This window comes from Rhamphochromis sp. 'chilingali' (assembly GCF_963969265.1).
Source record: "Rhamphochromis sp. 'chilingali' genome assembly, chromosome: 16".
NCBI lineage: Eukaryota > Metazoa > Chordata > Actinopteri > Cichliformes > Cichlidae > Rhamphochromis > Rhamphochromis sp. 'chilingali'.
Window position 1 is genome coordinate 2,988,020 of NC_137943.1, and position 72,089 is coordinate 3,060,108.

The 72,089-nt window shown below is 41.2% G+C and overlaps 1 protein-coding gene across 3 annotated transcripts; it reads left to right on the top strand.

Annotated features, from left to right (window-relative positions):
* Positions 1-7,441: 7,441 nt before the first annotated feature.
* LOC308383864 (protein NLRC3-like) lies at positions 7,442-52,621 on the top strand. 3 transcript variants are annotated; one of them, XR_013969235.1, is made up of 11 exons: positions 7,442-7,767; positions 9,417-9,546; positions 9,631-9,732; positions 30,222-30,300; positions 38,713-38,914; positions 39,041-40,853; positions 42,973-43,146; positions 43,573-43,746; positions 46,256-46,388; positions 47,274-47,320; positions 47,482-47,572. XR_013969235.1 is itself a non-coding variant. In XM_080862030.1 (10 exons), exons 2-10 carry the CDS (start codon positions 9,458-9,460, stop codon positions 48,009-48,011), a joined length of 3,210 nt encoding a protein of 1,069 aa, XP_080718156.1. In that variant the 5' UTR covers positions 7,446-7,767; positions 9,417-9,457; the 3' UTR covers positions 48,012-52,621. The 3 variants fall into 3 exon arrangements, 2 of the variants coding, with proteins under 2 accessions (XP_080718156.1, XP_080718157.1); XM_080862030.1 differs by lacking the exon at positions 46,256-46,388 and having other exon boundaries at positions 7,446-7,767; positions 47,482-52,621; XM_080862031.1 differs by lacking the exons at positions 7,442-7,767; positions 9,417-9,546; positions 46,256-46,388 and having other exon boundaries at positions 9,675-9,732; positions 38,679-38,914; positions 47,482-52,621.
* Positions 52,622-72,089: the final 19,468 nt, after the last annotated feature.

The window sequence follows — 72,089 nt, forward strand, 5'->3', positions numbered from 1 at the left end:
TCTCCCGCCCCCTGGAAGCCACTCTCACAGGTGTGGTAGGGTGGAGAGGAGACCCCGGGACAGGGATTGGCAATGCCTGCCTTACTGGTGGTTCTTGGGAAGCAGTCGCCCCTTTAGTTGGAGTAGTCGGTGTAGCTGGAACAGTGCTCTGCTGCTGCTCCTCAGGATCAGCGGTGCCTGGGACAGGCTGAAGGTGTCGTCTGTTGCGACGAGTCACGTTCCCATTCGCCATCTCCACCAAGTACGATCTCGGCTCCTTAGACTTACTGATGACCTTGGCTGGAGTCGTCCACCCCTTTTCCCCTTCAAGCTTCACTACAACATCCTGGCCTGGGAGAAGCTCAGGAAGTGGACGAGCTGAATGTCTGCGGTTGTAGAAGAATCTGTAAGAGTCCTTGGCTGCAGCATCTCTTTGGCACACCGTGTCCCTATTGACTGGACTGGGCAGCAATGTCTTTTCGAGTACTGGGACGGTGGTGCGGATTTGACGTCCTGTCATAAGTTGAACTGGGCTTGCATCGGTTGCTGCAATTGGTGTAGAGCGGTAACTCATTAAGGCTAAGCAGAGGTCAGGCTGTTTGAGAATGTACTTGGCCGTTTGGACAGCTCTTTCAGCAGCTCCATTTGACTGGGGGTAATGAGGGCTCGACATAGTGTGGGTGAAGCCATAACTCAGTTTGAAGTCTTGGAACTCTGATGATGTGAACTGCGTCCCATTATCACTGACCAGTTCTAACGGGATGCCCCATCTAACGAACATGTGTTTAAGCTTGTTAATGACCTGTCTGCTGGTTGTTGTAGTGAGGGAAGCAATTTCAATGTCTCTTGAAATATAGTCAACAACGACAAGAAAGTTCTTACCCTCAAGCTCGCAAAGATCAGCTGCAATCTTTTGCCAGGGGCCATTGGGCAGAGGAGTAGTCACGAGAGGTTCCCGTCGCTGTGTAGGCTTGTGCTCTCTGCAAAAGTTGCATGACCTCACCTTATGTGTTATTTGAAGTCCAATGTTGGGCCACCACACTGTTGATCTTGCGCGCTCTCTACATTTAGTTAGTCCTTGGTGGCCTTCGTGTAATTGGTCAAGGACACTGGGTCTGAGTGCTGTGGGAATTACGATGCGATCGTGGTAGAGCACTAGACCATCTGATTCTGAAAGGTGGCTTCTGGCTGCATAAAAGCCTTGCAGTGGTGAGCTCTTTGCCATTCTCCGAGGCCACCCTTGTCTGATGAAGATGATTGCTTTTTGAAGCTCTGGGTCCCTCTGTGTAGCTCTACGAATTTCCTCCAACTTATGTGACTTGATAGGTTTGCTTGTCACTACGTTGCTCACATATGCCTTGACCTGGCTGTCTGTCTCGGACGGGTAGCATCCGTGCAGTGGATGTCTGGAGAGTGCGTCCGCCACCACTAACTGTTTACCGGGAACATGCTCAGCAGTGACATTGAATCGCATCAGTCGCATCCGCAATCTCTGACATCTCAGTGGCGTTTTATCAAGGTCGTATGAGTTGATCAAAGGCACCAAGGGCTTATGGTCAGTTTGTAGACGTACATGACCCATGCCTTGGATGTAGCGGGTAAAACGTTCGCAGGCCCAGACAGATGCTAAACACTCTTTTTCGATCTGTGAATATCTTTTCTCTGCGTCTGTGAGCGTGCGAGAACAAAAGGCAACAGGCCGTAACTCCCCGTCATTGTCCTGTAACAGTGCAGCACCCAGGCCATAGCTGCTGGCGTCCACACTGACAACTGTTGGTCGGCCTGCATCATAATAACAAAGTGCTGGTGCAGCCACGAGCATTGCTTTTGCTTTGTTGAATGCTTGCTCCTGAGGCTCGCCCCACACCCATACAGTCTCTTTTTTGAGTAGATCGGAGAGGGGGTGCAGCACCGTGGACAGGCCTGGCAGGAATTTTCCAACATAGTTTATTAATCCGAGTACCTGCCTGAGTTGTTCTACATTGGTGGGGCTGGGCATCCTGGCAATAGCCTCCACCTTGCCATCATCAGGTTTCACACCATCCGCACTGATGATGTGACCGAAGAACTGTAGTTCATTCTTTCCAAAGTGGCACTTGGACCTGTTGAGCTTAAGTCCTGATGCTTTGATTGTCTGTAATACTGCACCTAAGCGTTGGTCATGCTCCACTTTGTTAGCCCCGAAAACCAATATGTCGTCCATCACAACGACAGTCCCCTCTAGGCCCTTGAGCAAGGTGCTCATGAGCCACTGGAAGATCTCGGGTGCTGAAGTTATGCCAAATGGCAGGCGTCTGAAGCAAAACCTGCCCATGGGAGTTATGAACGTGGTTAGTTTTTGGCAGCTGGGATCCAGTGGTATTTGCCAGAACCCACTGGAGGCATCCAAAGTGGACAAAACTTTAGCCCCTGCTAACTTAGGAGTTATGTCATCCAATGTGGGCAAGATGTACCGTTCACGCTTTACTCCCTTATTCAGACGTTTTAAGTCCACACACACCCTGACCTCATCCTTGTTGCACTTTGGAGCAGGCACCATTGGTGCACACCAGTCTGTTGGCTCGGTGACTTCCTCAATGATGCCAAGTTTGAGCATGCGCTTTATTTCCTTTTCCACTTTTGGGAGGAGAGGAAAAGGCACCCGGCGTGGGGTGGTTACACTGTACGGCACTGCATCTTCGGTCAGCTCGATTTTTACAGGTTCACAGTTCAGCAGGCCAATTTCTCCGAACACATCCTCTGTTAAGTCACTACTGATTTTGTTAACTCTAGCAACTAGTCCCATGCGCGTTGCCACTGTCTTCCCCAGTAGGTTACTTGCATATTGCCCTTTTATAACTGTAATCCAGTACTGGTACTTTTGGCATGGAATTTACCCATGCACTTGACTTTTCCACCAGGGCTGTACACAGTTGGCTTACACTGGATAAGTTTGGGTCTCTGCTGTAGCTTATTAAGGGTCGTTTCTGTCATAACAGTGGTGTCTGCGCCTGTATCAATTTTGAAATCAACTAGACTGCCATTTACCAATAGCTCAATGTCCCAGTCGGCATCTGAGCCTGACTCCTCAATGACTGTTGTTTTTGGCTGAGTTACTGCTCCCAGGAAAAGCTCCCCTATGAAGAATGAATCCTCATCTGAGTCCTCTACAGCCTCAGCCCTGACCTCTTTTAGCATTTTGGTTTTGCATACAACTTCAAAGTGTCCCAACTTATTGCACTTTCTGCATCTTTTATTGCGGGCTGGGCAGTTTTCTCTTTTGTCATGCACCCTGTTGCATCTTTGGCATTTTGGTTTACTCTCACCATGTTGTTGCTCACGTACCTGATGAGGTTGGTAGTAACTCCTTCTCATGCTGTTATAATGCCTCTGTTTCACCTCATTCACCGTGCTTTCCACTCGGTCTGCACTTTGCTGTTTGACTTGTTCACTCTGGCGTGCTAGTTGAATGGCTCTATCCAGAGTTAAGTCCGCCTCAAGCTGGAGTTTTTGTGAAACATCTTTGTCAATTAATCCAATGACGATACGATCCCGGATCTGCTCGTCTTTACTGCCGCCGAACTCGCAGTGCTGCGCGAGCTCGTACAGGCTCCGCACGAAAGCCTCGACCGTCTCCCCCGCCCTCTGGCTCCGTTTGTGAAAACAGGCACGGTCGTGGATAACAAAGTGCTCATCAAACTTTTGTATAACCAGATCATACTCAAACTGCGGACTTGGCCTGGCCTCCGTAGCAGCAGGAAACACAAACAAGCCATATATTGGTTCGGCATCTCTCCCCATGGAGTAAAGAAGCGAGTTCACCTGCACTTCGCCGCTCTCCATCCCTAGCTTGGACGCCACTCGAAAACGGGAGAATCTCTGCCGCCATATCGGCCACTCTGCCGGCTGTGTAAAGTCGAACGGCTCCGGAGGTCCAAATTTAGCCATTTCTTCATGTAACTCGGCGTGAAGTCCTCAATTCTAACACCATGTCATGTTTGGAGGCAATAAGACGCAGGGTTCTCAAGCAAGAACCGCTTTTTATTGAATTGTAGCAGCAGTGTACGTGGCTACATCAATTTCTGGAAAACACATATACACACCGGTCTTCTAGTGACCTCTAGTGGCTGCCCTCATGGTAGCCTTACTAGGACAACATAAACAGATTTCACAACATCTCCCCTTTAACAAAAGTACTTTAAACATAAAACAGTGTTGTCAGAACGCAGGACATCACGGGGGTAGACTACCGTCAGTCCTGATAAGGGATTATTCTGCCCTTAGAACATAGAAAGGAGATAGTCCTCAGTCTCTGAATCTGAGAGGTACTTTAATCTCCCGCCCCCTGGAAGCCACTCTCACAGGTGTGGTAGGGTGGAGAGGGGACCCCGGGGAGGATACCGCCACCTGCTGACTGAGCGAATGAACCCTATTGTAAACTGAAGTAGCGTCATTACAAACTTGTGTTAAATTTGATTTAGTGATAGTCGAGTGTGTTTATGCTTGTCTGTGTGGAGAGGATTGTTGGAATAGTGATGATGATGTCCGCTATCGCTGTCAGTTGCCAGTAAACACTTCATCTGGCTGCTGAATCTTCATGTGACATATTACAAAGTCTGTATTATTAACTCTGTTATTAGGCACCATTCTTCTTATTTTACGGCGCTGTTGTTCAATCGGGGGACGCTCTCTGTTGAGGAGAAAAGCAAAAATTTGTTGCAGATACGGATTATCCATTGTTTAAATGTCCCGGTAGTCCGGGGATGGGCGTCCAGGTACACACCGGCTCACTCCTTGGCGGCCGCTTATCGGGGCCTGGAGCCTGGGGCTCACTCGGGTCACTTCGGAGGTGGGGTGCCCCCGGCCTCTCGGCCTGGGGCTCGGTCACTAAGGCACGGCTGGCTGCCGGCGGAGCTCACGGGCGCGTCACTGCAACTCCCCCTGGCTTCTGCTCCGCGGCTGCTGAGTGAGCCCTCATCTGGGACTCTCCTCAGCTCTTTCTGGGACAGTGGCGCGGCTGCCCCTCTGTTGGTCTTCCTTGGTCTCTTGTGTTCTGGGGGCCTCTGGATGTCTGGAGTTTTGATCTCCTCCATACCTGCTTCATGCCCTGGAGGACGGGGCTGTGGCCCCCCCACACCCTCTAGCAGATCATTACATGAAGGAACCTTTAAAAAAAAAAAAAAAAAACAAGCGCGTCCATGCTCATAGGTGTACACACGGGTGATCACACCCACAAACTACACCCTTTTTGGCTCCTACCTCAAAGCACACTGTGTTCTGTTGATCTTATGTGCTGCACAATAATGTTTAATATTTAGTATTTACTGTCATATTCCCATATATCATTGTGATGTTGTTTATTCTATTACTCTTGTTCTCTTCTGCTTGTTTTCTTTTTTCTTTCTCAGCAGGTGATCCAGGTGATTGATATATGCATTTTTTTTCTCTGCCCGTTCTGTTGGTTTTTGTTTTTTGCCCTTCTCCCCCGTCCCTCTTCTCAGCTGTTTCTCTTTCCCTCTTTCTTTCTCCCCTTCTTTCCCCCAGTCAAGTCTGTCCCGTATTCAGTAAGTGAAAATAAAATAAACAATAAAAGGTGAATCAAATGGACCATTACGGCAAGGCTGGGATGGTCAATTTGGTAAAGTAAATCCGTTGGGCATCTTTCTTTGCCTTTAGACAACAATTCTGATGCAAAAGAGCCAAACGGGACAGGCAAAAAAAAAAAAAAAAAATGTCCCTGTAGTCGAAAAGGAGGCAGAGCTGTTGAGAAATGCTAGGAGCTAACTGGGCGCTAACCGTGTCATTCAAATATATTGAATGTCGCAATGTTGGCAAAGAGAGGAAGTGACGTAAGATTTGCGCATGCGGGGTACCAATCGGGTTTCCGGTACGGATCGGGTAGCGACAGGCCGCATTTCGAGCAGCCATTGAATTGGGACAGTCTTCGGCGCGTCGCTGTGACGTAATCGGCCTTAAAATGCGGCCTTTAAGGCTGCAGACCCGGAATTGGGATACAGCCATGGACTGGAAACTAGTGATGTGCGATACCACTGATTTCCTTTCCGATCCGATACCAAGTAATATTCAGGGTGGTATCGACGATACTGATCCGATACCGATACTTTGTACAAAAACTTATTTTATTTATTGTATCTCAAATTATAGCATCATAATGATTACAGAACATCAGATTACTTGTTCTTATCACTTAATAATGCAGAGTTCATCATATAGAAATAAAAAAACTGAAGTTGTGCGCATTTTGAACACGTTGCCTGCCTGCAGCACTAAAGGACTCCATGAGAGACGTCTGTCTCGCCCTAGCAGCACCTGTCCCTGTCCTCCTCTTCAGTTCGCCTCAACATACGCTCGTCATATTCTGTGATATGATTTACTCTGAGGTGTTTGACAAGGTTAGTGATGTTGCCACAACCATACATACCAACCCTCCCGATTTTTCCGGGAGAATCCCGAATTTCAGTGCCCCCCCGAAAATCCCCCGGAGCCACCATTCTCCCGAATTTCTCCTGATTTTCCACCTGGACAACAAAATTGAAAAACCATGTTGCAGAATTCATAGCGCGGCCCAGCCAGTTCCAGTTTCCAACAATGGCGACAGCGACTTAGTTTTAATATTACTCTTATTTCTCTTTCTGGGTCGCAAAAAAACTTTTAACATATTTTCAGGTGAGAATGTAGCTGTGTAAACTTCAAATATCTGAGCCGACACATCGTCTTCAAACCCCTGCGGTCTTTCACTACTCGGGTTAAACATGATATATAAGTCACTTTGATAACTTAAAAATGTTATTGTTTGGCTTTTTCAGTGTTTTATTTGTTCGTGAGTAAATCGGTTTGGCTGAGATTAAAGTTATTTGATTAGATTAAATTAAATTTAACTTTATTAATCCCTCGGGAGGGTTCCTCCGGGGTTTTCACACAGCTGAATAAACGTCAAACAGAAAACTAATTAAACAAAGTGTGAGATGGTCGAGAGTTTATGTCAGCGCCCTGTTATATTTTAGATAGCAAGGAGCAGATGGCAGAGTTTCACTCCACTCCACTCACCGCTCGTGACGTACTACCCGGCTTTCTTTAGACCGTGAAGCCCGGGTCCTCAGGTGGAAGCAGCCTCTGAATTTGGACACCCCTGCTGTTTCCGGGCTGGCCAATAATAACGGTGACATTTAACGTATTTTACCCGATAAATAAACCCTATAAAATGTATTTTTAATGTCTCCCTAATTCTGAGGTCTCAAGGTTGGCAAGTATGGCCACAACACCTCACGTTTTTGCCACATGTATTGCAAACCACGTCTCAGCTGTTTGTGGAGGTAAAATACGTCTGCACATGACTCCAATTACGCTCAGCCATTGTTGTGAGTGCTCCCCAAGGGGCTGCGAGACATTTATACAGCGTATTTCGCACATGACTATGAAAGGCGGAAGAGGAAGTAGTTCCTTTGAATGTAGACAATCAGTGTTATAGTTTCTTTCCACTGTGTTCCTGTTAATGATAAACTACAAATTTACCCTAAATTACTAAAATATCGATATTTTAATGTGAATCAATTCTAGAACATAAATGATTGGTATCGGAGGAATCGATATTTCAGGATCGATCCGCACATCACTACTGGAAACAGAGCCTGGGAGCTGGGAGTTTTCGAAGTGTCCCTGAACACAGCACACAGTTTTTCGATCCTCCTGAGTGTCCTCACACGCCTCTCTTCCTTCTCAAAGTTTAGTTTCACTTTCCTGAACTTCGTGGAGTGGAGCTTGTTGTTGGTGTTTCTGTGTGAAGAAACTGTAAGTTTGCTTTGCTTTTAACAGTTTGTCTTTAGGAACTTTACTGTTTGTTCAGCTCATGTTTGATTTCTTCACACAACAAACTGTGTTTTTATTTCCGGTCTCGCCCTTAAAGTCAGTGTGTAATGGTTTTTTTTTTTTGGGTTTTTCTTTTTTTGGGGGGGGTTTCAGCGAGCCCGAGTGTGTCCGCCATTTTCTGTTACTGTGCGATAGGAGTCCAGGAGTTAGACCAAAATACGCTGAATGTTGCCTGAGCTCAACCTGAGAGACTCTGAGCTCCAGGTGTTACATTAACAGAAAAAAAAAAACTTACGTTCCCCTAACGGGTCTAAGTGGTGAGGGGGAAGTAACAAAAAAAGTGTCCGGGTCAGAAAAAGGAGACAAGGAGGCAAAAGGGATAATTAAAGAGTTTTATTAAAGTAGCTCAACTAAAAGAGACAGATAAGCCGCTATCACTATTTAAAGAAACAAACAAAACTCAAGCATTGGTCAATAAAGTAAGAAGTAAGTCAAAAAAGAGCAGCTCACTAGCTGCAGCTACACAAACACACATCTCAGTGGCTACAAACACACTAGCTGTAAGCATTCACATGACACTCTGGCCCAGAGCTTACCTTTCCCTGGGCTTAAATCCCTTTAATTACTGATGTGAGTCAGCTGTGTAAAAGAGAATGGTGGCACCTATATACAGTGGGGCAAAAAAGTATTTAGTCAGCCACCGATTGTGCAAGTTCCCCCACTTAAAATGATGACAGAGGTCAGTAATTTGCACCAGAGGTACACTTCAACTGTGAGAGACAGAATGTGGAAAAAAAAAATCCATGAATTCACAGTTTGACCATAAGCAGTTATACTGACAATAGCTGTTGGAGGTCGGGGGTCTTTATTATTACAGTGCAGGTAGATTTACAGATGTAGTTAAGAACTGAATTAAACATGTTGACTTCAGTCTGCTTAAAAATCTTTTGTTTCAAATATTGGATAAACTGGAAGTAATTATGATAACAGCACAGATGTTGTTGGATTTAATATTCAAACTGACTTGATTAGACGAAACAAAATTATTATATTAAATTACTGAAAACATTAACAGATAATTAGATATTAATTAGATATTAGTTATCAGGTATGTCAACAGGCAAAGTGAGATTGTTTAGACAGAAGAAACGTATTACAAATAAATAAAACATTGACGAATGTAGTATTTATTTTCCAAATATGATTTAGTAACATTTAATATAAAAATAAACTAAAAAAACTGTAACTCCCAAACTACTCCTTTAAGTTTAAAATAAAATGAAATAAAATTAAAACAAACTCCTTTTGTTCTGAAAATCTGCCTTCTCCTCCTCCTTCCTGTGATTTTCTGTCTACATTACACAGAGGCAAACTGTCACTTCTTATTTTTCTTTTTAACAGTGAATGTGTGTGTGTGTCAGTGAATGCATCGTGTGTGCTTCACGGCTCCATCTAGTGGACTGATAGTAGAGCAGCTGATGGCAGCTTCCTCTGCCTCATACTGCTGTTTGACTGCATTCAGCTGACACTGAGATGAAGCAGGAAAGAAGCAGCTGATATTTGGACAGCACACATGATGAAAGGAGGATTTCAGCTGATGTGCACATGAATGATTTGTGTTTCCTCTGCAGGTGAAGGTAGAAAGTGTGTGAGCTGATGTGAATTCAGCAGCATGGATGAGTGTGAGGACAGAGAGGAGGGAGTCCCTCCCTCTAAAACCACTCTGTGTGGGGAACATGAGAGCCAGACCAAAGCTCAGAGGTGAGATGACCATCTCTAACTGTCCATGACTCTTCTCCATGTCACAGCTCAGCACTCACATCACTGCTCCATCATTATTCACAGGAACCCACCTGGACCTCCACTCAGCTCTGTGTCCTTAAAGAGTGATGGGTCTAAACGTCATGGCATTGATTTTAAAGTCCAGCCTGTGTCTGCTGCAGAGAGGTGAGCTGTTACTAACATGAACTCTTTGATTTAACTGCTTGATGTTGTTGGATATAAACTGCAGTGCAAACATATCATTCCCTCAGTCCCACTTAAACTGTCTTTTAAAATAAGCCTTTCGTTTCTAAATTACTGAAAATCCACTTCAGCAAACAGGAAGTGAAACACGAAAAAACTTTTTATTCTAACATGAACTAAAGCAGAAAGTAACCCGCTGAAAGATGTCTGATTTAATTTTGCTGCAAAGTGGTGAATACTTGATCAATGAAATGCTGCGGAGGGGCTTTATTTGGTGAGAAAACACATCTCAAGTATTAACACTGCATAAAATTCTTAAAAATATATCATATTAGAATAAAAACATAGTTTTGCTTTGCTTGGAAACATCGGTCAAAGAAAATGGCTGACTTTAAATCAGGCGTGTGTCGTCCTGCAGAGGTAATGTGTGGGTAGGGTTGCCAACCGTCCCTTGAAAAACGGAATCGTTCCGTATTTAGAAACAAAAGTATTGAGCTGAAAAGGGTATGCACTTTGTCAAATGGTTAAAAAAATAATTACACACACAAAAACAAGAGCTAAGAAATTCCCCACACTGGGAAGGGTGAAGACAATCGGGTCACCCAGCCCTGGCGAATTAGGCGTCCCTTTTTTTTTTTTTTCAGGGAGTTGGCAACCCTATGTGTGGGTAAATGTTGTTGTGACTCAGTGCTTGTGAATAAATCCTCCATCATGTTTAATGTCAGCTCAGCTCTGTTTCACACACATGTTCATATGTGAAGCAGTGTGTTGGAGTGAAGTGCTTTGCTTCAAACACAGTGTAGGGAGGAACTTCCACTCCGGTCTTTCAGGTATTAGGGGATGGGGGAGGACAAATAGTTTAGTGAGCAGCTTGGTTCCAACTGGTGTGTGGATTAATTAATTAAGTAATTAATTAATTAATCCCTCTGGGATTAATTAATAGGGTTAGGGTTAGTGGGATTAATTTATCTATTCAGATTCAGATTCAGACTACTTTATTTATCCCCAAGGGGCAATTAAGAAACTGACCTTGTCAACCGTACATACAATACACAAACATCACATTGGGGAGATAGCTCAGGCTAGGTAGCTGGCCGTTCAGCTGCACGAGCAGCAACCCGGAACCGAACAACAATGGAAAATGCACAACATGAGGAAAGACGAGGAGAAATAAGAACTCCCCCCAGACTGAGCTCCAACAGAGAGAGCAGTTTGAGAACAGAAAAAAACACCTCAGCACATGAATCATTATCGAAATCAAATCGAAATCACTTTTATTGTCACAATAAATAATAAATTGTCACATGACATCTCACAACATTAAAGACATAAGCTTCGAAGGCGTTTGGAGGGGGTGAGTGTAGGTCTGTGTCAGTGTACATGCGTATGTGTGCGTGTTCTGTGTTCAACCGAGATAAAGTGTCCCTTCACCCGGTTAAGCAAAAGTCAACAATCTTTGGTCGACGCGGGTGACCTTGAATGAGGAGGGAGAGAGTCATAACAAACAGTCTTATTATCTAAGGGAGAATTGTTATTCCCGTCAGCTTTTGCCTTGAGCATCCAGCTGGCGCCAGGGGGGCCGCATGAGATGAAGATGGTAGTTGTTGTGGTTTGTGCGAACAAACTGCTTCCAATTTTACAGTTGGTCTAATGTCCGTCACTGGTCACCAGGTCTCTCAATTCCCATTGTTCTTCTTCAAGATGTTATCCATATAGCAGAGCCATGAGCTTCTCCAAGATCGTATCCATATTGCATTCAAAAACACAGTCTGAGTACTCACAACCCTGCCCATCGTCAATCATGTCAGCCAGCCTTGTGGGATTTTGAACAGCTGTAGCTGCTTCTTGTACTTCGATAAGCCAGGTCCAAGCCAGCTCCAATCAGCCAGAACTCTGTTATCATGGTTCCGAATTGGTAGATGTCGTTCATTTTCCTCCATCGAAAGTGTCGCCAGACACACAACGCAACCAACCATCGAGTATCCAGCAGCAAACGACTCCACAGGACAGTCGGGCTCTCCCAAGCCCAGGAGGGTGTCAATTCCGTTAAGGGACCAGTTGATCAAATCCATAATTCTTCTTTATGTTTTTAGACAACAAGTCTGGGAGACTCTCTTAGGGTTAGAGAATAAGTGAGACTATACAAAGGACATGAGAAGCCAAGCAGGAAAGATAAGGGAGAAGGAGAAAGTGCGACCGCCTCCGTCAAGAGCCAAGAGAAGAAGATCTATTCATATGTGTGTCTTCCAGGGAAGGCAGGGAAGACCTACCTTATTATCTCCAATTGTATCGTAGAAATATTTCAAGGGACTTCTCATTAATTTTTTACAATGATTTAGTTACAAATACATTTCCCTCCTCTGTGGGTCAGTTAGTTGATTTGTTTCAAATGTAGCTCACTCTGACTCGCTCTCTGCAAATTTTAGTTATTGTAAAGATACGTGTCTGAGTTCCATAAATTTGCTTTTTAAATCGGTTTTACATTGCTGTGGGGGCTAAAGTAGTATGCTATTGTAAGTTATTATTGTATACTAGGGATGCAACGATACCAATTTTTTCAAACCGATACGATACCGATACTTCGATCTGAGTACTTGCCGATACAGAGTACAAAAACCGATACTTCTACCACACACACACAAATGCAATGAATTGGAAGACAGGTTTTATTTATTCTCTGCCGATAATAAATAATATCTTAATAAAAATGACCACAAAAGAATTTCAAGTGAAAAATAAGCACTTCTGTTAAATTATTGCAGAGTCTCCACATTGTAATTTAACAAAATATCACTGAACTATTGGCACTGTCTCGAGCTTTCAGAATAATAAATAAACACTTCTGTTTGGAATAAAATAAATACAAATTAGGTTTGAGAATAAAATAAACTTTTAAATTGTTGCAGAGTGTCCATATTGTAAGCAAACAAACAAAATAACGAAAGTATTTGGCATTGACAAACGAACTCCTCATCTGCGCGTGGATCATCAGTCCACTGTGCCGTTAAACCGAGGACTGACATCGCGCACACACTGCTTGTCTTTACCTCTTCAGAAAGTTTTGGCACCATTATCTCCCTGATGTGTGGGCAGCTGGGAATTTCATATCGCAGCTCGAGTATGCTGAGAAGACGATGCAATCCTATGTTTTCCACGACCGGCATTGGCTGGTCATCCAGAGCGATAAAATGAGTCAGAGCCTCCGTTATTTTAACTGCCCATGTATTTTCTCTTGACATTTTTCATCGCTTTTCCAAAACCTGAGTTAAAGTTGGCTGTTCCGGTCCACACTGCTGACTTTTTGTTTAGCCTAGCTACAGCAGCCTCAAGTTTCTCTTTTTTTATCTGGAGCTGCCAGTCTCACTCGTCTAACCCTGTGGCTGTTTAGCGCGGGATGTCCCCCTACTGGCCAATCTAAAAAACTACAACAAAAATGACAATCCACCCTCTGATTAATGAAATAAGTTAGTATCGGTTCATGGTATCGGTTAACTTTTACGAGTATGAGTACACACACACACACACATACAGTTAAAAATTGCAATTGAAACACTTTCTAATCTGATCTCTGGGTCTATCCATTAGTCTGTTTGTCTGGACTTGAGATTTTTCTTTTTCAGAGGAACCACAGTATTATGTATTGAAGATGTAACATTGTTAATTGACTTCTTTGGGAGTAGCATTCAGGTACCTGCTCTACACTGTGTTGGCAAATAGCGTTAAAGATGATAACAGTGGATGAATTATATCCTTAAACGTGGTTACAGCATTTTCAGAGAGACGGCTATGTAATGACATGTAATCCATTATTGTAAATTAAAATTTTGTAAATAAACGATCAGACAAAGACTATTAAGTGGTAGTTTGGCTCTTATACATTTTGAGAGAAGCCAACAGAACTAACAACAAATAAAAAAGGTTTTTGAGTTTTCTAGTTTGGGTGACCATAGCTAAGTGCCGTGCTTTGAACTGTTTTTAATCTCTGTCTTGGTCTTTGGTTGATTAATAAGCTGGATAAAAAAAGTTCTGCCACTTCTCCTCGGCCTGTGCTTTGAGGATTTTCACAGCTCATGCGTGTCCTGGGTGCTGATTTAGGCTAACCAATTTGATCCTGTTGAAACCCGGTCTCTGTAATTCTGAATAAAATCAATATACGTAGCACTAGAGAAGTAACAAAACACAATACAGTCATAAATACATCATAAAAATCCTGGTATAATTAAAAAACTTTTGAAATGAAAATGTCTTTAGCTGTGTTTTGAAGGTCTCCACAGAGTCCAAACTCCATAGAAATAGAGAAAGTGTATTTCACAGTCTGGATGCAACAGCTTGGAAAGATCTGTCCCCTCATGTTCTGAAGTGTGGTGGACCACTAAAAGGTTTTGATTCAATGACCTCAGGTTATGAGGAGAGGCATGTATAAGAATCAAATAAGCAATATAGGGCGGTGGAGGTGACTGTCCATGTAGTGCTCTAAAGGTTAAAAGTAGAATTTTAAAATGGAAGAGGAGCTATATGAGCTCCCTTGTTTGAGCAAGTCACTAGTCTCGCTGAGTTTTGAGCTAGCTTGAGTTTATAGATGAGCTAGCCTTTTCTTGTTTACACAGGTAAACAGACAGTAGTCGAGTCTTGTAGAGACAAAAGTATGGATTATCATCTCAAGTTCACTTGTTGACACCATTGATCTAAGTTATGAAATGACTTCAAATGAAAAAAGCAGGTTCTTAATATCTGATTCAATACAAGGACTAGATGTTACAATTCCTAAAAATGCATTGCTTCAAATAGAGAAAGTCTTGAGGGATGGTTACTATGAGGACAGGCAGCCCAGAAACTTTACCAGCAGGACACATCGTTGTGTGCCTCAACTTCACAGGGTATTTTGGTCTATTCTGCCATTTTTTAGTTTCTTTTTACATTCCTTGGTTAGGTTAAGGGATTAGAAATCTGATCTAGGTTATAATATTAAAATTTAAGGACAAATCATCAGTAGTGGACCTTGGATTCATTGGATGTTTTGGTCATTATCATTAGACACCCTCATCCAAGGAGGCCCTGCCAGGGTTGATCAGGCCCCAGAGTGTGTCACTGGTTTATGTTAAATTGTTATTTCTCTTCTACTTTCTTCTGTTTAGTTTTCTACAATTTATTTGATCAATTTATTGCAAAACGTGTCCGAGAAGTAATATTTACTTCTATAATATTTAAAGAGCCTCACTTTTTCAATTGGATAGAAAAGGTGATAGCAGGAAGTAAGACAAAAGAGACAAGATAGGAGAGAGGAGAGCCGGAAGGGGGGTGCCTGATCTGGCATCCCACACCTCCCTGCCGGATCGGGCTGTATGCTATATCTCCCCATTGCCTCCCAGAAAAGGGAAAAAGAGCTGTGGGGAGAAGAGCGGAACTTTTTTATTCTTTCGTTAGGTTTCACTACCATGAAGTTAACTGCACAACCCCCAGGGGGCCCTGAGACAGCGGTATCGATCAACCAGGGTTCTGGTTTATCACATTAAAATTTGTAGTGTTAGGTTTTCTACCCCATTGACGCCATGTACTGAGACAGGCCCACCATGGGTTGTTCCATCCTGGGCGTGTGTCTTGTGGTTAGCTAACTGCCTTAGCTGCCCAAGTGATATCAGTCCTCTTAGCCACAGCCAGCGACTGGTCATCTCAGCAGTGTTAGCTAATTCTCTTATAGCGTGCCATTGCGCCTGTCCTGTAAGCAGTTTTGCTGTTATACTGGCAACAAAGCCCCTGCACCCCACTTCCACCAGGTGCACATTGATCTTCCACCCTCTGTCCTCTGCCTCAGCTGTCAAGTTGGCATACCGCAGCTTCTTACGCTCAAATGCTTCCTCAATTGCTTCCTCCCATGGTACCATCAGCTCAATGACTTAAGCAAGTTTTCATGAGTTAGACCAAAGGACAAGGTCTGGTCGCAGAGTAGTTGTTACCATCTCTGTGGGAAAAGTGAGACTCTGATACAAGTCTACTTGCAATACCAATCCCTGTCAACCCTTAGTGAGCCCAGGTCCATGGGTTGAAGGGTTAGTCTTCGGCTTCTCCCCCTCCCAGACAAATGCTGATGGATGCTCCTCTTGGTTCGTGAAAGGTTGAGTGTTGATAGATTTCCTCTTGCACTCAACTTTCTTAATTAGACACCTGAGGACCTGGTCGTCTCTCCATGTGTATCTGCCTTGAGTAAGCCTAGTCCTACAACCAGTGTTGGGACTAACGCGTTATTAAGTAACGCGTTACAGTAACTACGTTATTATTGTGGTAACGAGCACGGTAACTAGTTATTATGCCAAAATCAGGAACGCGTTACTCATTACTGGGATTTAGATAGGGTCGTTACTCGTTACTTCGTGTGGTGGCTATCACGGCGCTTCCACAGATTCAGTAACATTAGCAAGTGGTGGAGGCCAGCAGGTGGAGGAAGGAAAGGGGACGCAGAAGGAAAAGAGACCCGAGGCGGCCGCCGGTCCAAGTGTGAACTGAACTTCAGGTAAGAAGTTATGACCTGCAGTCTATCTGGGTCAGATGTAAACCAAGTTTAGGTGGAGTTTATTTTCGTTATTCTGACTTTTTCCGTACTGCGTACTAGCTAGCATGACAGAGTTTCTATACAGCTGGTTGGGTGCTATGATGTTAACGATGTTAAACTTTATTTTTTTCATAAATTATTAGAGTTGCGAACCATCCCGTCTGGTATTCAGAGAAAATATTACGCGTTTCTTATTGAGGTGAAAAGGAACAGTTTGTCTCGTAATTCAGCTACAATGAAAAAGACACAAAGCTGGAGTTATTCTGTGTCTTTGCTGCACAGCTGCCTCTTCTTCTTTCATCCCCCCCCCCTCTCCTGTTTCTACTTCAATCATGAAAACTGATCAATGATCAGCTGATCGTTTTTTCTCTCTTGTTTGTTTATCACCCACTTTGCGCCAGAACGAGGAAACCAGCCGATGTCGCGCTAAACAACAGCAGCACGTTTAAGCTTGATCAGCTGTTGTTAGAATTTATTTAATATTAATTTCTACTATCAGCTGATGTTTGCTGGAGCCACAGCTGCAAAAAAGCTGCTGGTCATGATGTCGGTTTGGTTATCTGGTGAGAGGGAAACATGAAGATGAAACCAGGAGATGTCCTTACTGAATCATCAGAGCTGAACAGGTGATGGAGAAACAGGTTTACCTTTTAGATGACACGAATGAGTTGAAGGGAAGTTATGAACTGTTTCTGAGAGACAAATAACACCAGGATCCTTTTCTAAGTAGCTGACAGCTGGTAACTGTGCAGGGGCGGGTCTAGCAAAGTTTTGCCAGGGGGGCAGGTAGGGCATTAACAGGGAGAGGGGGGCACAAAGAAATACTTTCTTATTCTCATTTAAAATGTCTAGTTTTTAAAAGATAACTATCTGAATCTTACAACAAACGATTGATAGATTGATGCATATATACCATCAGAACAGTGTACATCACTGTCACAACAGCGTTTGTTTTCATTCAAAGGCTTTATGATTTTTCCTATAATGGTGGGCCGGTCTCTAGTCAAAATGCCCGGGCCAATTTTCTGTCCCAGTCCAGCCCTGTATGCAGCTCATCTGCAGTCTGGTGTTACCTACATCTTCCTATTCAGAAGGCAGAATTTCCAAGTTCTGAGTACAATCAAAGCACCACAACTGCAGTTTTTGTGTTGGATGTAAAAGGCGCACATGACACTGTGACGTAGGCTAGAATCATGGCAGCAGTCAATGACGGTCCAGGCGTGGGATTTCTCTCGTGGAAATGTGCACATTATCTTTTCCTTTCTATTGGTCTGCCTGAAGGGCAGTGCACTTGTGGCAAGTAAGCAAGCTAAAAGACTGGCAATCTTGCTGGGTATCCAGTTATGGAAGCAACACATTAACAAGAGAATTCTGAGTAAAACCAAAGTTACTTTCCCTAGTAACTAATTGCTCTGAAAGTAACGAGTAACTTGAAGTAACTGAGTTACTTTTGATAGAAGTAACTAGTAATGTAACTAAGTTACTATTTTAAAGTAACTTACCCAACACTGCCTACAACCAACCAAGATCTGTTTGAATGTTGCTGGGACTGTACACAGGGGGCAAGATGGGTCCTTTCCAAACCACAGCTGCAGATTTATTGGGGAAGGCAGCACGTCATATGTCGCTCGGATGACTTAGCCTATTATACTCCATTCCCCAGATTTCAATCCATGTGTTTCCTCTTTTCAACATTCTTCCAATTCATCCAGTGACCCTTCTTGGCCAGCGCTACGGCTCTGGCATGTCTGGCTGTTTCCTCCTCTAGACGCACCTCATCCACCACCAGTTTTTTGACGTTCGATTACAAATGCCTGTTGCCAGAGTATGGAAGATAACAAGAGTCACGTGCATCGAAATAAAGAATTCTGTGCTTAAATAATGAATTGTAGAATATATTCTGCATTTGTAAATTCATTTTTGAATTCCACATTAAAAAAGTGATTTTCAAAATGTTTCTTTTTTTAAGATAAGATGAGATAAGATAAGATGACCTTTATTAGTCCCACAGGTGGGAAATTTGTTTCGTTACAGCAAAAGTGTAAAGTTATGTAGCAGAAATTAGAAAACACTGGAATGCAATAAAATAAAATACTATATACAATAGAATAAAATAGAATACAAATGCTATATACAACTGAGTAAGAAAATACAAAAGTACAACTTTGTCAGAAAAAGAATTGCACATATAGCAGTCTTATTGCACATGTGTGGGTTTGATCAGCTGCAGAAGTCTTTGTTGTGGAGTCTGACAGCAGTAGGGAGGAAAGACCTGCGAAATCTCTCCATCCCACACCATGGTTGCCGCAGTCTCCCACTGAAGGAGCTGCTCAGTGCTGTCACAAACCTCATTACAAAAACCATTTTCGAATTCCAATTTAATAAATTGATTTTCAGATCTTTTTTAAAATCGCGATTCCACTCCTCATTTCAAAATCAATTTCCCTTTCCTGTTCGCTCATAGATTCCTAGATTACCGAGTTGCTGTTTAATATTGGACATTGCACTGTTTGGTGCAATAATCAAAATTTTCAGTTTTGTCAGGCCCAATTGAAAGGTACAAATGTATTGTGCATGAAACGAATTCAAACGTGGTGCAGATGTGTGTCACAAGTTGATCTGGCTGTAGGCTGTGGCACTTGGCCAGAGGCATAGCTGGACTGGCCAGCAGGTGGATAAGGGAAAGGGGAGGCAAGAGGAGGAGAGACCCAAGGCGGCCGCTGGTCATAGTGGCAGAGGAACTGAACTTCAGGTAAGAAGTTATGACCTGCTGTCTATCTGTGTCAGATATAAACCAAGTTTAGGTGGAGTTTGTTTTCGTTGTGCTGACTTTTTACAGTCGCTTAGAATAACTGGTACTGCGTACTAGCTAGCATGACGGAGTTTATATACTGCTGGGCGGGTGCTATGAAGTTATTGATAGTAAATTTTATTTTATGCTTAAGGTTAGTTTCTCAAACTCCTCAAAATCTTAACAAATTGTGCCAATCCTTACATGTTGCACCAGGCTGATTTATCATCGAAAGTGGAGAAGTCTGTGACAGAGGAGACAGAAGAGCAGCAGAGAGAGATGGAGCAAGAGAGAGAAATAAAAGAGATGGAGATGGAGAGATGACTTTATGTCATCCATGAGGGATGCATTTGACATATGTTTCACATATTATAGCCCAACAAGTTACTTATAGCAATTTAAATACGAGCAATCAGTTTTTGGCAAATACCGGAAATCAGTTTTTGGCAGACAATCACTTTTTGGCACAACAGTTAATATTGCAGTTAATAATACAACAGCTTCTTGCCATTTTTTGTGTTTCTTTTTATCACTGTGTAACTGAGTTCAATTGAAAGCGTGCATGCGCTAGTACCTCTTGCCACAAGTTCCCAGAATCCTTTGCGGTTTTACCCCTGAATGACGTCACATTTTTGGTGGGCCGGTCTCTAGTCAAAATGCCCGGGCCGATTTTTTGTCCCAGTCCAGCCCTGGCCAGAGGTGGCGCTGGTTGACTCGAGTCCATGTTATTGCACACAAAGTAAACTGCACACTTTAGTTGTGGAGCAAAAACGCTGAAACCATAGAAATAAAACGTGCGAGGGGAACGATAACGATGACAAGAGTCTCCCGATCGTTTACTCTTGCTGTCCTGTTGACAACATCAGCGTGGTGTTAATTGTTTGCTGTTTTCGCGATCGCGTTGCGCATGAGGATATCATCAGGTAAACTCGCAACATTTTTAAACATTTTGTTGTTCAACGGCATCAAGACTGACGGAGTGTGTTTGAGATAACCTCACAAGTGTCACAGATGACACATTTGGCGTTTTTTTTTTTTTGCTGGTTTGTCGGTAGCAGCTCCTGAAACGCAAGACTGCCACACATCTGTTCGACCAACGCCAGTTGATCTAAACGCCAGTAGATCTGGAACACCGGCAGAGTCTCCCTCTGAGCCCAGCATGCCCCTGGTTTTAAATATCTCCTACAGGAACAAAAGGCAGTACACAGCTATTTCACACCTTTGGTCGTTTCCCCAAAGAAAGTTTCACACTCCCTTGCTACCTCTTAAAGTGGAGAAAAGGCTAAAGGCTCCACTACCTGTGGTGCCAGGCTTCCTGTGTGAATGTCCCCATTTCTTTATCAGACCCCCACCATCTGTTTAACTGCTTGAATAGGGTATGAGGCAGACATGCTAAAACAGTGACCTAAAAGCATTACTAATAAACAATGTGATCAATACATAAATAAAAGAAATTCCTCTACATCAATTATTCAATCATATACTAACAGGGAATCAAAGGATTATTAACCCTTTAAAACCGGTCAGAGCGGGCACGCTCCGTTTTGCGTAATTATTTTTAAATCCTGGTAGCACTGCAACCACGTGAGCTAGCGCAATAATTTTTTTTGCATATGAAACCGGAGGAGTTGTACTTACATCTTATGCCATCAGCTTGTCCTAGGTCACAGTTTCCTTCCACATATAGCTTTGCAAAAACTGCATAAAAAGCACTTGCAGCAACAAAAACATAATATTCCAGAAACAGGCTTTGCCAATCTGATCAGCTGTTTGTAACACTTCCTAGTCCATCAGCACGAACTATCGCATGTCCGCCATGACCTGCCCGAAACCGGAAGTGACGTCATTTTCACGGAAATGTAGTTTTTTACCATCAAGGCCTCATGAGCTTATACTGGTGTTTTTAAAAGTTATGTTTGACTTTATGACTTTCTGTGTCGTTTCTGGGATGCTTAGGACTCATATTGCACTGCTGGAAATAGTTTATTTTGATGCATATGCTGCTTTTTTGCAAATTAGCACTATAATATTTATTTTCGTTTTTCCTGCAGTGTATAGAAATTGGTGTATTTCAAAAATAAAACTATGAAGACACTCAAAATAAATTTCCTGTGGTGGGAAACTGTTTTGTGCAACTTTTTTGTATTTACAGTTTTGAGGGATAAGCCTCTTAAGTTTCTCTAACTAGAAATATATGTTAAAAAACCAAAACGATTTTCAATTTTTTTGTAGTTTATTGCACTTTTTTTGCAATTTATGTAATTACTATGCACTTAATGCATACATATTATTAAAATTTAGGCTATAATGGTTGTATTAATGTATAGCAACTTGAAATGCTCCCAAAAATGGCACTACAGCATGTAAAAATATAATATAAGCTCTGGCGGACTTGGTTCTATGGTAGGTCTTAAAGGGTTAAACATTAGAGACTTAATAATCCACATTTAACTATTTTACTCAGTTGAGGATGTATATTGTTCCGTCTTTATTACTTTTTTAAAATGCTTAATTTGTTTTTTGTTGACTTGGTTTGTTTGTTGATGGTCTGGGAGCAGGCACGCACTCTGTGAGGATGAGGTTTTGGGGAAATGACAGGAGGAGAGAAGCTGCAGAGAGGCATTTATAACTGTAAATTCTGTTTCCTGGTCTCAACTTTATATAGCCAACTTTTCTGGACCCCACTTAAACAGCAAGCAGTTTAAGGAGAACCTGTCAGAACTGGGAAATTGACCTCAGAATTGCAGTTTTACCAAATTTATTTTTATCCAGTTTAAGACTTTTGATATTTCCTGCTCTGGGACCTGGAATACATTTAACCATGGTTAATCCTAAGAATAGTAACAGTAACCAGAGTTTATTCCTCAGCAGGTGTGAAAATTGTTTCGAAATGTTCTCAGGCAGGTGGTGTACTGAGGGTTTCTGTTTTAGGCATCACATTTCTGGGGTTTTAAAATGGCCATTTTGATTTTCGTGAACAGTGTTGCCACTGACCACCCAATCGGTGCCATGCATTCTGATGATGTCACATTGTAGCACCCACTTGGATCGCTTGGAAACCTGACCCAGTAGGTACTAAAAAAGTATGTGGTACAAGGTACTATGACCTAAAGGAAAACCCTGAAAAACGCGGTGAACCGTGCCAAGTCAATCAAAGTAGGTACTAATGGAAAATGGGCTATTCTTGACTTGTTGTTTAATGAAGCACGAAATGTTCTCTATAGGTGAAAGATGGACTGCAGATAGGCATATTCAGCAACTGGACTGTTTTCCGACAAAGCCATACTGTTGTAACAACTACAGTTTTGCTTTCCCTGTTGTCTGGAGGGGATGACTTTTTGTCTATTTTGATTATTTCACTAATTATATATGCTGCTCTAAAACCTTTATATACCTCTCAGCATTAATAGTTAATTTCAAAACATGCAAGCTGCCCATATTGTATGCACTTATGCACCCTCATATCATCAAAGATGGTAGCTTTTGAACTGTACACTGATAACACGCTGGAACGTCTCCCTCCTCTTTAGCCTGGAGGACGTGGGGTCTGTGATTAAATGGTAAAATGGCCTGTATTTATATAGCGCTTTACTAGTCCCTAAGGACCCCAAAGCGCTTTACATATCCAGCATAAATATCAAATTTGAACTTGTCTGAAACTTGTGGAACTTTCTCACTTTGAAACAGTCCATTTCAAATCAGTCTTGACCCAGAGGAACAATGGTGCTTTTCGGCCATGTTTAAATAGGGCTTCCTTTTTGAATGATAGAGCTTTATTTGGCATTTTTAATGGCACGGTAGATTGTGTTAACCAACAGTGGTTTCAGGAAGTATTCCTGGGTCCATCTAGTAATGTCAGTGACAAAAATCATCCTGAGTGGTGCAGTGTCGTCTGAAGTCCTGATGCATCCAATAAAAGTCTTTGGCGTTGTCCCTTACACACACAGACATCTGTAGTTTCTCTGAATCTTTTGACAATGTTACGCACTGTAGATGAGAGTTGGAAATCATTTGCAGTTTGACATTGAGGAACACTGGTTTTGAAGTGTTCCACAATGTTTTTATGCACTCTTTCATCAATTGGATAGCCTCTGCCCATCTTTATTTCCGAGAGATTCTAAGGCGCTTATTTTATAGCTAATCATGTTAAAGTCCTATTATCAATTAACTAAGTCTTCAGTAGTCAAGTTGTGGTGTTGCACTGTTGTCTTGCTACAACTCATCCTGTCAAACCTGCAGCTTGAAGTCTTCACAGTCTAAACTGAGACTTCCTCACTACAACCAATAGTAAGCTCTGCTTAAAGCTGTTGTCCTGTGAGCCACCTATCACGCAAGCTGTTAACTAGCAGAAACTTGTTCTATGATGCAGGTTTGGCTTTGGGTTTGCCAGACCTCTTCCTGTCAGAGTTTGCCAAAGTTTCAGAGTGCCTTTTGACAGTGAAGGGAACTGTACTTAGTGACACCTTGACTTTCTTTGCAATTTCTCTGTAGGAAAGACCTACATTTTTAAGTGTTATGATGGTCTGTCTCTCTATCATTGTTAATTTCCTTCTTCTCACCATTCTTGTAGCAACACACTAGTACAATACTGTTCAACTGATGCTTACGAGGGTATGGTACCACAGTGTGTTCCAACACTGCTTTTATGCAGACAGAGGGGGTTTTAAGTAATCCAGAAAAGTTGGAACACCTGTAGGAATTAGTAGCACCAGCTTTCAAGGATTGATCAACCTCCATTGCTGCAGAACAGCTTTAAATTGTTAACCCATTTTGTGTTTCCTGAAAAAGGCCGCCTTTTTTTTTTTATATAATTCTGAAATGTACATTATTTTTCTGTTTGGGGTAACCTTATGGATTTTATTTAAGCTCTGGGGGTTCCCCACTTACCTTTGCACAATTTCAAGCTATTCATTGGACTTGAACAACCTGAATGGCAATAAATAACTGGAAGAATTTGGATGTTCTAAAACTTTTGACCAATATAGTAAATATAATTGAATTTGAATGAATACATGTGTATGAATTAGAGGGAGAAAAGTGTAACAGTAAAACTGCAAGGACCAAAGATGAATGAGTTTAAAAACCTGGGATCAACAATTCAAAGTAATGAGCAGTTTACAAGAGAGGTTAAAATGGAGAACATGGGGATAAGTGTCAGGGATGATTTGTGACAGAAAGATGGCAGCAAGAGTAAAACTAACTAACTCTAACTTTAACTAACTCCATAAGCGATTACTAGCATAAATTGTAGGAGATTGTTTTTATCATTAAACTGACTTTACTTCACAGAAAATGATCCATACATGCATATAAAAAATACAGCAAGTCTGTACATACCCACAGTGCTAACAAAGGCACAGGATGTATGTGGATGCCGCTGGATTTAACTAGCTAAGGCCACCATGCTGCTCAAGCCATTTCCTTGATTCACTGACCAACTTCCTGTTTACTTACAACAATCCTATTACAGACTACACTGATTTTATGGTGGCACCAGTGAGTTACAATTACATATTTGACATTAAAGAAATCTAAGAAAACATTCTACCCTAAACTAACTTTTGATATCGGAACAGTTATATAATGATAAAAGTTAATTTTAAGAAGTGTTCTCTAGGAGTCAAATCATCCAACGCATTGCCATTTCTTTCAAATGATAAGTAACAAAATACAATTACACAAAGACATACCAAGGAAAATCCTGTTATTTATCTGAAAAATTACCCAGTCCAGCAAACATATACGATTTCCCCTAAATCATACAAATAATTAAGTCTTACACCATGTTTAAGTTTTCATTATGCAGCTTATGCTGAATCTATTTTTCTTTTATTTGTTCAACACTCACAATTGAAGTTTCTAACTTTAATCCATAAATTATATTTCCTTACTCGTGCACAGTGTGCATCCACCTAAAGGACCCTTATAGTGTTGTGTTCCATAATGCTGGATGCAGCCGATCTTACAGTAGCTCTCTTGTACTTTCTGTGTATATATTTTTGTTTCCTTACCAGTGTGGAGCAGCTCTTGATGAAGGCAGTCGCACTTTCTCCCTCTCCCTTCCCTTAAATTTCCTGCTTGGCTTTCTCATGTCTCTGTCTAGTCTTGTCTACTTCTCTCCCTTTACCCTGGAGGAGTCTCACAGTCTGTTACTAAAACCTAAAAGAGGAATTATGGATTTGATCAACTGGTCCCTGAATGCAACTGACACCCTCTTCTCGACGTGAAGCCTGGGTTCGGGAGAGCCCGTGTGTACTGAAGGGACGTTCTGTGCCGGATACACAATGGACGGGTGGAAGGACTGGAGGGTCCTGTGCCTGGCGGGACTGTTGATCGAGGACATTGAAGACATCTACCTTTTCGGAACCATGATAACAGGGTTCTTGCTGACCGGCGCTGGCTTGGCCCTGACTTATTGAAGAATAAAGAAAGTGGAAACAGCTGTTCAAATCCCCATAAGGCTGCCCGATATGTTGATTGGAACGATGGAGCGAGCCGTGGCTTCTCAAAATGGGCTCATTAGATGCAGCACGGATAACATCTTGGAGAATCTTGCGGCTGCTGTGAATACTGAGACTCTGACAACATCTGACAACATCTTGGAGAGGTTCACGGCGGTCGTGAACACTCATGCTCTATGAGCAAACTGGATAATATCTCGGTGTATAACATCATGGAGACGCTCACGGCTCTCCAGTGGGAATGGTGAGGAACCAGTGATGGACATTAGATCGACTGTAAAATTGACATGCTTCTAAATACCTTCTAAGTTTCTAAAAATAACGGAGTTTTCATTAATCCCATGCAAACGTACACCTATCTGGAATAACCCTGACATATTACAAAACAAAAATATGATTAATTTTACAGAATGGAGTTGTAAAGGAATTAAATACTTAGAACATATATTAGAAGGAACAGAATTTATTCCATTTGACAGACTAGTTATACAATATGGGATCAACAAGAAAAGATTTTTAGAATATCAACAAATTAAATCCATAGTAAAAAAGAAATTTAACCTCAGTGAAGTTGAATTACAAACACCACCAAGTGCGGTACATTTTCTTACTCTTAAATTCCCCAAATTATTGTCTAAAATATACAGAACACTTTCTAAAATAGATCCCTTCCTATTGCAAAGTGGGAAGCAGATTTATCAATCAGCTTAGACCAAAACTTCTGGTCTCAGATATGCTTAAAAACATTTAAATTGATTAGAAATCCCAGTCTGCAATTAATACAATACAAAATACTACATAGAGTGCACTATACAGGTCATCGGATGTTCCAGATGGGCTTTACATCTTCCAACAACTGCTCACACTGTCAAGGCAATACACCAGACAGTTACATCCACCCTCTTTGGTTCTGTCCACCAGTGCAGAAGTTTTGGCGCGGGATATGTGAAGACTTATCAAAGTGTCTGAAATGTAAAATTCCAACCTCCCCTTTAGTGTGCTTGTTGGGCAAATTGGATGATGTCACTACAGAAACTAATACAATCCACATGGTTTTTACTGCCCTGTGCATAGCCAAGAAAATGGTCCTCACAAACTGGAAAAATAAAAATAATCTTGATTCTAGCCAATATAGAAACCATCTAATAGATCACATTAGCCTCGATACAGCTTCTGCCACCATATTAGATCAATCCCTCTGGGCTCCTTTGATTGGCTCCATCACCTAGCGGGGGTGGGGGGTCATGGTTTGGTCCCGCCTTCGCCATTGTGGTTGATGTGATGGTTGGGACTGGCTTAGGGCATCTGGAGAATCCCTAGGGACGTTATCCCTGGAGGGCTTAACCCGGGGGTTGTGATCATAACCTGGTTAGTGGCTCTAGTTGCTCTTAAAGGGTTTTCTCATCGTGGCTGCGTGCAGCAGGACTGGGGGAGGGTCTCTGCTGGTGGACGTAGGTTACTGGCCTGGTAGCCTGGCTGCCCCTGAGTGGATCCAGGGCAGGCGTGGGGGCTTGGGGTTTGGGGGTGCTTCGCCTCCGTGCTAGGGCTCTGGCTGGGCCTTGGGGGCTTCGGTCCTCGTTGGTGTGTCGCCGAGGTTGTGGGCGGGTGGGTGCACGGGGGCTCAGCCCTGGAGCAGGGGGCCTCTGGTGCATTGGTCTAACTGGGGGGCTCTTCAACTGGCATGGAGGTTGTTCCATCCTTGCAGGAGTCCACTCTGCAGGTGGGGGAGAAACATAGGAGAGGTGGAGAATAAACTTAACCTGGGTGTCTATTGTGTTGTGTAGTCTGGAAGATGATTGAATGTTGGGGTGGGTACAGTTTCCTCTGCGGTGGGGTCGGGTGGGCTGCCCCGGTTCCTGTGGGGCTTGGCGGTGCTGCTGCCCTAGGCCCCGATCTGGATGGGCCTGGGCTCCCTTGCTTTGGTGGGTGCCGAAGGACGAGGGTGCCTACTGGGGTCAGCGGGGGAGCTGGCCCCAGTGAGGGGCATCTTGCCCCTCGTTTCTTTTCCTCCCCATCCCCGGCTGCCTCCCTGGGTGGGTGTGTTGGAGCGGGAAGCTCCAACACACCCACCCACACAAGTAGGGCCTTGGGGTGCGGGTGTGTCACCAGGGTGCAGGGGAGGCATTCCCCCCTGTCCCCTTCTGGCCACCTGTGCCTCAATTTTAGTCCACAACTTAGACAACGACATTACTCACACTCTCATAACACATACATATAGGGCCTTGAGGGTGGGCACGTTAACGGCGTCCAGAGGATGGTCTGTGTATTCAACCCCACCTCTGGAGCCGGTGCCCACCTCTCAATTTTAAATCCATGTAGACATTGAGGGTTCCCGGTAGGGGCCGTGCTAACACCTGCTAATCTCTGGCAGTAGCACCATGCCCTTCCGTGTTTTAAATGCACTTTAGAACAACACGCAGCAACACTACACATGAGTGGGAGGAGGGAGGTTTGGGGTCTTCACACACCCCTGTTCTCTGCTAGCCATCTGGACGGGGGGGGCTGGGACTAGGTATTGGCCGGCCGATTGGGATCTGGGATGCGGGGGCTTCCTGCTGCTGGGGAGCCTGGGGTGGTCTGCTTGCCTCCACCCCGGGGGAAAGGGTAACATCTCCTGGGTCTAGGTGCTGTTTCCCTAGACCCAGGAGATGTACCCTCGATGGGGCGAGGGTACAGAGTATGGTATAGAGTATGTTTGGGGAGTGTGATTGTGTGTACATGTCCATTTATGTCTAACCTTACGTTGGGTGAGTGCTGAGTATTTGTATATGTGTGCATGAGGGTGGGAATGCCAGGCCCTCCAAAGTACGGAGGCCTATCGCCCCTCACCACACTCCCTGCCGGTGACTGATGCCCTCAGGGGTTGGTGCGTTGGTGGTTCTTTGTGTCCAGGGCTGGGCTCTCAGGTATCTACCAGCTCACTCCCGGTGGCTACTTGGCGGGGCCTGGCGCCTGTTGCTCGGTCAGGCCTCTTCCGAGGCGTAGGGGGCCCTCGGGCCTCCAGCCTCTGGGCCTGCGGCTCGGTTCACTCTGGCATAGCTGGCTGCCGGCAGAGCCGGTGTGCACACCAGTGCAGCCCCCTCTGGCTTCCGCTCCATGGCTAATGGGTGACCCCTCATCTGGGGTTCTCCTCAGCTCTTCCCAGGACGGTGGCACTCACACTCTGGGGCCTCTGGATGTCTGGAGCCTGGATCTCCTCCATGCCAGCTTCATGCCCTGGGGGACGGGGCTATGGCTCTCTACACCCTCTAGCAGACCGTTACATGGGGAGACCTTTTGAATACAAGCGCGCTGATCCACACAGGTGTTCACTGTTCATAGACATAAACTACACCTTTCTTAGCTGCTACTTCAAAGCATATTGTGCGCTGTCGGTCCTGCGTGTTACACAACAACATTCAATGTTTAGTATTTACTGCTGTTTACACTTAGCTAGATTAATGCGATGGTGTTGTGTTTAGTATGTTTTTTGCTTGTTTTCTCTTCTTTTTCTCTCAACAGGTGATCCAGGAGATTTTTTTTTTCTTCTTTCTCTTTTTGTGCCCTTTCTCACTGTCCCTCTTCCCTTCTGTTTTTCTTTTCCTTCATCTTTCTTTCTCCCTTTCCTATCCCCCAGTCATGTCTGTCCCGTCTGTAACAACTGAAAATAAAATAAAATAAAATGAAATAAATAATAACAACAAAGGTCAATCAAATGGACCAATACGGCAAGGCCGTGATGATCCATTTGGCAAAGTAAATCCATTGGGCATCCTTGTTGGTCTTCAGACAACAATTCGGACGGCTAAAGAACCAAATGGGACAGGCAAAAAAAAAAAAATGACATGCAGTGGTTCACACTAAAGCAAGAACACCACCATTATTTCATGTGGCTACCATATCGGCATCAGCTGCGGTCTCAAGGCTGGAGCTGAACATAACAAACAATTTCTCCCCTGATAACAAACTGTGTTTAGACTCTTTGTTCCAAACGCCCTCGTATGCTGTGGCTGTGTCTGCATCGGCTTACTTCTCCCCCCTTACCCACCCCGGTTGCTTGTCTCGTGCGTCATGATGTTGTGATGTGGACATTTATGTGCTCTCTGTGCAGAGGGTTTTTTTTGTTTTGTTTTCTGTTCTCATGCTGTCCTCCCATAGGAGCCCAGCATGAGTAGAGGTCTTTTTTTCCCCCCCTCCTCAACTTGCCCATTGTATTGTACATTTCAGTGTTTTTCCATAATACTTCCGGTCTCCGACCTGTCTCCCCATGTGATGTCTGTGTTGTGTATGTAAGATCGAGAGGGGGGTCCCGTTTCGCTGCAGGGCAACTTGCATGTGACAAATAAAAGCTTTCTTGACTTGACTTGACTTAAATAATTGTCAGGAGTTAATTTACATTGTCGTCTGATGCAACTTTGCAATCACAAGTAGCTTTCAGAAGGCTCACAATAGATGATTTCACTGTCAAACCAGATCATGCATACATGACCCCCCCCCCCCCCCCCCCCCCCTTGTGTAATCTAGCCTTTGAAGCAAATTAGTTCAGACTTCCACCCAGTCTGCATTTGTACTATGTAACTGTAACTATAACTGTTTTTTGTTATAATCCTTTTTAAATGTGCTATATAATGTCAATCAACATTGATTTTCCCTTAAGTTGACCAGCACCATTGACTGCATGATTCCTCCACAGAGTGGACCAGGAGAGCTCAGAGGTTCCCAGTGGTCAGCCTGCCAAGCAGAATCAAACACACCTGGACCCTATATTTATGGTCTGTATATGTATAACAGCTACTTTTACATCTATTCTTCATTATTTCCATGCTGGGTGCCTGGGTTTTGGCATAGAAGGTATAGTGAAGTGCTCTTCACTGTCTGAGCACTCAAAGCGCTTTACACAAATTGTGCATTCACCCATTTACACAAGCACTTGCATCCAATGAATGCATCGGAGAGCAACATGTGGTTAGTATCTTGCCCAAGGGAACTGGAGCAGACTGGGATCGAACCACCAACCCTATGGTAAGTAGGTGACCTGGTCTACCATCTGAGCTACAACCACCCACAAGGGATGGACACTGGGGGATCTGGCGATGGCCTTCAGGGCTAGCAGAGGGCAACCAGTGGGCAGTGTTAATAATAATAATAATGTATACTTTATTGATCCCGTGGGGAAATTACAGGCACACCAGGGAGCAGTGTGTGGGGACAGTACCAGTGTAGACCTGTCTGTGTGTCCTGAAGTCCAGGGGGCTACAGGGGGGACCTGAAGGTGATTCAGTTTGGTGTTAAGAATGTTTGGGATTATGGTGCTGAATGTTGAGCAGTACTCTACGAAGAGTATCCTCACATAACTCTCCCTGTTCTCTAGCCTGCTCAGCAATCGGGGTGATGGTGATGTCATCCTCGGTGGACCAATTTGCTCTGCAATCTGTTTAAAACACTTCATAACTATGGATCTATGGGTCTATAGTCATTTAGGGTTTTTTTTTTTTTGGGTGAAAAGGATGGTGGACTCCTTCAGACAGGTGGGAACGATAGCATCAGGGTGAGGGGGAGGGGTGGCCTCAAACCAAATAAAGGTGTTGAGCTCCTCTGTGAATTTGAGGCAGCTGTTAGGGGTTTGGAAGGTTTGGGCCTTTGTAGTTGGTGAGGGCTTGGATGCCTCTGCACACCTAGTGGGGGTTGTTATCAGTGAGGAAGCCCTATATCCTCCTTGACCTGCTTGAAGCCCCTTCTCAGATTGGTTCTAGCAGTGCTGTACAGGAAACTGTCCCTCAGCCTGAAGGCTGAGTTACTATTTTTGATCAGAGCCTGTATTTACCTAATCACCAAAGGTTTTTGTGTTAGGAACAACCCTGATGGTTTTGGTTACCATCACATTCTCTACAGAGCACTTAATGTAGAAAAAGACAGACTGAGTGAAGATCTCTAGGTCCTGCTCTTCAAAGATGGAGCAGTCTGTCATATCAAAACAGTTCTGTAGTTGGAGGAGAGCATCAGCTATCCATGTTTTAAGTATATGGGAGCTTGTAGGGTGCTGAAGGCAGGGATGAAGAGCACTGAGGAGCAGAGAGAGGTAGTCAGATTGTCCCATGTGGGGCGGGGGGTGGGGGGTCGCTCTGCAGGGATGCTTGATGTTACTGTACACATGGTCCAGTGTCCTGTCACTCTGATAGGACAGTTAACATATTGATGGAATTTGGCTTATTAAACATGCCTCATTAAAGTCCTCAACAACAATATGGATAACCCCACATGGTCTCTCTGCTGGTGGTGGTCAGAGGGCCCGGTGGCGCCAGTGTCTGGCAGCCTCGCCTCTGTCAGTGCTCCCCAGGGCAGCTGTGGCTACAATGTTGCTTGCCATCACCAGTGTGTGAATGAAAAGGACAAAATTATTGACCGCCTTACATATCACTGCCTTTATCCAGGGGATGCCAAGTGTTTTACACTTATGACTGCGTAGCAACATCAGACACAACGTCCATTGTCAAATTTTCTGACGACACCGTTGTGGTGGGCCTAAACTCTGACAGTATCGAGAAGGCCCACCTGGAGGAGATTAGGGACCTGGAAAACTGGTACCAGGAGAACAACCTCCTCCTAAACGTCACCAAGACAAAGAAGCTGATTGTGGACTTCAGTACAAAGCAGGCGAGGAATTAAGAGCCCCTGATCATCAGTTGCACACCAGAGGAGAGAGTGGACAGCTTACGGTACCTGGGTGTCCACATCACTCATGACCTGTCATGGTCATGTCACATCATCACCCTGGTCAAGAAAGCCTGTCAACCTCTCTTCTTCCTCAAAAGACTTAGAGACTTCCATCAGCCGCCGAGGTTGCTTAAGAACTTTTAGTCCTGCACCATCGAGAGCATCCTAACGGGAAACATCTGTACCTTGTATGGGAACAAGACCAAGCAGAATGGACGAGCTCTCCATGTCTCCTCTTCGGGCTGTGCCCGGCCGGGCCCCATGGATTAAGGCCCGGCCACCAGATGCTCGCCCTCGGGCACCCTCCCCGGGCCTGGCTCCAGGACGGAGCCCCGGTAACCGTATCCCGGGCAGGGTAAACTGTTCCCTCGATATTCTTTTCATGAGGGTCTTCTGAATCGCTCTTTGTCTGGTCCCTCACCCAAGACCAATTTCCCATGGGAGACCCTACCAGGGGGCAAAAGCCCCCAGACAACATAGCCCCTGGGATCCCTGGGACACACAAACCCCTCCACCATGATAAGGTAGCGATTCAAGGAGGAGCCTGGTGGGGAAGGAGCCTGAGTTAGTGCGTGAGGTTGAGAGGTACCGGCTAGATATAGTCGGGCTCACCTCTACGCATGGCTTGGGCTCTGGAACCAGTCTCCTGGAGAGGGGCTGGACTCTGTCTCAGTCTGGAGTTGCCCCTGGTGAGAGGCGGCGGGCTGGGGTGGGTATTCTAATATCCCCTCGGCTTGCTGCCGGTACGTTGGGGTTTTTCCCGGTGGACGAGAGGGTTTGTTCCCTGCGCCTTAGGGTCGGGGAACGGGTCCTGACTGTCATCTGCGCTTATGCGCCGAGTGGCAGTTCAGAGTACCCAGCCTTCTTAGAGTCCCTGGGGGGGGGGGGGGGGTGCTGGAAGAATCAGAATCAGAATACTTTATTGATCCCTGGGGGATGGTGCTCCACCTGGAGACTCTGTTGTCCTGCTGGGAGACTTCAATGCTCACGTGGGTAACAACAGCAAGACCTGGAGGGGCATGATTGGGAGGAACGGCCTCCCTGATCTGAACCCGAGCGGTGCTTTGTTATTGGACTTCTGTGCTAATCACATTTTGGCCATAACGAACACCCTGTTCGAACATAAGAGTATCCATAAGTGCACGTGGCACCAGGACGCTCTAGGTCGCAGGTCGATGATCGATTTTGTAATCGTATCACCAGACCTGCGACCATATGTTCTGGACACTCGGGTAAAGAGAGCGGCTGAGCTGTCAACTGATCACCACCTGGTGGTGAGTTAGATCAGGTGGCGGGGGAGGACGCTGGAAAGACCTGGTGCACCTAAACGCGTAGTGAGGGTGTGCTGGGAATGTCTAGCAGAGGCCCCAGTCCGCGAGATCTTCAACGCACACCTCCGGCAGAGCTTCAACAGCATTCCGAGGGAGACTGGGGACATTGAGTCTGAATGGACCATGTTCAGCGTCTCCATTGCTGAAGCTGCTGCATTGAACTGCGACCGCAAGGTGGTTGGTGCCTGCCGTGGTGGTAATTCCCGAACCAAATGGTGGACACCAGAGGTGAAGGGAGCCACCAGGCTGAAGAAGGAGTCCTATCGGGCTTGGTTAGCCTGTGGGACTCTGGAGGCAGCCGACAGGTATCGACAGGCCAAGCGGAATGCGGCTCGGGCAGTGGCTGAAGCAAAAACTCGGGTGTGGGAGGAGTTCGGAGAGGCCATGGAAAAAGACTTTCGGACTGCCTCGAAGAGATTCTGGCAAACCATCAGGCGTCTCAGGAGGGGAAAGCGGTGCTCTACCTGCACTGTGCTGGCGGAGCGCTGCTGACGTCGCCTGAGAAAATTGTCAGGCGGTGGAAGGAATACTTCGAGGACCTCCTTAATCCCACTGACACGTCTTCCGAGGAGGAAGCAGAGTCTGGGGATGAGGGGAATGACCCGCCAATTTCCCTGGTGTTGATGAGGTCCGCCCTGAGTTCCTGAAGGCTCTGGACGTTGTAGGGCTGTCCTGGTTGACACGCCTCTGCAATGTTGCGTGGAGATCAGGGGCAGTACCTGTGGACTGGCAGACCGGGGTGGTGGTCCCCATCTTTAAGAAGGGGGACCGGAGGGTCTGCTCCAACTACAGGGGGATCACACTCCTCAGCCTCCCTGGGAAAGTCTATGCCAGGGTGCTGGAAAGGAGAGGTGGTCCGCTAGTCGAACCTCGGATACAGGAGGAACAATGCGGTTTTCGTCCTGGTCGCGGAACACTGGACCAGCTCTTTATCCTCTCCAGGATACTTGAGGGTGTATGGGAGTTTGCCCAACCAGTCTACATGTGTTTTGTGGACTTGGAGAAGGCATTCGACCGTGTCCCTCGGGGTGTCCTTTGGGAGGTGTTGTGGGAGTATGGGGTGTCTGGCCCATTGCTACGGGCCATTCGATTCCTATACAACCGTTGTAAGAGCTTGGTTCGCATTGCCAGCAATAAGTCGGACCCGTTCCCGGTGGGTGATGGGCTCCGCCAGGGCTGCCCTTTGTCTCCGGTTCTGTTCATAATTTTTATGGACAGGATTTCTAGGTGCAGCCAAGTGGCGGAGGGCTTTCGCTTTGGTGGCCTCAGAATCTCATCTCTGATTTTTGCGGATGATGTGGTTCTGTTGGCTTCATCGGGTGAGGGCCTCCAGCTTGCACTGGAACAGTTCGCAGCCGAGTGTGAAGCAGCGGGAATGAGGATCAGCACCTCCAAATCTGAGGCCATGGTTCTCAGCCGGAAAAGGGTGGAGTGCCCACTCCGGGTCGGGGATGAGTTCCTGCCCCAAGTGAAGGAGTTCAAGTATCTCGGGGTGTTGTTCGCGAGTGATGGGAGAAGGGAGCCGGAGATCGATAGACGGATTGGGGCTGCAGCTGCAGTAATGCAGACGCTGCACCGGTCCGTCGTGGTGAAGAGGGAGCTGAGTGTAAAAGCGAAGCTCTCAATTTACCGGTCGATCTACGTCCCTACCCTCACCTATGGCCACGAGCTGTGGGTAGTGACCGAAAGAACGAGATCGCGGATACAAGCGGCAGAAATGAGCTTCCTCCGAAGGGTGGCTGGCCTCTCCCTTAGAGATAGGGTGAGAAGTTCGGCCATCCGGGAGGGGCTCAGAGTAGAGTAGCTGCTGCTCCACATCAAAAGGAGCCAGCTGAGGTGGTTCGGGCATCTGATAAGGATGCCCCCTGGGCGCCTCCTGGGTGAGGTGTTCCAGGCATGTCCCACCGGGAGGAGGCCCCGGGGCAGACCCAGGACACGCTGGAGAGATTATATCTCTCGGCTGGCCTGGGAACGCCTTGGTGTTCCCCCGGATAAGCTGGAGGAGGTGGCTGGGGAGAGGGAGGTCTGGGCCTCTTTGCTTAGGCTGCTGCCCCTGCGACCCGGTCTCGGATAAAGCGGATGAAGATGGATGGATGGATGCTTTGGTTTGATTTTGTATTTTGTATTGTCTTCTGATTCTTGTGCCTTGTTGATTATCATTAGAATTCTATGTTTCAGTTTACTCTGGTTAAGGGTTTAGTTCTTAGGTTTAGTTCTGGTGCCCTCGTGTTTCCTGTAGGTTTAGTTCAGTGTCCAGCAGTGTTGGGCAAGTTACTTTGAAAAAGTAATTAGTTACAGTTGCTAGGTACTTCTTCAAAAAAGTAACTGAGTCAGTAACTGAGTTACAATATTATAAAATTAATTAATTACTAGGAAAAGTAACTATTGCGTTACTTTAAAAAAATGTTTAAATATGTAAAACAACTTGGATCCAGTTGTAGGAGAGTTTAAACTCCCTTAAACTTCCTGTTAAAAGGGAGTTTTTCCTTCCCACTGTTGCCAAAGTGCTTTCTCATAGGGGGTCATATGATTGTTGGGTTTTTCTCTGTATCTATGAAGCGCCTTGAGGCGACTTTCCTTGTGATTTGGCACTATATAAATATAATTGAATTGAATTGAATTAATCAAAGTTACTAAAATAATAAAAAATAAATTACTAAGCATACTTGAACATACTAAAACATATATGCAACTCTCTGTTATAAAACTCAATATATTTCTATTTCTATTTCTATTCTCCGTATGTCCTGTACATGTGGCAGAATTGACAAATAAAGTTGACTTTGACTTTGATATAATTGAAGTAAATAGGCACCTTACAGAAGGAACTAACAGTAAACATTAATATATATGTATACAAACTATTCAAATGTTATTGTGATAATACGACAAAACACCAATCAGATAATATTTTATAATTGTAGAGAGAAGTATTTTTTAAATTTGTCATAAATAATACAATAAAACACAACAGATGTGTCGGAACCTTTGATATTTATTGCACATAAACAGGTTGCAACTGGCTATCAAATAAGTATTAAATTAAATGGTGCTTTTTAAGCAATGTAGTGCAAATTAAATGAGCCAAACTGTAACATCGTTTGAGAACTCTGGCTAAACAAGTATTTTCTCCATGCAAAAGTAAATAGTTGAGGTGATTTCAATTTAACACTGAAAAAATACACTGTATAATAAAACTAAAACATTTTTATAGGTATAAAAAGGTATAAAATGTAAACAGGTAATACAAAGTGTCAACTACATGGCCATTTACAATCTATTTGAAGTCAAACGTGCTGTTCTTGCAGTAGAGGTATATTAGAGAGTCCTGTTTTAATGTCCTCTGCTTTTTTAAAACATGAAGATTTCTTTTTTGCCACATCCACAAACCCCTTACATCCATTCATCCTAGCCATTAAACCAGTGGTTGTATCTCAAAACGAGGAGCTTCTCAAATTTCTCATCAGAAAGTCTGTTCCTCTTTGGAGAGAAGACGAGCTTTCCCAGGCTAAACAGTCTTTCTACTGGGGCACTGGATGGCGTGGCTGCATTGTATCTGAGTGATATGTTCTTTATCAGTGCATATCTATTCAGAGAGTCCATTCCATGTGATCCTGATTTGAAAAAAATCTATGACTTGACTTTCTGCAGTAGCAGAGGTGTCGTCCTCATCTTCAAAGGAAAAAAAGTCATCCTCTGTGGCTGAGTCTGTGCTAAGTTGGCATGTTGGTGTGCTGGTACCTGCTCACTGCAGCAGACTTGCCTTGGCCTTGTCCTTCCTTTCCTGTGTCCGCAGCCAACGTAGTTTGAACTTGGACAGAGTCAAAGCAGCCAAGAGAGCATCTTCACTTTCCAACACCTCTGAAAATCTTGTTTTGATTGCCTGAAAGTAAAGAATGTAAAGAATATATTATACAACCTATCTATATACATAGAAACACACACCACATTATATATCATGTGCATCTTTAAAAATATATCGCATAAAGCGATTGCGTCGCTACATCTCCATCGCTCGCTGAGCTCATGTTAGCCTCACCTGGGTTTGAGCTGCGCTTGCTAGCATCAACACCGTCGTTCTTGGCGACCAGTTTTGTTGAAGCATGTGACGTTGAGAGGTGCTTCGTAAGATTCGAATTGCTTGTAACTGATGTTGAAAAGCACTTTGTTCCAGGGCATAGGTTACATTTCACATACAGATTCTTGCCTTTTATCTCTTTGAGTGAAAAATAATGTCTGTTCCTCTACTTAAAAAATGCTACCTTCGAATTATCCGGGCTCTCCATGACTTTTGTTACTGTGCTATCTGTTTGTATGTGAACATCTGCCCAAGTCTATCTCTGACTGGTTTACTACCTTACTTTTACTCAGCCAATCAGAAACACTTGTGCAATTGTTTTGCCCCCCTACCTCACAGTAAGCTGAAGACAGCTTCAACCGTGTGTGTGTGTTGAAAAATAGTAACGAACCGCAGTTTCTTGTTAGTAACTGTAATGGCGTTGTAATGATAGGAATGGTAATTAGCTAGATTACTCGTTACTGAAAAAAGTAACGCCGTTAGTAATGCCGTTACTTGTAAAGCCGTTACTTGTAAAGCTGTTATTCCCATCACTGGTGTTCAGTCTGTGTTTTGGTGTAGTTGTTTCTTGTTTCCTGTTTTATTGTGAAGGTCTGTGTCTTATGTGAGTGTATGTGAGTGTACATAATATATGTGTATTATGTAATGTGACATAATTAGTGTCGCATAATATCCAGATTTCAGAGCAGATAGAACATCTTTATACTTGTGCATGTGTATGTCATACATATTTTGAACAGCAGAATCAGTCTTTGTGCAGAGGCGTTTGAAGTGATAACTCTTAGCTTTAAGACAGAGAGCTAAATATGTGGAAAATATTCTCAAAATATCCTGATTTTACCTTTAACCATGTCAGACAGTGTAGCTCTGGTAGAGAAATATGTCTCAATTGTTTTAGAAGCTGGGACTTTAAATTTCATTGGGGATTGTGTGTAATTATTATAGTTAAATTGATTCCCAGACATCTAGCTTTTCATAAGCTCTTCTTTACTGTCTTCTGTTTTTATTCACCCTTCAACTTGTCCAGGTCGTGCGGTCATTCATAAAGTATTCTATTCCAGCTGCTGGAGGAAAACATCATCACTTTTGTGAAGAACGAGCTGAAGAATATGCAGAAGGTTCTGAGTCCAGATTACCCAGAATGCTTAGAGAGTCAAAGGGAGGATGATGAGCTGAGGAGCAGCAGAGAGGCATTTGTGAAGCTCACAGTGGACTTCCTGAGGAGAATGAAGAGGGAGGAGCTGGCTGACCATCTACAGAGCAGTGAGATATTTCATGAAATATTTATGCAGTTGGATGAATGAAACATTTTATTTTGTTTGAAGAAATAGACAAAATCTATGCACTTTATATCCTTTATTGATGTATTTTGTATATTGGGTCCTTTAGAAACTTGCAATAGAAACGTCAAGTGGTGTCATCATGAATTGAAATCTAATCTGAAGAAGAAGTTCCAGTGTGTGTTTGAGGGGATCGCAAAAGCAGGAAACCCCACCCTTCTGAATCAGATCTACACCGAGCTCTACATCACAGAGGGATTAACAGCAGAGGTCAGTGATGAACATGAGGTCAGACAGATTGAAACAGTATCCAGTAAACCATGCAGTCTGGAAGCAATAATCAGACCAAAAGACATTTTTAAAGCCTCACCTGGAAGAGATGAACCAATCAGAACAGTGCTGACAAAGGGAGTGGCTGGCATTGGGAAAACAGTCTTAACACAGAAATACACCCTGGACTGGGCTGAAGACAAAGCCAACCAGGACATCCAGTTCATATTTCCATTCACTTTCAGAGAGCTGAATGTGCTGAAAGAGGAAAAGTTCAGCTTGGTGGAACTTGTTCATCACTTCTTTACTGAAACCAAAGAAGCAGGAATCTGCAGCTTTGAAGACTTCCAGGTTGTGTTCATTTTTGATGGTCTGGATGAGTGTCGACTTCCTCTAGACTTCCACAAAACTACAATCCTAACTGACCCTAGAAAGTCCACCTCAGTGGATGTGCTGCTGACAAACCTCATCAGGGGGAAACTGCTTCCCTCTGCTCGCCTCTGGATAACCACACGACCTGCAGCAGCCAATCAGATCCCTGCTGACTGTGTTGATATGGTGACAGACATAAGAGGGTTCACTGACTCACAGAAGGAGGAGTACTTCAGGAAGAGATTCAGAGATAAGAACCAGATCAGCAAGATCATCTCCCACATCAAGACATCACGAAGCCTCCACATCATGTGCCACATCCCAGTCTTCTGCTGGATCACTGCTACAGTTCTGGAGGTTATGCTGAAAACCAGAGAGAGTGGACTGCTGCCCAAGACTGTGACTGAGATGTACATCCACTTCCTGGTGGTTCAGGCCAAAGTGAAGAAGGTCAAGTATGATGGAGGAGCTGAGACAGATCCACACTGGAGTCCAGAGAGCAGGAAGATGATTGAGTCTCTGGGAAAACTGGCTTTTGATCAGCTGCAGAAAGGAAACCTGATCTTCTATGAATCAGACCTGACAGAGTGTGGCATCGATATCAGAGCAGCCTCAGTGTACTCAGGAGTGTTCACACAGATCTTTAAAGAGGAGAGAGGACTGTACCAGGACAAGGTGTTCTGCTTCATCCATCTGAGTGTTCAGGAGTTTCTGGCTGCTCTTCATGTGCATCTGACCTTCATTAACTCTGGACTCAATCTGCTGAAAGAACAAGAAATGACATCCCAGATGTCTGAGACAAAAGTTGGATCACTAGAGAAATACTTCTACCAGTATGCTGTGGACAAAGCCTTACAGAGTCCAAATGGACACTTGGACTTGTTCCTCCGCTTCCTTCTGGGTCTTTCACTGCAGACCAATCAGACTCTCCTACAAGGACTGCTAAGGCAGACAGGAAGTGACTCAAGGGCCAATCACAAAACAGTTCAATACATCAAAGAGAAACTCAGTGAAGAAGGCCTGTCTATAGAGAAAAGCATCAATCTGCTCCACTGTCTGAATGAACTGAATGATAGTTCTCTTGTGAAGGAGATACAACAGTCCCTGAGATCAGGAAGTCTCTCCACAGATAAACTGTCTCCTGCTCAGTGGTCAGCTCTGGTCTTCATCTTACTGTCATCAGGAGAAGATCTGGATGTCTTTGACCTTAAGAAATACTCTGCTTCAGAGGAGGCTCTTCTGAAGCTGTTACCAGTGGTCAAAGCCTCCAATAAAGCTCTGTAAGTAAACATCTACTCACACATTTTTTTTGTTCAAATATTGATGCAGTGTATGGTTTGTAACAGTAGGAAGTGTTAGTATTTCTGAAAAATATTGTTCCTGTAACCCTTACTAAAGCACCATCCAGACCCAGCCTATAGTGTACTGAGAGCTTTTCTTTAACTCCTCAAAAATGAATAAAAATAAAATAGAATAATAAAAATCCTTGATGGAGGACCTTTTACCTTTACTGTAACCTTCTCTCATCAAGGGGGTGAACTCCCTTATGTGAAGTCTTATATGCAAACATGGATATGTTCGTTATCCAGAGAAATGTCATACTCTCAACTAAAAGCTCATATAGACAATTTCTGCAATTACTAAACACATTGGAAAGAAGCGAAAGTAAAGGAACAGGTACATAATTTTCCAAAAGTTCGCTAAACACAAACAACGGAAACACAAGCATTCAACTTCATGTAGCCACAAATGCTATAGCTGGTTGGCTAGCAGACATCTCAGAGATTCCAAAACTGCAAGCTTTGTCACACTCTGACCAAAATTCACTGAATCAAGCTCCAAAAGAAGACCAAAAATACGCATAGCGGTCCATATGCACTAAGACAGAAATATGTTTACAGGACTGTTTTCCTCCATTGTTCTCCACCAATAGCCCCTGTAGCTACTGATAATGGTAGCGCTAACACAATGCATCAGATCCACTAATGTCAACAATCACCATTTTCAGCCCAGCTACAGACACGTTACTGGATTGCGCCATGTGTAGTAAATTTAGGGTCAATGGAGTTTTCCCCTAGCAAGTTCTGGCTGGTGGAACTGATGTGTAAACATGGTTCTATTGGTTCAAATGAATAAAACGAGGTGTCAATCATGCAAAATGGCCAATAGAAGCTGAAGTTATATCCCCTCAAAATTTAAAGACCCAGGATCCATTTAAACTGATCATAGTGCAGTGCAGAATTGTGCCCGTTGGATGTGAGCGTGTGGGTAATGCTTCAGAAATATACATAAAAAAAACATTTTAGGCATGTAAATGAAGTTAAAAAATTTCTGCTGTTCAATACCCCAAAAAATTCAACTCAGGTATGGTGTCCAAAGTGTGCCAAAATCGGACAGGCCTGTACAATGCCTGGACAATTATGTATAAACAGTCCTGTTAAATTTTCACTGTTGCACTTCGGAAGCATACATCTTTGCACAGATTATTTTAATATGTTGATTACTGGTTTTCCACATTTCAATGTGAACCAAAGCATGTTTTCAATGTGGTTATATCCTAATAAATAAATAAATTATGCAAGGAAAATATTAACTTGTTCACTCATGATCTTGTCTCCTTGTCCAACATTTTGGTTTGTTTTTTCTAATGCATATTAGATTTAGCATATTTTGGTCAGTAAACTGTCATTACTGAAAGAGTCAGATATTTTAATATGGAAAGTATGTATGCAGCACGGTGGAACGGTGGTTAGCACTGTTGCCGCACAGCAAGAAGGTCCTGAGTTCAATTCCACCATCAGGCCGGGATTTTTCTGTGTGGAGTTTGCATGTTCTCCCCGTGTTTGCGTGGGTTCCCTCCGGGTACTCCGGCTTCCTCCCACCGTCCAAAGACATGCAGCTTGTGGGGATAGGTTAATTGGAAAAATCCAAATTGCCACTAGGTGTGAATGTGCGAGTGAACGGTTGTCTGTCCCTGTGTGTTAGCCCTGCGACAGACTGGCGACCTGTCCAGGGTGTACCCCGCCTCTCGCCCTATGACAGCTGGGATAGGCTCCAGCGCCCCCCACGACCCTGAAAAGGATAAGCAGATGGATGGATGCTTCTGTCAGTGAATATTCATTTATTATCACTGAAGATACTAGGTTGTCAAGATTCAAGAACCTTATTGTCAATACAATAATGTAGTAGTTTAGATACAGTCACTAGTCACTAGTTTAAATACAGAGCTGTAACTCTGCTGTTACATATTCAGCAAATTCAAATTATAATTGTTAATACTATTTTTTTTTTCAAACTTGAATTTTTAGTTGCATTCTTATTTATGATGGACATATTTGCTTTTCTTGCTGTAGGTTGAAAATAAAATTTGATTTGATCACAAATATTATTGATTTTCAGACTGTCTGGCTGTAACCTCTCAGAGAGAAGCTGTGGAATACTGTGCTCAGTTCTGAACTACGAGTTCTCTAGTCTGGGAAAACTGGACCTAAGTAACAATGACCTCCAAGACTCAGGAGTAAAGCTTCTGTCTTCTGGATGGAAGAAGTCAAACTGTAACCTTGAATCTCTCAGGTTTTTTTTTCTTTAATCTATATTCATAACATGGGTAATATTACTGTACAATTAAAAACATTATAGAATTCTAAACTGACATTTAATGATACACCTAAAGGTAAATAAGACTGAATTACTATTTTGTTTATATTTATTTTCATAACAACTTAAAAAAATAACTGATGAGAGATGCACAGGTCTACTTAGAAATGTAGGAATTTTTTGTTCAAACCTTTTATTTGATGGGAATACCATCCTAAAAGAGAAGTCAAACATGGGATGAAATGAAATAGAATAGCCCTTTTATTGCCATTGTACATGTACAATTGTGGGTGCTCCACGCCACCTGTGCCAGAATAAAATATAAATAGGAACATTCAAATAAAACAATCCTTCTCTGCAGTTTTTACAGATGAATTGTTGCGGGTTTTTTTGTGTCTGCAGTCTATCAGGCTGTCTGATCACAGAGGAAGGCTGTATTTCTCTGGCCTTAGCTCTGAGCTCCAACCCCTCCCATCTGAGAGAGCTGGACCTGAGTTACAATGATCCAGGAGACTCAGCAATGAAGGTGCTGTCGGCTGGATTGAAGGATCGACGCTGGAGACTGGACACTCTCAGGTATGGAGAAAATGTCTGATAGAGGAGAATATTTCTGTTAAATCCTGTCTGTTTCATGCAGATGAGGCATCAATAGTCCCACACTTGAAGATTTTTCATTTATTTGGAACAGAAAATCTACAAAACTTTATTCTAAGGAGTTTGGAAAGAAAAGCGTCTTGACTTCTTTAAACATCCTGAAGACATTTCACCTCCCATCCCAGAAGTTTCTTCAGTTCTAAGAGCAATTGGTGATGAGTCCAAGATATTTAAGCCCTATTGGGAGTGTTCCTAAGAGGGTTTTGGACCCTTTACTGATCCTCTGCCTAATCACACAAGCCAAGGTGTGAAAAAGGGTGTTGGTCACAATCAGCCATGGTTAAGTGTGAACCTATTGTGAGATCTTGTCCCACTCCATCATGTGACTTATAGAGGTCAAATGGCCCATGTGCATGGGCAGATGTGAGTGGGAATTAAGGCATCTGAGAAGGGATGTCTTAATCCATGCTCAATCATCCAGGTAAGTAAATCTCCAAAAGTTGATTCTGTTCATCTGGACATAGCGTTTTCAGTGGGAGAAACGTTTCGTCACTCATCCAAGTGACTTCTTCAGTCTCAGCTGTCTCCAGGTTTCCTGGAGGTATCTTATAAACAGTACATTTAAATTATGACTGAAAATAGCACCACACACCCAGGACAGAAAGGGGAGTCAAGGAGGCCATTTATTTGAAAACAGAAAGACCATCTCTAAATCGAGGAGGGGCCTAAGGGTGCATCATACGCCATCTTACAATGCTGTGATTGCAGCCATTCCCCAACTCTTTGTGAATTGTAACTATGGTCACTGATCAGTGGGCTTTGATCAGTGGTTGTTGATCAATGGTCATGAGAATTTGCATAATTATGATGAAGGAACTGACCTCTCAGCCCATTGTTCCTTCAGTGGTGCTAGTTTTAGTCATTATGCAAATGTATTGTTTATAAGATTGGAGAAACCTGCAGTCAGCTGAGACTGAAGAAGTGACGAAACGTTTCTCCCACTGAAAATTGATTGGATTATAGATGGCAGACAGCTGGTGTCATAAACCACCGCCTCTGTTCAAAGATGGTCATTACAGTGGGCATAAATGCCTTCTTTCACTTCTCTTTCAAACCACTTTCTGTCTTCGCTGTCCAAAATGACAACACTGTCATCATCAAAAAAGTGTCCATTGTCTTTTAGATGTAGATGTACAACTGAGTCTTGTTCTGTTGAGGTGGCTCTTCTATGTTGTGCCATTCATTTATGAAGTGATGTTTGGGCTCTCCAATGTAGAGGTCTGAGCATTCCTCGTTACACTGTACAGCATACACTGCGTTGTTAAGTTTGTTTTTAGGAGTTTTTTCTTTGGGATGAACCAGTTTTTGTCTGAGAGTGTGGCTCAGTCTGAAGTACACTGGGATGTTATGCTTGGAGAATACTCTTGTCTTGTTTCTGAGTCCATGGACTCAGTCATTTTGGGTTTGGTGTATTTATTATTATTATTATTATTATTATTATTATTATTATTATTATTATTTGTGGACTCATGTTCTAGTTATGGGATGATTTGTGTTTTGGGATTTTCTGGTTCTGGGATTCTGGGTTGGTGCTTCCTCTGTTGGTGTTGGTGTTTCCTCTGTCTCGTCAGGTTAATCAGGTCCAGCTGTGTCTCCCACCTGTGTGTGATTTCCCAGTGTCCCTCTGTGTGTATTTATGTTGTGTGAATTGGTGTGCTCGTGACTTGTCCATCTGTGTTCGTCTCCTGGAAACTGTTTGTGAACCTCCCTGTGAATCCTCTGTGTGCTCTCCCTGTTGTCCTCTCTTCATGTTCAGGTTTGCCGTTCTATAGTTTAGTTTCTCCTTATTCTAAGAACTGTTTAGATTTATAATAAATCTCCCTCGCATCTCAAGTGCCTGCATTTGAGTCCTTTTTCCCACACACCACACGACTGCTGCCCCAGCCGTGACAACTCTCCTGAGTTTCTCTGATAAACCTACTACATAGGGGATGACAGTGTTGTTGCTTTTGTCTTTCTGATTCTCCCTAGTTGGTGTCTGAGCTTTTTTTCTGTGCATCTTTGCTGATTTGATGAAAGCCCAAATAGAATAACCACATATTTTAAGAGTTTTCTTTGTCTGTGTGTTCTTTCTTATTCCCTTCTGGCTTAGAGGGAATGTTTTCTGCCCGGTGTTGTAGGGTCCTGATCCAAGTTTGTATTCCAGAGGGTGGTGGGAGTCAAAGAGGAGGTACTGGTTGGTGTGTGTGGACTTCCGGTAAACTTCAATGTTGAGGTTTCCATTCTCCTCAATCTGCACAGCACAGTCCAGAACTGTTATCTTTTGTGTCTTCCCTTGAGAACTTTGCGTTTCTATCCACTGTATTTACGTGAGCAGTGAAGGATTCTAGTTCTTGGATTTTGATTTTGACCCAGGTGTCATCAACATATCTGTACCAGTAGCTAGGTGTTGTCGTGTTTCTGATGGTGACCTTTGTTACTTTGGTCCCAGCTCTCTGCAGGTCATTCACCAGGTCCCCCCGTGTGGTTCTGGGATCTTTGCCCACCATTCTCATGATCATTTTGACCCCACGGGATGAGATCTTGCGTGGAGCCCCAGATCGAGGGAGATTATCAGTGGTCTTGTATGTCTTCCATTTTCTGATGATTGCTTCCACAGTTGATTTTTTCACACCAAGCTGCTTGCCTATTGTAGATTCACTCTTCCCAGTCTGGTGCAGGTCTACAATACTTTTCCTGGTGTCCTTCGAAAGCTCTTTGGTCTTGGCCATGGTGGAGTTTGGAGTCTGACTGTTTGAGGCTGTGGACAGGTGTCTTTTATACAGATGATGAGTTCAAACAGGTGCCATTCATACAGGTAACGAGTGGGGGACAGAAAAGCTTCTTACAGAAGACGTTACAGGTCTGTGAGAGCCAGAGATTTTCCTTGTTTGAGGTGACCAAATACTTATTTTCCACCCTGATTTACGAATAAATTCTTTACAAATCCTACCATGTGGATTCATGGATTTTTTTTTCACATTCTGTCTCTCACAGTTGAAGTGTACCTCTGGTGCAAATTACTGACCTCTGTCATCATTTTAAGTGGGGGAACTTGCACAATCGGTGGCTGACTAAATACTTTTTTGCCCCACTGTAGACAGTCACCCTGGCCCGTGGATTCTCTCCGACTTTGCCTAGATATTTTTTCCTGCTTTCCCTAGACAGGCCACTTGAGGCACTAGATGACAGCTCTCAGCAAGTTACATGCATGTGCCCTTACAAAAACAACGGCAGGGACGTGTCCTTTCCAGCTAAACAGAAGAGGAATGTAAAGATAATGAAGGTCACAGTTTGAATCAGTCATATTTCATTCAATACAGTGGTGTACTGACAGATCCAGGATCAGTCCAAATCATCAGCAGTTTGATCCATGTATGGATTGAAGTGTATTTGTGAAAATGTTATGTAATGTCCATTTGTGCATGCTGAAAGAGACTGTGTTGGTCTGACCCCCCTCCTCCTTTTAGGGTGGAGCCTGCTGGAGTCCGATGGCTGAGACCAGGTCTGAGGAAGTGTAAGTGTGTTTTTAATGTGATTCATGAAAACAAAGCAGCACACATTCAACCATCTTCATCATTCACATCTCTGATGTCAGGAGTCATCATCAAAGTGTCAATCAATGAACAGATGATGGATCAATAACTGCAGCTGGATTGTGTTTGTTCTCTCCACCAGATTCCTGTCAACTCACAATCGACACAAACACAGTACACAGAGAACTCAAACTGTCTGACAACAACCGCAATGTGACATGTGTGAAGGAGGTTCAGTCATATCCTGATCATCCAGACAGATTCGATGTGCGTTCTCAGCTGCTGTGTAGAAATGGTCTGACTGGTCGCTGTTACTGGGAGGTCGAGTGGAGAGGAGAAGTTTATATAGCTGTGAGTTACAGTGGAATCAAAAGAAGAGGAGACAGTACTGACTGTGTGTTTGGATGGAATGATCAGTCCTGGAGTCTGAGGTGCTCTCATGATGGCCCTCGTCATATCTGGCACAATAACAAATCAACATCAATCTCCTCCTCCTCCTCTGTCTCTAACAGAGTAGCAGTGTATGTGGACTGTCTTGCTGGCACTCTGTCCTTCTACAGAGTCTCCTCTGACACTCTGATCCACCTCCACACCTTCAACACCACATTCACTGAAACTCTTCATGCTGGATTTGGGTTTCTCTGGCTTGATTCTTCAGTGTCCCTGTGCTGAGTTGAGTGTAAATAGTAGTGGTGCAATGGATCAAATGTCTCACGGTTCGGATCGGATCACGTTTTTTTCGTCACGGATCAGATCAATTTTCGGATCAGCAGAAAAAAAGAAGAAGACAAAAATTTAACTTGCCATTTACTTATTTAGCTGCACCTTTGGCAGCAAGGGTTAGAGGTCAGACATCTGGAGTCTGGAAGTTGGGGGTTGGGGCTAGCAACACGGTCCAGTAAAAGAGTCTAACATCCATATTTTGCATGGTGTTGCGGCTGATAAAGAGCCATAAACTAAATCCCATTGTTTAGAGGTGATTGCCAGTTTCTTAGGTTTTTTAGAGACACAGAGAGTGAGAGAGATCGTGTTCTACATTACTTTAAAAAAGGGATTTTCAGAGCTGTTGACATATGAAGCAGTGTTTATAGAAACATGGAACAACTCTGTTTATGGCATTGAGTGTTAAATTGTGACAGTTTCAATAAAGCCTGCAAAATACTTGCATTTATACTGGAGAGCAAAGAAAAGTTTGACACTAGTTGTACAATTGAAAATCAGTTTCATAAAAACCACGTAAACAGACATGAAGAAGAATGTGTTTGTAAAACTAATGGTAACGTTATATAAGACAGCCTGTTTCTGCTATCGAAACAGTTTGTGTTGTTAATCCTGAACGATTCTTGGTCACAACATTTGCATAATCAGAGAATGGTCATTTTACTCACACACATTTGGAAAATCACATAGTTTGACAATAAAAATCCTAGAATAATTAGTATTTGAGATTGCTGCAGCTACATCATTAAGATCACAACCTGATTTAAAACAGAATCTAACATCTACATGCTTGCCCCTGGAAATAGCTCAATTATGTACGAACAAGGATCACTGCTATGGAGTTCCCATGTTTTACATACAGACTTAGGGCTGCTTGTTTCCTCTTGGCATTTTCTTATTTAAGCGTTGGTGACTTTGAACCTCAAAGTTTATCAGCACACTTGTTTCCCTTTTACCATCAAACATTTCTTTTAGCCATCTGTGTTTATCGGTGCAATATGTCACAAATTTTATTCAATAGCCACAAAGTACACAAATACGAGATTAAATATTGTATTTATCAAAGATACATAATTACACATTCATACAATTAACAAGGTGTCTATATAAATTACACACGACATATTAAAAGCATTATAACATACAAATAAGTGTTTTATGATAGTCTGACATACTTTTAAACCATAAGAATAAGTTTTTAAAATCATGTTCATTGATGATCACATTACATGATCACATAACATGTATCACATTTTCAAAGCATGATATAGGTACGCACTATGTTAGCATATGAAATACGGGATGATATTTCTAAAATTAGACACGCAGTACAACGATACTCTTTTATGTCAGAGGATGGCTATCAGTATATTTTAAAAGACATAAGAAACACACCTTGGACCTGTAAAATGCCTATGCAGTTTCCTAAAAATCAAGCGCCTGAGGGCTTAACTTTGCTGACCAGTTGGGGCACATACATTTATGCTGAATGTTGCAGGAACATGCTCATGTGTGGTGGTCATTCAATGCTGCTCTGGCTGGTTAGACAGTCCAAGAGTGATATCCTGCACATCTGAGAGTTCGAAAACACAAAGATTTATTTTGTGTTACAGTCAAAGTTGGATGTTCATTTTTGTCCTTTAAAAATGTTTGTGTATTTGAAAGCACTATCATTTAAGGATGACTTGGATCGTCTCTCTCTAAGAGTATCTCCTTTGAAAGCGGAGACAAGTTTACCCACTGATCCACGTTACTTTACTTGGATGATGACTCCTCTCTCCCTCACTCAGAAACACTCCTAATATAACCAAGCAAATAAATAATATTGAAGATTTAGTACATCATTACAAAATCAGCAAAAACATCTCCCTTTGATTCCATTTCTTCATTACTGCTGAACATCAGGCAACAATTATCCCAGTAAATCACAGTAAAATGTAAAGCAAATACTTGTGCCTGTATAAAGAACATTCAATTCTAAAACTCACAACTATTTATATTTTAGCTGTGTATGGTTTATCTGCAGCCTCTGATAAAAGATCAGAATTGTAATTTTCTCTGCTTTGTCTAACCTCTGCAGAGCCTCTGTCAAGAAAAACATATCTGTAAGCATAGAAGATGTAAAATATACAGTTCATAACTCACACTGGACAAACCTCGGTCAGTTGATTAACTCTGTGCAGTGCAGATGAGCATCAGTCAGCAAGTCAAGGGGGTGAGACAGACTCATGCCCTTTGTGACTCTGCTTGTTCTTCTGAGGAAACACCACCGTCTCTCCACACCGTCACCATCTGTGAGCATAAACTTCCGCTCTGCCAGCATGTAGGAAATCACATATCACACGCACGGGGTGAAGAAACATCAGATTTCGAGTTTGGATACTTTTGATCTAAATAGATCAAACTAGCTCCTAGGTTCAGTAATCAGTGAACAGACAGACAATGACATCATACTGATTCTGTATGAATACAATATGATATTTTCAATTCAGGTGTCAAAGTAATTTATATATATATATTTTTTAGGGGTGCAACAATATTCGTATCTGTATTGAACCGTTCGATACAGTGCTTTCGGTTCGGTACGCATATGTATTATCGAACAATACAAAATTTTTAATTTATTTTATCAACTTTACTTCTGACGATGCTGTCTGTGTTGAGAGCTCAGTGAATCTGCGTTCGACTACTCCGCCTAGGCTGCACTGTCGAGCGCAGATCCACTGAGCGTAGTGTGCTCTTGTGTGTGGGGGTGGGGGCAAGCTAGCGAGACAGAAGCTAAGCTCGTTGCCACATGGCAATTGCCTCAACGCTACCCGAAATTGAACCTCCCCCACCCTCATTCAGATCTGGCGTTTGGAACTATGTTGGTGTTCATGTGAAGTATGACCCTGATGGTAAGCGCGTCATAGACAAAAGTAAAACAGTATGTCGGATGTGCCACGCAATGCTCAATTACATGGGTGGGAACTAGTGTGTTAGCGCAGTTAGCTCATTAATGTGTTGACACCATCCAGTCCCACGTACGGGGCGATCCGCGGTAACTCGTTAACGGAGATTTGCCGTGTTGTGGCGTTAAGGTCATTTCAACGAGATTAACGCTGACAGCACTAGTGGGAACACAACGAATATGACTGCACATTTACGCCGACATCATCCTAGTGCAAAGACAAGTGGAAGCAGACAAAAACAACAAGCAGCATGCTACAAACTTTACCCGAGTCATTTAGACAGCCGTTAGCACATGATTCTCATTATGGGGACCTGATATGTTTAATATGCTGCTGAGAATATAGCCCAGAAGAAGCGGATAGTAGAGCTTTTATTTTGGAAAGAGCCATTTCTCTGTAATAAACTCTCTTTTCCAAAGATGAGTGATTTCTTGATCAGATAGATTTATCTCTTTTTTATTATTTTGTTGCTTCAGCAACATTGAATTTAAAAACTGTACTTTTGAGTTAAAATATATATTTATAATTTTAAAAAATGACAAATGAAAAAGACATGAAAATTTTTTTGTATCGAAAAATATCGAACCGTGACACCAAAGTATCGAACCGAACCGTGAATTTTGTGTATCGTTGCACCCCTAATATATATATATATATATCTATATCTATATCTATATATATATATCCTCTTTATAAATCCTGCCCACTGCAGTCTATTTACTAATAATGTCAGAGTGTTAGAAACAAAGAAACATCAGAATTGTCTTTGTTGACATAAACCTGTCTGGGATCCTTTGTTGTTCTTTTTTATGCAGAGTTACATTATAAATATAAAGAGTTATTTTAGAGTCTCATCAGTTTTCCTACGTCTTTAATTAACACATCAGCAGGGCCGCGCTGAAGCTCCCATGTTAAACACACACTGAACTATGGACACGTTCATGTATTTCTAATAGTATCATAACCAGGCTGTTATCAGGCTGCACTAACATTATGTCACACACACTGAATGTAACAGTGACAGTTTACATCCATCACACAATCAGCTGTGATTGGATGTTTCACTGTCATCAAACTAGTCAACAAGAAGTAGAATAAATAGGAATCACTCATTTACTGACAGCATGTATGATTTAAATAAGTACAGATTATGTATGAAGTATAACTGCACACAGCAGGAGGACTCTGGATACTGACGTCAGTGTATCTGTGGAAGCTCACACAGCGTGTCTCTGTTATTCAATATTGTGCTGCATATTGTATCCATGCAAAGATGAACAGACTCTGTATTCACTGGTCTCTGTGCTGCTGACTGCTTTGCTGCAGCTCTGATGTCATCATCACTCCCTCCTCACCAAATCCACACTTTTAAGCTTAAATTTCAAAACTTACATTTTAACTACTGATTTTATCTACTGTTCTGATTTTATCTATTCTGATTTTATCTACTGTTCTAATTTTTGATTTTATATACTCTTTTGTTTGTTTGTTTGTTTTAATCAATTTTAAATCATGCTTTTTATTTGTTTTTGTTTTTAATGTCTTTGTAAAGCACTATGAATCACCTTGTTTTTGAATTGTGCTATATAAATAAACTTGCCTTGTCTCACAGACGTGCAGAGTGTGTGGATATCAAAGCTAAGTTTCCACCATGTTTGTAGTCTGTACTGGGACTCATGGAGCATCTCTCTATGAGCACTCAGTGCTTTAAACAGTGAGTCCCAGTTTAACCAGCAGCCTTCACACCACACATCACACAGACATGGAAACTTCAAACCCTCAGACTGAAGTCACTGGCAGTCTCTGGCACCAGTGAGTCCGCTAACAAACATACAGCAAACAGTGAAGGTTTGGTAGAGAAAGCCGGTTGGGTAATACCAAGTATGCGGCGGAGGAGGGGGGGTTACATTACTAGATGATTAAACATGAAACTATTTTTCTGGCAATATTCGAAATGATTAAAGAAAATCAACAAGCTATTTAAGCAAGATAATTCATAAATTTATTAACTGGAATGATGAAATTATATTGGCTGGAGCTGATTAATGGGGGGTCATGACCCCCGTAACCCCCCTGGAAATTATGCGCCTGGTCCTCAGGTCAAATCTTTGTTTCAGCGCTGAGTTTCATGTTCTCCCTCCCGTGTTTGTGTGCATCCTCTCCGGTACTCCACCTTCCTCCCACAGTCCAAACACATGCAGTTAGTGGGGTCAGGTTAACTGTCAGTGGTTGTGTGTCTCTCTGTGTTATTCCACCTTAATAAATGACTTCCTGTCAGCATTAAGTGCTTCTGTAGGACTGATGTTATTTTCATGGGTTGGATCATTTAAATGAAGCTGGACTCAGATGCAGTAAATAAGTTGATTGATCATTGATTAGTAAAGCTGGTCAAATCCATCACGTGGACACATGTGATTGTGTATTGTAGTATTGATCCCATTGTTGGTATTAGTACTGGATCAATAACACTGGATGAATGCGTTCAGCATGGAGCCCCTGAGCTGTGTTACAGACAAACATGGAAAACTGACAGGTCTGTGTCATTCACAGTCTGTAACACTTCTAAACAACAGAGGCTGACCCACGTGCCTCAGAGCCAGGCACGCTCACATCACAGCTCTCTAAATAAGCCAGTTTCAAATAAGAGCTGAAAGCTGTGTTTGGTTGTGTTAGCTTATTATTGTGGAGACTAACATTCAGTGATCATGTGTTCAGACTCATAATGATTACTATCATAAATCCTGATCTTTGTATTTACTGTGTGTTGGATCAATAACTGAGATTCATTGTATCACACAGCTGTGCTGCTGGGAACTGTGATGTCAGCTCATCTGGAACAATACGAGGTATCTACTACCTACGGTGGCCCCTAGAGACAAAGCACGTACAAACTCCAAAACACTTGCAAACTCCAAAACACAACGGAAGTGCTCCAGGACGCTAGGGGCAGTGTTGAGCTCGATTTGCAAAATAAACGGCAAGTTTGTCTGTATGGGACGGTCTAGTCTCCGTCGCGCTTCCCAGGTTGCCTAGCAACCATGATACTAACCGCTGGAAGCGTGTCATACAACTTTGTTTGACAGAAATGAGGGAGAACATATTTTGTTCATTTGTTTGTTTGTTTCTACAAGAGCTTTGTGTGATGTGATAAGTATCTGAGGCTGAGACCACAGGACAGTAAAACATGATTTTTGGGCTTCATTTCTGTGCTGAACAGTCATTTAAGATTAGTTAGTAAATAAGAATTAGCTGATGTTGTTCATGAGACTAAAGTCATATCACTTTGGTAATGTAAATATAATATGGCCAATATTATAGTTATTATATTAATCATTATTAGCTATTACAGCCGTGAACATGAACTCTGTGTCAAATACTGAGCCTCAGTACAGGTTCAAATTGCAGTTATTTACATGTCTTATCACCTTAAATCTTCACTCAAAGACAAGTATCTTTGACAGTGCATATATAGGTGTATCATATATAAGAGACAAATGTTGTTCCTTCAGTATGTTGGCATTACTAAATGTGGCTCATTGCTTACATATATTTATTAAAAGAAAATGTACGAGCTGTGATAACTGTTTCTGATAAAATGAAGAGTAGACTGATATATGAAATATTCCTTTACTGGGTGAGAAAATCAGACCATGTCATAACTGCTTTAAGTCATACAGAATAGATATCAGAGCCTTAAAGAGGCTGACTTCTGCTAAATGGGTCAAACTGAGCAGAAAGTATACAAACACATAACATCCTTATAGAATATGATGTAACACTATAGATCAACTTAGCTCAGAATATATAAAGCATATAAACAGTTACAGCAATATGATGCAACAAACACAGCAGTGCTACTGATCCAAAATCCTCAAAGCTTCATAGAACTGAAACAAACATTTATTTTTAGGTCCATTCTGCTGCTGATACATACTTTAGGTTTCTGAATATTAAACTTGTTGCTGCCTTTCATAGTGTGTAGCTTGAAGGCCCTGAGTACTTTCTCCCACACTGGAAACACTGGGATGATCACATTATTTGAACATTACCTGATAAGACTGATTCAGGACAGACAGTTATGTTAAACTTTCCTAGCAGTCCTTCACAAACAGGGAACAGTCTGTCTATTCTCTCCATCTGTCAGCTGCTGCTGGCTCTTCCTCCTCCTCTTCCTCACACACTGCTGAGTTTGTCCTGGTGGATCATCAGGGCTGCAAAGCCTCACAGATGATGTGCAGCAGTGGGTCCCTCAGTCTGTCCTCACTCTGGACATTTGCAGTTGTCACACATGGAAATCAAATGTGTGATAAGCTGCAGGATTCAAACACAAGTGTAACTTATAAACACATGTTCATACTTTTATTACACAATCAGAGAGAAAGAAACAGAGAGAGAGTGCAGGACAGACAGACAGGTGACAGTCTCAGGTGTATACACTGCTACAAAACAGCACCAGAGAAGCAGGATTTAGTGTTTGTGTTATTACGAATCAAGAAGAGTCCCAGATGGTACAGTGGACACATGTGTGACTGCTGTGATTAAAGCATCTTTCTTTCAGCTTAACGAGTGAACCGTCAGCTCGTTCAAACACACGTTAAAGTCCGTTTGGCTCGACACCACCGAACAGAGGCAGCAATGTAACATAGCTAACATTAACAGTGCAGTGAATCCTGCTTGTGCCGTGATATTCAGGACTGCAAACCGAGCAGCATCACTGACTTTCAGCTTGTTGTGTTTGTGGATATATGACTGACTTTAATTATCCATAAAATCATCACATTCTCTGTAAGATTAAAGTAAACTATTGAACGGCGAATATTTTGAAGTAAAGGCTTTAAAACCAAGTTAGTACAAACATCGCTAATTAGTGTGAATGCTTGAAAAGCATTCACAGTATTGTTCTTCTAATCTTTATTATTATTAGTGTGAATGCTTGAAAAGCATTCACAGTATTGTTCTTCTAATCTTTATTATTAGTGTGAATGCTTGAAAAGCATTCACAGTATTGTTCTTCTAATCTTTATTAGTGTGAATGCTTGTTGTTGTAATCTTTATTGTGTGGATGCTTTAAGCATCCACACAATAAAGAGTTCCTGTTTCTCTTTATTCTTTATTGTGTGGATGCTTTAAGCATCCACACTATTGAGTTCCTGTTTCTCTTTATTCTTTATTGTGTGGATGCTTTAAGCATCCACACTATTGAGTTCCTGTTTCTCTTTATTCTTTATTGTGTGGATGCTTTAAGCATCCACACTATTGAGTTCCTGTTTCTCTTTATTGTGTGGATGCTTAAGCATCCACACTATAGAGTTCCTGTTTCTCTTTATTCTTTATTATTATTATTATTGTGTGGATGCTTAAGCATCCACACTATTGAGTTCCTGTTTCTCTTTATTCTTTATTGTGTGGATGCTTTAAGCATCCACACTATTGAGTTCCTGTTTCTCTTTATTCTTTATTATTATTATTGTGTGGATGCTTTAAGCATCCACACTATTGAGTTCCTGTTTCTCTTTATTCTTTATTGTGTGGATGCTTTAAGCATCCACACTATTGAGTTCCTGTTTCTCTTTATTCTTTATACTTTATTCTAGTTGCTTCCGTACACTTTTCGCCGTTAAACTACTTCCACAATTTTCAGCCGATTTTCACCGTTCAAATTTTAAACTATTCTGCTATTTTTGCTAATTCCTGCTATGACTTTTGCTATTTTTAACTATTATACTTTTTAAAATATTAAGCTTTTTTCCTTTAATTTGTCCCATTGAAATGAATGGGAAACTTCTGCAATTCTGCTAAATTTTGCTTGTTTTTGAAACTTAACTACTTCCTCATACTTTCACCTAGAACAACCATTCAAATTTTAAAATGTTCACAAATTATTGGGCTATTCAGGTATGATTCAGCTTTTTCAAATGTTTTACTGTTTTACTTTTATGCCTCTTAAAGTTTTGAGTTGCAAAATTGTGATTTTTCACAAAATACATGCGTTGTTATGGTTGCTATGCTCTTGGCTTCCAGTGTGCCACTGAAGCTTTTGCAGTCTTCTCTTCATGTCCGAACAACTGTTTGCTACTTGCTCAATTTTCACTCAACTTCCACAAATTATATATCAAAACGTAGGTATTTTTGCTGGCTTTCAGAAAATGTCACTATCATTGTTGTGGGATTTATAGAATTTTTGCAAATCTCCTCAGACCAACACAATGTCAGAAAACTCTCCATATAAAGTGAATGGAGAGCTTGTTCAAAATCATCGCTGCATTTCTGTAATGAGAGGCATATTCGAATCGTCATATCTCCTTAATGAAGCAAAGTTAAGACATGAGGCTTGTCCCCGTATATCTTCAGACACTCCTGACGCTCACAATTCAAGAATTTCTTTCTCAACTATTACCGTTCTGAAATGAGTTGGACTTGTTTGAGGGTAGGAAATTTGTCCTTCGCTCACATTTATTCAGATTTCAAACTGTGGAAATGAACCACTTTTTTCTCTCGTCATAACTTTTTGTTGGATTTCCACAGAGACCTGAAAATTTCTATGACTGTTCACCAAAGCCTGCTGTCTCTTACGGTGAAAGAATGATATCGATACTCCAAATAGATTTCGAGTTACAAAGCGTTGTTTGAGGGCAAGTCAAGGCAGTTTTTGCTTCGCTCTGCTCAGTTATGGTGCATTAGAAGTCTAATATCTTTAATAATTCATATTTTAATGATAAATTGTAAACACTGGAAGATTCCCCCATCTCTTCTGAACAAAACGGTGTAAGAATGACCGCTCTAGCCCCTACGGTTTGGAAATTATGGTCATTTGTTTGAGGGGAGTCCTCACTATGAGAAATAGGCTGCAATAATCCTGTGCCTCTCTGTGCTGCGTGTGTAAAAAGAGGCACATGTTTTGGCGGGAAAAAGTACACAGGCTCTCTGATTGGTGGATTCAAATTCAGCAGCTCCCAGGCTGACCTAGAAACTTACTTCTCTCTCCCTGTGCATTTTTTTGCTGATTTTTTCATTTAACAAGTATATTTGAGGGACCCTCAGCATGTTCAGCATTTTTTCAGCTGTCCATTTTGCTTTTCCAATTTTTCTGTTTAACTTATTACTATTGTGCTAAATAATACTATTTCTGCTATTTTATAAGATTTGTGCCTAATATAGTATTTCTGCTTTTTATAGGATTTTTGCTCAAACATAGTATTTCTACTAAATGTAGTGTTTATGCTTAATCATCCTATTTCTGCTTTTTATAGGATTTGTGCTTAATATAGTATTTCTGCTAAATTATAGTATTTCTGCTTTTTATAGTATTTGTGCTAAAACATAGTATTTCTACTAAATGTAGTATTTATGCTTAATCATAGTATTTCTATATATTTCTGCCAGGTCCCCAGGCAGCCAATCCTCTGTGAGGACTGAGAAATTCAAATTTTCAAATCAGGGCCTGCACGGCTTCCCAGCCAATCATATATGTGTCCTGAGGCATTCAAATTTGCATATTGGGGCCTTCATGGCTTCTAAGCCAGCCAATCATATCTGAGGGCTGAGGAATTCAAATCCACAAATCAGGGCCTGCACAGCTTCCCAGCCAGCCAATCATATATGTGGTCTCAGGCATTCATATTTGCATATTGGGGAATTCGTGGCTTCTAAGTCAACAAGTCATCCATGTCATATATCTCTAAAAATTCACATTTTAATGATAAATTGTTAACACTGGAAGATTCCCCCATCTCTTCTGAACAAAACAGTGTAAGAATGACCGCTCTAGCCCCTATGGTTAGGAAATTATGGTCATTTGTTTGAGGGGAGTCCTCACTATGAGAAATAGGCTGCAATAATCCTGTGCCTCTCTCTGCTGCGTGTGTAAAAAGATGCACCTGTTTTGGCGGGAAAAAGTACACAGGCTCTCTGATTGGTGGATTCAAATTCAGCAGCTCCCAGGCTGACCTAGAAACTTACTTCTCTCTCCCTGTGCATTTTTTTTGCTGATTTTTTCATTTAACAAGTATATTTGAGGGACCCTCAGCATGTTCAGCATTTTTTCAGCTGTCCATTTTGCTTTTCCAATTTTTCTGTTTAACTTATTACTATTGTGCTAAATAATACTATTTCTGCTATTTTATAAGATTTGTGCCTAATATAGTATTTCTGCTAAATTACAATATTTCTGCTTTTTATACTATTTGTGCTAAAACATAGTATTTCTACTAAATGTAGTATTTATGCTTAATCATACTATTTCTGCTTTTTATGGGATTTGTGCCTAATATAGTATTTCCGCTTTTTATAGGATTTTTGCTCAAACATAGTATTTCTGCTTTTTATAGAATTTGTGCTTAATATAGTATTTCTGCTTTTTATATGATTTGTGCTTAATATGGTATTTCTGCTTTTTATAGAATTTGTGCTTAATATAGTATTTCTGCTAAATTATAGTATTTCTGCTTTTTATAGTATTTGTGCTAAAACATAGTATTTCTACTAAATGTAGTATTTATGCTTAATCATCCTATTTCTGCTTTTTATAGGATTTGTGCTTAATATAGTATTTCTGCTAAATTATAGTATTTCTGCTTTTTATAGGATTTGTGCTAAAACATAGTATTTCTACTAAATGTAGTATTTATGCTTAATCATAGTATTTCTATATATTTCTGCCTGGTCCCCAGGCAGCCAATCCTCTGTGAGGACTTAGACATTCAAATTTTCAAATCAGGTCCTGCACGGTTTCCCAGCCAATCATATATGTGTCCTGAGGCATTCAAATTTGCATATTGGGGACTTCATGGCTTCTAAGCCAGCCAATCATATCTGAGGGCTGAGGAATTCAAATCCACAAATCAGGGCCTGCACAGCTTCCCAGCCAGCCAATCATGTATGTGGGCTCCAGGTATTCAAATTTGCATATTGGGGAATTCGTGGCTTCTAAGTCAACAAGTCATCCATGTGATATATCTCTAAAAATTCATATTTTAATGATAAATTGTCAACACTTGAAGATTCCCCCATCTCTTCTGAACAAAACGGTGTAAGAATGACCGTTCTAGCTCCTACGGTTAGGAAATTATGGTCATTTGTTTGAGGGGAGTCGTCACTATGAGAAATAGACTGCAATGATCCTGTGTCTCTCTGTGCTGCGTGTGTAAAAAGGATGCACCTGTTTTGGAGGGAAAGAGTGCACAGGCTCTCTGATTGGTGGATTCAAATTCAGCAGCTCCCAGGCTGACCTAGAAACTCACTTTTCTCTCCCTGTGTGTGTGTGTGTGTGTGTGTGTGTGTGTGTGTGTGTGTGTGTGTGTGTGTGTGTGTGTGTGTGTGTGACAGAGAGAGAGAGAGAGAGAGAAAGGCTTTTAATGGGATGATCTCATTCTAAGATTCAAATTCAATATATTTAGACTGGTTGACTGAATTGGATCTTGTGTGTGTGTCTCTCTGTGCATGTGTGTTTTCTTATGTGTACATATTTGTGATTGTGTGGCTGTTATAGATTTTTTTGCTGATTTTTTTCATTTAACAAGTATAGTTGAGGGACCTTCAGCATGTTCATCATTTTTTCAGCTGTCCATTTTTGCTTTTCCAATTTTTCTGTTTAAGTTATTACTATTGTGCTAAATCATACTATTTCTGCTATTTTATAAGATTTGTGCCAAATACCGTATTTCTGCCAAATATAGTATTTCTGATTAATTATAGTTTTTTCTACCAAATCATAGTACAGTATTTCTGATTTTTATAGGGTTTGTGCTTAATATAGTATTTCTGCTAAATTATAGTATTTCTGCTTTTTATAGTATTTGTGCTAAATTATAGTATTTCTGCCAAATTATAATATTTGTGCTAAAACATAGTCTTAATTTAAAATTACAATATTCATAGTTCATCACAGTGTCTCTGGTAAATCACAATATTTCTGCTCTGTTGTACTATTTTTCTAAATCATAGTGTTTCTGTAATGTTTAAGTATTTTTGGCTAAATATATTCTTTGTGTTATCTTATACTATTTCTCCTAAATTCTTGTATTTTTGAGAAGTTATCATGTTTCTGGTAAGTTACAATATTTCTGCTAAATTCTGCTATGCTATTGTATTTCTGCCAAGTATTATGTTTCCTCTAAGATATTGCAGTTCTGCTAAGTTATTCCATTTTAGCAAACTTCTTTTGCTTCTGCAAAGTTTTTACAATTTCTGCAACTTTTCAGCTTTTTCAGCTAGTTTTTGCATACAGCTTCAGCTTTAAGCATCCACACTGCATTTTCGCAGGAAATGCAAATTTTTCTAGTTATTATTATTATTCTAGTTGCTTCCGTACACTTTTCGCCGTTAAACTACTTCCACAATTTTCAGCCGATTTTCACCGTTCAAATTTTAAACTATTCTGCTATTTTTGCTCTTTCCTGCTACGATTTTTGCTATTTTTAACTATTATACTTTTTAAAATATTCCACTTTTTTCCTTTAATTTGTCCCATTGAAATGAATGGGAAACTTCTGCAATTCTGCTAAAATTTGCTTGTTTTTGAAACTTAACTACTTCCTCATATTTTCACCTAGAACAACCATTCAAATTTTAAAATGTTCACAAATTATTGGGCTATTCAGGTATGATTCAGCTTTTTCAAATCTTCTACTGTTTTACTTTTATGCCTCTTAAAGTTTTGAGTTGCAAAATTGTGATTTTTCACAAAATACATGCGTTGTTATGGTTGCTATGCTCTTGGCTTCCAGTGTGTCACTGAAGGTTTTGCAATTTTCACTTCATGTCCGAACAACTTCTTGCTACTTGCTCAATTTTCACTCAACTTCCACAAATTATACATCAAAACGTAGGTATTTTTGCTGGCTTTCAGAAAATGTCACTATCATTGTTGTGGGATTTATAGAATTTTTGCAAATCTCCTCAGACCAACACAAGGTCTCAAAACTCTCCATATAAAGTCAATGGAGAGCTTGTTCAAAATCATCGCTGGATTTCTGTAATGAGAGGCATATTCGAATCGTCATATCTCCTTAACGAAGCGACTTTAAGACATGAGGCTTGTCCCCGAATATCTTCAGACACCCCTGACGCTCACAATTCAAGAATTTCTTTCTCACCTATTACCGTTCTGAAATGAGTTGGACTTGTTTGAGGGTAGGAAATTCGTCCTTCGCTCAGATTTCTTCAGATTTCAAACTGTGGAAATGAACCACTTTTTTCTCTCGTCATAACTTTTTGTTGGATTTCCACAGAGACCTGAAAATTTCCATGATTGTTCACCAAAGCCTGCTGTCTCTTACGGTGAAAGAATGATATCGATACTCCAAATAGATTTCAAGTCACAAAGCGTTGTTTGAGGGCAAGTCAAGGCAGTTTTTGCTTCGCTCTACTCAGTTATGGTGCATTACAAGTCAAATATCTTTAATAATTCATATTTTAATGATAAATTGTAAACACTGGAAGATTCCCCCATCTCTTCTGAACAAAACGGTGTAAGAATGACCGCTCTAGCCCCTACGGTTTGGAAATTATGGTCATTTGTTTGAGGGGAGTCCTCACTATGAGAAATAGGCTGCAATAATCCTGTGCCTCTCTGTGCTGCGTGTGTAAAAAGAGGCACATGTTTTGGCGGGAAAAAGTACACAGGCTCTCTGATTGGTGGATTCAAATTCAGCAGCTCCCAGGCTGACCTAGAAACTTACTTCTCTCTCCCTGTGCATTTTTTTTGCTGATTTTTTCATTTAACAAGTATATTTGAGGGACCCTCAGCATGTTCAGCATTTTTTCAGCTGTCCATTTTGCTTTTCCAATTTTTCTGTTTAACTTATTACTATTGTGCTAAATAATACTATTTCTGCTATTTTATAAGATTTGTGCCTAATATAGTATTTCTGCTAAATTACAATATTTCTGCTTTTTATACTATTTGTGCTAAAACATAGTATTTCTACTAAATGTAGTATTTATGCTTAATCATCCTATTTCTGCTTTTTATAGGATTTGTGCTTAATATAGTATTTCTGCTTTTAATAGGATTTGTGCTTAATATAGTATTTCTGCTTTTTATAGAATTTGTGCTTAATATAGTATTTCTGCTTTTTATAGGATTTGTGCTTAATATAGTATTTCTGCTAAATTATAGTATTTCTGCTTTTTATAGTATTTGTGCTAAAACATAGTATTTCTACTAAATGTAGTATTTATGCTTAATCATAGTATTTCTATATATTTCTGCCAGGTCCCCAGGCAGCCAATCCTCTGTGAGGACTTAGACATTCAAATTTTCAAATCAGGGCCTGCACGGCTTCCCAGCCAATCATATATGTGTCCTGAGGCATTCAAATTTGCATATTGAGGCCTTCATGGCTTCTAAGCCAGCCAATCATATCTGAGGGCTGAGGAATTCAAATCCACAAATCAGGGCCTGCACGGCTTCCCAGGCAGCCAATCATATATGTGGCCTCAGGCATTCAAATTTGCATATTGGGGGAATTCGTGGCTTCTAAGTCAACAAGTCATCCATGTCGTATATCTCTAAAAATTCACATTTTAATGATAAATTGTTAACACTGGAAGATTCCCCCATCTCTTCTGAACAAAACGGTGTAAGAATGACCGCTCTAGCCCCTACGGTTAGGAAATTATGGTCATTTGTTTGAGGGGAGTCCTCACTATGAGAAATAGGCTGCAATAATCCTGTGCCTCTCTCTGCTGCGTGTGTAAAAAGATGCACCTGTTTTGGCGGGAAAAAGTACACAGGCTCTCTGATTGGTGGATTCAAATTCAGCAGCTCCCAGGCTGACCTAGAAACTTACTTCTCTCTCCCTGTGCATTTTTATGCTGATTTTTTCATTTAACAAGTATATTTGAGGGACCCTCAGCATGTTCAGCATTTTTTCAGCTGTCCATTTTGCTTTTCCAATTTTTCTGTTTAACTTATTACTATTGTGCTAAATCATACTGTTTCTGCTATTTCATAAGATTTGTGCTTAATATAGTATTTCTGCTTTTAATAGGATTTGTGCTTAATATAGTATTTCTGCTTTTTATAGAATTTGTGCTTAATATAGTATTTCTGCTTTTTATATGTTTTGTGCTTAATATGGTATTTCTGCTAAATTATAGTATTTCTGCTTTTTATAGGATTTGTGCTAAAACATAGTATTTCTACTAAATGTAGTATTTATGCTTAATCATACTATTTCTGCTTTTTATAGAATTTGTGCTTAATATAGTATTTCTGCTTTTTATAGGATTTGTGCTTAATATAGTATTTCTGCTAAATTATAGTATTTCTGCTTTTTATAGTATTTGTGCTAAAACATAGTATTTCTACTAAATGTAGTATTTATGCTTAATCATAGTATTTCTATATATTTCTGCCAGGTCCCCAGGCAGCCAATCCTCTGTGAGGACTGAGAAATTCAAATTTTCAAATCAGGGCCTGCACGGCTTCCCAGCCAATCATATATGTGTCCTGAGGCATTCAAATTTGCATATTGGGGCCTTCATGGCTTCTAAGCCAGCCAATCATATCTGAGGGCTGAGGAATTCAAATCCACAAATCAGGGCCTGCACAGCTTCCCAGCCAGCCAATCATGTATGTGGGCTCCAGGTATTCAAATTTGCATATTGGGGAATTCGTGGCTTCTAAGTCAACAAGTCATCCATGTCATATATCTCTAAAAATTCATATTTTAATGATAAATTGTCAACACTTGAAGATTCCCCCATCTCTTCTGAACAAAACGGTGTAAGAATGACCGCTCTAGCCCCTATGGTTAGGAAATTATGGTCATTTGTTTGAGGGGAATCCTCACTATGTGAAATAAACTGAAAGAAGCAGGTCTATGTCTCTGTGCTGCGTGTGTAAAAAGATGCACCTGTTTTGGCGGGAAAACGTAAACAGCCTCTCTGATTGGTGGATTCAAATTCAGCAGCTCCCAGGCTGACCTAGAAACTTAGTCCTCTCTCCCTGTGTGTGTGTGTGTGTGTGTGTGTGTGTGTGTGTGTGTGTGTGTGTGTGTGTGTGTGTGTGTGTGTGTGTGTGTGTTTAGTGGGAGAGAGAGGACCCTGCCCTTATTTGACAGCATGTCATTGTAGGATTTAAATTGAACATAGTTAGACTGGTTGACTGGATTAGAGCCTGTGTTTGTGTGTCCCTCTGTGCATTTGTGTTTCAATAAGTTATTACTATTCTGCTAAATCATAGTATTTCTGGTACTTTTCGGTACTTGTGCTAAATACAGTATTTCTGCTAAATCATACTATTTCTGCTTTTCATAGGATTTATGCCTAATATAGTATTTCTGCTAAATTATAGTATTTCTGCTTTTTATAGGATTTGTGCCTAACATAGTATTTCTGCTAAATTATAGTATTTCTGCTTTTTATAGGATTTGTGCCTAACATAGTATTTCTACTAAATTATAGTATTTCTGCTTTTTATACTATTTGTTCTAAATTATAGTATTTCTGCTTTTTATAGGATTTGTGCTTAATATAGTATTTCTGCTAAATTATAGTTTTTCTTCTTTTTATAATATTTGTGCTAAAACATAGTATTTCTACTAAATGTAGTATTTATGCTTAATAATAGTATTTCTATATATTTCTGCCAGGTCCCCAGGCAGCCAATCCTCTGTGAGGACTGAGACATTCAAATTTTCAAATCAGGGCCTGCACAGTTTCCCAGCCAATCAAATAAGTGTCCTGAGGCATTCAAATTTGCATATTGGGGCCTTCGTGGCTTCTAAGCCAGCCAATCATATCTGAGGGCTGAGGAATTCAAATCCACAAATCAGGGCCTGCACGGCTTCCCAGCCAGCCAATCACATATGTGGTCTCAGGCATTCAAATTTGCATATTGGGGAATTCGTGGCGTCTAAGTCAACAAGTCATCCATGTCATATATCTCTAAAAATTCATATTTTAATATTAAATTGTCAACACTTGAAGATTCCCCCATCTCTTCTGAACAAAACGGTGTAAGAATGACCGTTCTAGCCCCTACGGTTAGGAAATTACGGTCATTTGTTTGAGGGGAGTCGTCACTATGAGAAATAGACTGCAAAAATCCTGTGTCTCTCTGTGCTGCTGCGTGTGTAAACAGATGCACCTGTTTTGGTGGGGAAAAGTGCACAGCCTCTCTGATTGGTGGATTCAAATTCACCAGCTCCCAGGCTGACCTAGAAACTTACTTCTCTCTCCCTGTGTGTGTGTGTGTGTGTGTGTGTGTGTGTGTGTGTGTGTGTGTGTGTGTGTGTGTGACAGAGAGAGAGAGAGAGAGAGAGAGAGAGAAAGGCTTTTAATGGGATGATCTCATTCTAAGATTTAAATTCAATATATTTAGACTGGTTGACTGAATTTGATCTTGTGTGTGTGTCTCTCTGTGCATGTGTGTTTCCTCATGTGTACATATTTGTGATTGTGTGGCTGTAATAAATTTTTTTGCAGATTTTTGTCATTTAACAAGTATATTTGAGGGACCCTCAGCATGTTCAGCATTTTTTCAGCTGTCCATTTTGCTTTTCCAATTTTTCTGTTTAACTTATTACTATTGTGCTAAATCATACTATTTCTGCTATTTTATAAGATTTGTGCTTAATATACTATTTCTGCTTTTATAGGATTTGTGCTTAATATAGTATTTCTGCTAAATGTAGTATTTATGCTTAATCATACTATTTCTGCTTTTCATAGTATTTCTGCTTAATATAGTATTTCTGCTAAATTTAGTATTTCTGATTAATTATAGTTTTTCTACTAAATCATAGTACAGTATTTCTGCTTTTTATGGGATTTGTGCTAAAACAAAGTATTTCTACTAAATGTAGTATTTGTGCTTAATCATACCATTTCTGCTTTTTATAGGATTTGTGCTTAATATAATATTTCTGCTAAATTATAGTATTTCTGCCAAATTATAATATTTGTGCTTAAACATAGTCTCAATTTAAAATTACAATATTCATAGTTCATCACAGTGTCTCTGGTAAATCACAATATTTCTGCTCTGTTGTACTATTTTTCTAAATCATAGTGTTTCTGTAATGTTTAAGTATTTTTGGCTAAATATATTCTTTGTGTTATCTTATACTATTTCTCCTAAATTCTTGTATTTTTGAGAAGTTATCATGTTTCTGGTAAGTTACAATATTTCTGCTAAATTCTGCTATGCTATTGTATTTCTGCCAAGTATTATGTTTCCTCTAAGATATTGCAGTTCTGCTAAGTTATTCCATTTTAGCAAACTTCTTTTGCTTCTGCAAAGTTTTTACAATTTCTGCAACTTTTCAGCTTTTTCAGCTACTTTTTGCATACAGCTTCAGCTTTAAGCATCCACACTGCATTTTCGCAGGAAATGCAAATTTTTCTAGTTGTGTGGATGCTTTAAGCATCCACACTATTGAGTTCCTGTTTCTCTTTATTCTTTATTATTATTCTAGTTGCTTCCGTACACTTTTCGCCGTTAAACTACTTCCACAATTTTCAGCCGATTTTCACCGTTCAAATTTTAAACTATTCTGCTATTTTTGCTAATTCCTGCTACGATTTTTGCTATTTTTAACTATTATACTTTTTAAAATATTAAGCTTTTTTCCTTTAATTTGTCCCATTGAAATGAATGGGAAACTTCTGCAATTCTGCTAAAATTTGCTTGTTTTTGAAACTTAACTACTTCCTCATATTTTCACCTAGAACAACCATTCAAATTTTAAAATGTTCACAAATTATTGGGCTATTCAGGTATGATTCAGCTTTTTCAAATCTTCTACTGTTTTACTTTTATGCCTCTTAAAGTTTTGAGTTGCAAAATTGTGATTTTTCACAAAATACATGCGTTGTTATGGTTGCTATGCTCTTGGCTTCCAGTGTGTCACTGAAGGTTTTGCAGTCTTCTCTTCATGTCCGAACAACTGTTTGCTACTTGCTCAATTTTCACTCAACTTCCACAAATTATACATCAAAACGTAGGTATTTTTGCTGGCTTTCAGGAAATGTCACTATCATTGTTGTGGGATTTATAGAATTTTCGCAAATCTCCTCAGACCAACACAATGTCAGAAAACTCTCCATATAAAGTCAATGGAGAGCTTGTTCAAAATCACCGCTGGATTTCTGTAATGAGAGGCATATTCGAATCGTCATATCTCCTTAACGAAGCAAAGTTAAGACATGAGGCTTGTCCCCGAATATCTTCAGACACCCCTGACGCTCACAATTCAAGAATTTCTTTCTCACCTATTACCGTTCTGAAATGAGTTGGACTTGTTTGAGGGTAGGAAATTCGTCCTTCGCTCAGATTTCTTCAGATTTCAAACTGCGGAAATGAACCACTTTTTTCTCTCGTCATAACTTTTTGTTGGATTTCCACAGAGACCTGAAAATTTCCATGATTGTTCACCAAAGCCTGCTGTCTCTTACGGTGAAAGAATGATATCGATACTCCAAATAGATTTCAAGTCACAAAGCGTTGTTTGAGGGCAAGTCAAGGCAGTTTTTGCTTCGCTCTACTCAGTTATGGTGCATTAGAAGTCAAATATCTTTAATAATTCATTTTTTAATGATAAATTGTAAACACTGGAAGGTTCCCCCATCTCTTCTGAACAAAACGGTGTAAGAATGACCGCTCTAGCCCCTACGGTTTGGAAATTATGGTCATTTGTTTGAGGGGAGTCCTCACTATGAGAAATAGGCTGCAATAATCCTGTGCCTCTCTGTGCTGCGTGTGTAAAAAGAGGCACATGTTTTGGCGGGAAAAAGTACACAGGCTCTCTGATTGGTGGATTCAAATTCAGCAGCTCCCAGGCTGACCTAGAAACTTACTTCTCTCTCCCTGTGCATTTTTTTGCTGATTTTTTCATTTAACAAGTATATTTGAGGGACCCTCAGCATGTTCAGCATTTTTTCAGCTGTCCATTTTGCTTTTCCAATTTTTCTGTTTAACTTATTACTATTGTGCTAAATCATACTATTTCTGCTATTTTATAAGATTTGTGCCTAATATAGTATTTCTGCTAAATTACAGTATTTCTGCTTTTTATACTATTTGTGCTAAAACATAGTATTTCTACTAAATGTAGTATTTATGCTTAATCATACTATTTCTGCTTTTTATGGGATTTGTGCCTAATATAGTATTTCTGCTTTTTATAGGATTTTTGCTCAAACATAGTATTTCTACTAAATGTAGTGTTTATGCTTAATCATCCTATTTCTGCTTTTTATAGGATTTGTGCTTAATATAGTATTTCTGCTAAATTATAGTATTTCTGCTTTTTATAGTATTTGTGCTAAAACATAGTATTTCTACTAAATGTAGTATTTATGCTTAATCATAGTATTTCTATATATTTCTGCCAGGTCCCCAGGCAGCCAATCCTCTGTGAGGACTGAGAAATTCAAATTTTCAAATCAGGGCCTGCACGGCTTCCCAGCCAATCATATATGTGGCCTCAGCCATTCAAATTTGCATATTGGGGAATTCGTGGCTTCTAAGTCAATAAGTCATCCATGTCATATATCTCTAAAAATTCATATTTTAATGATAAATTGTCAACACTTGAAGATTCCCCAATCACTTCTGAACAAAACGGTGTAAGAATGACCGCTCTAGCCCCTACAGTTAGGAAATTATGGTCATTTGTTTGAGGGGAGTCCTCACTATGAGAAATAGGCTGCAATAATCCTGTGCCTCTCTGTCCTGCGTGTGTAAAAAGATGCACCTGTTTTGGCGGGAAAAAGTACACAGCCACTCTGATTGGTGGATTCAAATTCAGCAGCTCTCTCCCTCTGTGTGTTTGTGTGCGTGTGTGTGTGTGTGTGTGTGTGTGACAGAGAGAGAGAGAGAGAGAAAGCCTTTTAATGGGATGATCCCATTGTAAGATTCAAATTCAATATATTTAGACTGGTTGACTGAATTGGATCTTGTGTGTGTGTGTCTCTCTGTGCATGTGTGTTTCCTCATGTGTACATATTTGTAATTGTGTGGCTGTCATAAATTTTTTTGCAGATTTTTGTCATTTAACAAGTATATTTGAGGGAACCTCAGCATGTTCAGCATTTTTTCAGCTGTCCATTTTGCTTTTCCAATTTTTCTGTTTAACTTATTACTATTGTGCTAAATCACACTATTTCTGCTATTTTATAAGATTTGTGCTTAATATACTATTTCTGCTTTTATAGGATTTGTGCTTAATATAGTATTTCTGCTTTTTATAAGATTTGTGCTTAATATAGTATTTCTGCTAAATGTAGTATTTATGCTTAATCATACTATTTCTGCTTTTCATAGGATTTGTGCTTAATATAGTATTTCTGCTAAATTATAGTATTTCTGATTAATTATAGTCTTTCTACTAAATCATAGTACAGTATTTCTGCTTTTTATGGGATTTGTGCTAAAACAAAGTATTTCTGCTAAATGTAGTATTTATGCTTAATCATACTATTTCTGCTTTTCATAGGATTTGTGCTTAATATAGTATTTCTGCTAAATTATAGTATTTCTGCCAAATTATAATATTTGTGCTAAAACATAGTCTTAATTTAAAATTACAATATTCATAGTTCATCACAGTGTCTCTGGTAAATCACAATATTTCTGCTCTGTTGTACTATTTTTCTAAATCATAGTGTTTCTGTAATGTTTAAGTATTTTTGGCTAAATATATTCTTTCTGTTATCTTATACTATTTCTCCTAAATTCTTGTATTTTTGAGAAGTTATCATGTTTCTGGTAAGTTACAATATTTCTGCTAAATTCTGCTATGCTATTATATTTCTGCCAAGTATTATGTTTCCTCTAAGATATTGCAGTTCTGCTAAGTTATTCCATTTTAGCAAACTTCTTTTGCTTCTGCAAAGTTTTTACAATTTCTGCAACTTTTCAGCTTTTTCAGCTACTTTTTGCATACAGCTTCAGCTTTAAGCATCCACACTGCATTTTCGCAGGAAATGCAAATTTTTCTAGTTATTATTATTATTATTATTATTATTATTGTGTGGATGCTTTAAGCATCCACACTATTGAGTTCCTGTTTCTCTTTATTCTTTATTATTATTCTTCAAGTTGCTTCCGTACACTTTTCGCCGTAGAACTACTTCCACAATTTTTGTGCTATTTTCACCGTTCAAATTTTAAACTATTCTGCTATTTCTGCTTATTCCGGCTATGACTTTTGCTATTTTTTGCTATTATACTTTTTAAAATATTAAGCTTTTTTCCTTTAATTTGTCCCATTGAAATGAATGGGAAACTTCTGCAATTCTGCTAAAATTTGCTTGTTTTTGAAACTTAACTACTTCCTCACACTTTTGCCTAGAACAACCATTCAAACTTTAAAATGTTCACAAATTATTGGGCTATTCATGTATGATTCAGCTTTTTCAAATCTTTTACTGTTTTACTTTTATGCCTCTTAAAGTTTTGAGTTGCAAAATTGTGATTTTTCACAAAATACATGCGTTGTTATGGTTGCTATGCTCTTGGCTTCCAGTGTGCCACTGAAGGTTTTGCAATTGTCACTTCATGTCCGAACAACTTCCTGCTACTTGCTCAATTTTCACTCAACTTCCACAAATTATACATCAAAACGTAGGTATTTTTGCTGGCTTTCAGAAAATGTCACTATCATTGTTGTGGTATTCATAGAACTTTCGCAAATCTCCTCAGACCAACACAATGTCGGAAAACTCTCCATATAAAGTCAATGGAGAGCTTGTTCAAAATCATCGGTGGATTTCTGTAATGAGAGGCATATTCGAATCGTCATATCTCCTTAACGAAGCAAAGTTAAGACATGAGGCTTGTCCCCGTATATCTTCAGACACTCCTGACGCTCACAATTGAAGAATTTCTTTCTCACCTATTACCGTTCTGAAATGAGTTGGACTTGTTTGAGGGTAGGAAATTTGTCCTTCGCTCAGATTTCTTCAGATTTAAAACTGTGGAAATGAACCACTTTTTTCTCTCGTCATAACTTTTTGTTGGATATCCACAGAGACCTGAAAATTTCCATGATTGTTCACCAAAGCCTGCTGTCTCTTACGGTGAAAGAATGATATCGATACTCCAAATAGATTTCGAGTTAGAAAGCGT

Coding starts and splice junctions, on each gene's coding strand:
- LOC308383864 (XM_080862030.1), top strand. CDS start 9,458: ATGGATGAGTGTGAGGACAGAGAGGAGGGAGTCCCTCCCTCTAAAACC. Junction 9,733..30,221: donor CCTGTGTCTGCTGCAGAGAG/GTGAGCTGTTAC, acceptor ATTCCTCCACAG/AGTGGACCAGGAGAGCTCAG. Junction 40,854..42,972: donor AAAGCCTCCAATAAAGCTCT/GTAAGTAAACAT, acceptor ATTGATTTTCAG/ACTGTCTGGCTGTAACCTCT.